The sequence below is a fragment of the Pyrus communis genome, chromosome 12, assembly GCF_041283825.1.
Source record: "Pyrus communis isolate YQ-2024b chromosome 12, ASM4128382v1, whole genome shotgun sequence".
Lineage (NCBI taxonomy): Eukaryota > Viridiplantae > Streptophyta > Magnoliopsida > Rosales > Rosaceae > Pyrus > Pyrus communis.
Genome location: NC_142576.1, coordinates 16894255 through 16966343, shown reverse-complemented (window position 1 = coordinate 16966343; position 72089 = coordinate 16894255). Strand labels below are relative to the sequence as shown.

The following is a 72089-nucleotide window of genomic DNA, read 5'->3' as shown; positions in this document are numbered from 1 at the left end:
CACGCGGGTAACCCATTAAGAAAAAAGTTAGTTTGATAATTTTAAACTAAACCCTGAGATTAAAATTTTCCAAAGCATATTAAAAATACCATAGCACATTAAAAATTCATAATAATGCATTTACAAGTGTGAAAAAATGTGCAAATTGTGACATCCCACATCGCCCAGGGGAGTGATCCTTAAATGTATATTCACATCTCTACCTAGCACGAGGCCTTTTGGGAGCTCATTGGTTTCGGGTTCCGTAGGAACTCCAAAGTTAAGCGAGAAGGGGGCTAGAGCAATCCCATGATGGGTGACCCACTGGGAAGTTGCTCGTGAGTTCCCAAAAACAAAACCGTGAGGGAATGGTAAGCCCAAAGCGGACAATATCGTGCTACGGTGGTGGAGCGGGCCCGGGAAGTGATCCGTCCTGGGCCGAGATGTGACAAATTGGTATCAGAGCCTAACCATGGTCGTGGTGTGCCGACGTGGACATCGGGCCCCTAAGGGGGATGGATTGTGACATCCCACATCACCCAGGGGAGTGATCCTTATATGTATATTCTCATCCCTACCTAACACGAGACCTTTTGGCAGCTCACTGGCTTCGGGTTCCGTGGGAACTCCGAAGTTAAGCGAGAAGGGGGCTAGAGCAATCCCATGATGGGTGACCCACTGGGAAGTTGCTCGTGAGTTCCCAAAAACAAAACTGTGAGGGAATGGTAAGCCCAAAACGGACAATATCGTGCTACGGTGGTGGAGCGGGCCCGGGAAGTGATCCGCCCCAGGCCGGGATATGACAATTTGGTATCAGAGCCAATCCTTGGCCGTGGTGTGCCGACGAGGACGTCGGGCCCCTAAGGGGGGCGGATTGTGACATCCCACATCGCCCAGGGGAGTGATCCTTAAATGTATATTCACATCTCTACCTAGCACGAGGCCTTTTGGGAGCTCACTGGCTTTGGGTTCCGTAGGAACTCCGACGTTAAGCAAGAAGGGGGCTAGAGCAATCCTATGATGGGTGACCCACTGGGAAGTTGCTCGTGAGTTCCCAAAAACAAAACCGTGAGGGAATGGTAAGCCCAAAGCGGACAATATCATGCTACGGTGGTGGAGCGGGCCCGGGAAGTGATCCGTCCCGGGGCGGGATGTGACACAAATGCTTGTGATCGCATCCTCTACGCTTTGATGATGAGTATATTGTCGTTTAAACTTTTAAAACACTACAAACCCTCATGAATAGTATTTTTAGAGGGAGTTCAAAATAAATAAAAATTCATAATAGGTGATGTACAAGTTAAAAATGTGAAAGGATATATAAACGCTCATGATTGTGTTCTCCATGGTTAGACAATGGTTATATCGTCGTTTAGATTTTTATAACCCTCATGAGTAGATTTTTGTTTTAGTGCAAAATTAATAAAAATTCATAATAATTAATGTAGAATTGTGAAAAATGTAGAAAAAAAAATATATAGTTGCTCGTAATGACAAGTTTTACAACTATCGTGAAGTGCTTAACCCCGAAATCCCACACTATAATCCATAAACCCTAGATATATATTTAACCGTCGATTGTCGTTTATGCTCTATTCTTCTTATTGGATTTCGTTTTTCAAATTTTCTTTTTTTGAAAACATAACCTTTTGGCGGATGTAGAAAATGAACGTTCGGATCGTTGATATTAGGTTCCAATGTTTACGGTTAACTAAATATGTGTTGATGTTATATAGTTTCTAGAGACTTTATAAACTCCAAGCAATATTTTCATTAACCGTAAAAATTTGAATGTGATATGAACATCCGAACTGTTTATCTTTTTGCATCCGCTCAGGTTTTAAAAAATGAAGATCTAAAAAACGAAATTATATGAGAAGAATGGAGTATAAATGTAAATGACTTTATGGTTTATGGGATTATAGTGTTGAATTTCGGATTTGATCTCTTCACAAAAGTTGTAGAGCTCTTATCATTACGAGCGTTTATATATTCTTTTATATTTTTCAAACCTCTATATTAATTAAAAAACTATTTTGTAGTAATGTACTAATATTTTTTTTTTCCATGAGGCTCTTATTTTGGGATATGTAATATTTGAAAAACAAATTTGCTTTTATGTTTTGAAGTAGGGGTGTGCTATCCACACACCCCTTTTAACTTCTCACACACCCCTTATTAATTTCTGTCATTTGAGCCGAAATTTTTTACTGCTCACACACGCCTTATTGATTTCTGTCCTTTGATTTTCTTCAATTCATCCGATCCAACGGTCAAAAATTAGAAAGGTGTGTGAGGAGTTAAAAGGGGTGTGTGAATATTACGCCCCTTAGTAATGTTTATGTAACAATGTGGTATGTAGATACTAATTTAGTATTACATTTTTCATTTGATTATTTATTGATTTAAAATATATTTTCTTTATCAAGTAACAGGTCAGATCATATTACCTATTCATATTAACGGATCGATTCTGGTCGGGTTAAACTACCCGTTTATTTTAACAGTGTTACACGACACACGTCCGGTTAAGATATCAAATATGTCATGAAAATGACACGAATACGAAAAACACAATACGAATATCAAGTCTAGTTCCAAGACAGCTCCCATACTAGTGTTATTTCTAGCAAAACCTTTCTTTAGAAATAAAGTAAAACCAAAAAAAATAGTTAATCTCACATTACCCGAGGTCAATAAAAAGGTTGAGCAGGAACCCTTTGTACAGCTTTCGTTCATTTGTAGAGCGTTCCCCAAGAACAAAAACTAGTTGGCTCTAAATTAGGAGCAAAAGATGTTTCCAACTTTCCAACGATACACCCCTTTTCTGTAACTTTCAGCACCATATTTACAGAAGCAAGCAGCAGCTGCTGCAAATCCTATGCATTTTTCTTTTCTTTTTGTTTTGCGGTTCTAAATCCTATGCATTTTGACTCTCACCCACTAAAATCAATTGACTTTTAAACAAACAACCCAAAAAGTTTCCTCACCCATATCGATCATTCCATACCATACCATATACATCTCTCTCTGCCTCACACACCACCAATATCTTCACTTGTTGAAGAATAGAGAGAGAGAGAGAGCGAGAGAGAGAGGTCCATAAATATATATGCGGCCATGAAAGATTATTGGGGTAAGAAAAGGAAGCAGCAGATAGGAGTGAGAACAACAGAGGTGGCTTGCTTGTCTCTACTGGTTCTGATGCTACTTCAGTTGGAGACTCCATGTTTTGCAGCAGCAGCAGTAGCAACAGCAGCCGGATATAATAATTATAAGGTAAAGTCCATCCCTAGCAGATTCAAAGCAATCCCAACAACAACAGCTTCTGAAATCAATCCCCATAATCCTCCACCCCAAGCTGTTTTCAAGACAAATGCAGATCATAAACTTGGTGATAATGATGATGAAATTTTTGGTGTTGATATGAGGACCATCTACACTGGCCCAAATCCTCTCCACAATAGATAAGCATTTGTTAATTACTAAGTATTTTCTGTTTAGGAGACCATCTTTGTCTCTAATGCTTCAAATTTATCTTTCCACATCTCTTGACTTCTTGTAATTACTTTCAATTTTTTGGGGCATTTTTCATCCATGAAAGCAATGTTTTCCAAGTGTTTTCATTGTTTACCTTTGAGATTTTTGTGAGAAATTATAATAGATTATTATTTTTTATTTGAGCGATATTCTAATTTCTTTAATTTAAACTATGGAGTGAAAATTTTGAATTAAAATGTATATAGAGCATATTTTTCTATTCAAGTTGACTACGCGTACATTGGTAAATTGTAATCAATTAATTTTTTTTTTAATATGTTTGAACATGAAGGCTATTAACGGGGTTGTTGGTTTAATGAGTATTGGTGTGCTGACTCTGCTTTACCTCTTGGTTTGGTGGTGTTATTCTATGTAGCAGTTGCTATTAGATATTGGTGTAAAAGATAGGATCCTTTTTTTCAATGTACTTTTGAAATCATTTGGATTTGGTTGTCCAACTATACTTGGCTATGAAAATGATGAACTTGTAGTTCATGGATGATCAAAATTATGACCATATGCATGTATCTAATCTCTGTCTCATTCTCTCAATGTGTTACTTTTTTTTTTCTTTTCTGAAAATGTAATTTTTTTTTCATATTTTTTATTTTTGAACAAACGATAGTATCTACATTAAGAGATAGGAGATGAACTTAACCTCACAATAGGCTAGCAATAATATACTTCAAATTCGCCTTTGGCGAGAATTGAACTTAAGACTTCTCACTTACAAGTCAACAAAAATATCACTAAACCATAGTATTAAGTGGCCTTATTACTTTATTTTATTCCAATAGATTTATTTTTAACCATTTTGTCGTTGAAAATAGTTCTAATTGCATCAAATAATAATTTTAAAATTTTGATTCGATCCTCTAAATCAATTCTTACTTGTTCGTGATCTGTAACTAAAAAATGTGTTTTTGAAAATTTAAATTTGATGTGTATTTACAACCAATTCATTGATTAAATGTAATATATAAAAAATTTCTGTTGTTAATGATTTTCTATTAAATGAATTTATTTTTTGTTTAAATTATAAGACAACAGTATATTTTTTTTATTGGAATTAATTTGGCTACTCAAAGACGATGAGAAGGAATTCCTTCTTAAAACACTTTGTGATTAATTCATAGAAATTTGTGCTTATGATAAAAACCATTAATATTATAAATTATTATATAATGATTATGTCTACAAAAAATTGATAAATTATGAGATCGTTTGACCATCGAGCTATGTAAAAGCAGATAATCGAAATAAGTAAAAACATTACTAACAATCTATCTATTTGTTATAATTAATTGATTAAATACACTTAATTTTAATTGAAATTTTTTCTTAAATAATCTTTACGAAGTGATATAAAAAAAATCAGCAATTTTGAACATTACTGATTTAAGAATAAGAAATAGTTGGAATAAATTTCAATAACATGTGAATTCGTTGTTTTTTATTCCTTTATTGTTTCTTTGGCCTGAAGTCTGTCGCTCCTTTGGGAAAACACATTTATGAGTGCTTTGACTGATGAAAAAAAATAATATGAGTGCTGAAGTGCACCGTACATAGGTGGGGCATGCACTAGCCAATAGGGCATTTCCATGCTTATACGCTTTTACCCAAAATTTTTATCTTTTTTATTTTTTAAGATTTAAAACTCATGTATTTCTTATCTGCCAGCAATCTCACCAATGAACAATCTTAGAGGAGTATGAAATACTTATTTTGACTAGAAAATGTAAATATTTTGGTAATATTGTAAAATTGAGGATATGTGTATAGTGGAATATAAAGTAAATATAACATAATATTTACGAGGTTTGGTAAGTGTCTACGTCATTGGGGCAGCAGTTGTACTTTCTCTCATTATATGAAATAGTAGAAGTACAAAAATAACTCTCCCTATTCTCTCTCTAGCTTGGCATAACTTACATGAACTTCTCTGTTTGTGTTGTGTTCTTCAGTGATACAATATACCTCTACAAGGGTATATTGATACAATAGAAATCTCTAGTAAAATGCCGACCGGTAATCTAGCGGATAAAGTACATTACAAATATATATATGCATTCACTCATATAAAATGGTATCAACTCCCCTACCATTGCGTATTGGTACTTATCGGGTGTAGAATAGATGTGCTTCTTTTTGTTCCTACGAACAAAATATTTTCATTATTACTAAAAGTAATTGAAAAAATCAAACAAATCAAGCAAATATTAATTCTTTCCCCAAGATAATCCACTAAAAGGAGGGTCCACAACGTAGTTTTTTCCAATGCAATAAAGTTACATTGTGTCTATTTTTTATTGATAAAGGGGTAATTCCATGGGTTTGCCTTGGTATCGTGTTCATACTATCGTATTGAAAGATCCCGATCATTTGAATTTTGTCCATATAATGCATACATCTTTGGTTGTTGGTTGGGCCGATTCAATGGCTCTATAGCAGTTCTTGATCATTCTGATCCTATTCTTAATCCAATTTGTTGGTTTTCATTCATTCTTGGTCATATTTGGTTGCTCATGCCTTTCAACCCAATAAACCAACCAAGACACTTTCTTAGACAATTTTGTAAAGGTATGGTCATACTTGGTTGCTCACCTTTATAATAAAAATTAGGTATGATCATACTTGATTGCTCAAATTTACACTGGGCATTCACACCATTTACAACACTCCCCCTTAGATGTCTATATATCAATATCGATTGGCTCTTAGAACCTTATTAGGAAAAATTTAGTGGAAAAGATTCTAAGTCAAAGGAAAAAGAGTACAACACGCATATGTCTTGGATGCTTCCCTTGATTCCTCATTCTTCAATCTAATTGGTTACTAAGTCGACGCCAATCCGATATTATGCACCAACTTCTGGAATGTACACTTTGGTAGACATTTGGTGAAAAGCTTTGCCAGTCTATTGTTGGAACATATTCGTTGACTTCAATAACTTTAGCATTATAAAGCTCACGTGTACTGAAAGACTTTGGAGATATGTATTTATGAGAGATATGAAGATGTACCAACAAATGTCTGCATCGTTGAGTGTTGTAGGATCAATCTATTTCCATATGTAAATACAAATCCTTTATGTGAGCGATATGCACGCAGGATAAAGAGAGATTTAAATTTTTCTTGCCAAATAAAACCATGGCTATTAGTGAGTTGTTTGGAATAGAACCAGTGCAGTCTATAATTTCCTGTAGATAATAATAGATAAACTTTATTTCATTTCCATACCCATATGTTGTTATTGTGCTTCAAAGGAATGAAACATCTGATTGAGTGTATTGTACTAAATAGAGTAAGGCACATACTTCAGTAAGATAGGGTACTTCTGGACAAAGTATTAGTTCATCATTTTTCTCAAGAGGATGAATGATCTTTTATAGTGTCTAAATATTGATTAATCATTTGAGTGTTCGACTCATGATCTTCAATCGATGTGGTTCTTTAATACCATAAATCTTTGATGGATAAGATTTGTGTTGGTATATTGTTCAATCTGCAACTCAAGACAATATTCCTTTCAACACTTTATAATTTTTCTCAATTCTTCAGGAGTCCCATCCTAATATCAACTTTTGCAAGAGATTTACTATGTTGCAACAATATCATAATGATCGTACTCGACATCCATTGGTATTTATTACATAACTTTTGCTTGACCCCTCTTGGGTTTACTTCAAGCAATTTGAATCCTTCAGGGATTTTCTACACTTTATGATACATTCTCCTTTGGAATTTATACAGAGCTATTTGGTTCTACATATAATACTTGAGGGATTTACTTATGGATGTATGCTTTGGCATTTCATAAGCCTTCGTATAATATGTATAATTCTCCATTTCACAATGGGAAATCATGTGTACAAGAGTATATCACAATTTTGGGTTTCAATCAGGAACTGTGTGTCATATCATGTGACTACATTTCACTGTATTACAAATGCCCATATGTAACCTTTTGGGTTCAACATCATTTGGCGATTTATACTAGAGGTCCATTTTTCCAAGTTCTTACTAAATTCTAATGGAATTGTCTTTCTTCATTTTGGCCAATAATTTTTCTTTTCGTCAACGAACAAAAGAACGTGGCTCAATATCAACATAGTTCATTGATGAATCTAGTTGCTACTGTAAAACCAAAGCTAACATTGGTTATCATCAATTTGTTATCCATAATTGTCACGTGCATTTTGTATAGTTTATAAGCATTTCATTACTTTGGATATCCTTGCCTCTTCAGGGACTTTACATTGTCTCTTTAGGACAATCACCTCTTATTTGATGAATTGAATTGAGAACTTGGATCATAACCTCCTCTAGAGCGTTATAGAGCTTGGATTTTTTAATCTCCACTTCTGGGAAGTTGACTCATTGGAACCTATATCTATCATGCTTCAGGCATGAAACATAATAAAATTGCCATGTCCATGGATTGTCTTTTTGAGACTTGAATCCATGCAGCGACTATCATGTTTCGAGCATGCAACAATTTAGGAGCACTAAGTCCATGGATATTCTTATAGAAACTTCAATCCATGTGGTATCTTTGCAACTTGTTAATGCACTTGGTAATTAACTAGTAATTTTCAAAATTTGGATTACCTTTTTGTACATGATTTGAATGATGTAAATTGATGAGACAAAATAATTGTTGAAGCCATTCTTGTCTTTTGGCTATTGTAGACTCGGGTAGAGTTTGTTGGGGCTAACTCATCCATGCTTAGCACCTTCAGTGTAAAGAGCCAACATCGTGTCAACTGTTCTCATGTGTTGATGACTTCAAATCCCGCGTGAACAAACAGTTAAACACTACAAGAAAACATGGATTAGGTGACGACATTTTATGTGACACATATAAATTCATCACATTTTAGTATAATAGGTGAGGAATTTAAAAAAAGCGTCACATACACTATTGTGGGATAAAAAACAATTTTGGAATGTTGTTCGTCACATAGCAAGTCTAAATTCCTGACAAATTTTTTGGCGCCAAATTTTGCCGCCCAATTGTTTTCATTGGGTGACGAAAAGATTGGGTTCTGCACATAACCTAAGATTAGGTGACCTAGGTATGTGAGAAAAGTTAATTCAGCACCATTTGTTTTACTAAAGGCAGAGGAAAAAAAAAAACATAAACACAAAGCCCCAATTAGAACTCATATATTCTACTTCCACCCCTCGTCTCTTAGTCTCTCAACTTTGCTGATGACGGATTGTTGGTGGCCATGACTGCATCGCGCTTTCATCTTCCTCAAACCTTAGCTGCTTGCTCTCATACTCTACTCTCTTTGATTTGAAGACCTAGTTTCTTAGCTATCCTTTCTCCCAATTTCTTCTCAAAAGGTACTCAAATCTCTCTCTATCTCTTGAAATTACTGCACTTTTCTTGATTTCTCTCTTGTAAATTTGACTCAACTGTGAAAATTTGAAATTTTGCTTCAATGGGTCTATGTTATTCATTGTTTTCCCATATGGGTCTCTCTTGTTTTCTCCTACATTTGATAATTTAGCTCTTGTTCTTGTGTTTATGTGTCTGTGTTTATGGAATTACTTTCATGCTTAGGATGGCCTTTGCCAGATGGTATTAAGGATGAATTAATCAAAGCGGGTTCTGCGATACAGGGTCATATATTTAGTAGTTCTTGAATCGATATGTCTTTTAGTTAAGTTGATAACGATACTCTATCTATGTTTACAAGTTACGATGAACAAATTTTTAAAATATCAGCACAATGCAAGTTTAATTTTTAAGAAGTACTATAAATATAGGTCCTTACTTGATACTAGATGCATTGTCTTAGAGGTTTTTTTTTGCATTGTTATGGAGTAGGTTTTTCGCTTAGTGTGGGACGGACCAGAATCTTCTTATTCAAGTGCTATTTAAGTAAGAGGGATTGACCAATTGATGAACTTGGTTGGGGAAGAGTCTGATGGTATGTTCTTGAAATGTAAAATGATATTTATGAGAGCATTTAGCACATGGAGCATGATTTATGTGGGCTAATTGTATTATTAGGCGATATTGGGTGACTGATGCTACATATGGATATTAGACAATATGGCGTGACTGATGCTGCTAGATTTTATGTTTCCTCTTTCCATGGGATTCTCTATTAAGTCTAATCCCTTAATTTGAGGAATATTGGCATCTAGATGACTTGTTGATAGTTGTGTGCTAGCTACTTGCTACACTCCCTTAATTTAAAGAGTGACAGCTTTAGGGTATACCGGGTTAGTAGGATTTGCCAAGGTAGGGTTGCTTGTAACTTTCTACCTCATTATATATCCTCCCTTGTACATTCAATCAATGTATGAAAAATAAATTCAAACAAACTTAAAGTTTCCACAAGTACACATTTGTCTTTTAAAGTTAATATGGAGATGGGAGTGGAGTATTTTTCAAGTAGAACTTATAGAATCTGTAAAAGCATTATGTGAAAACACAAATATCATCAGTTTATAGAAATACAGGGGAACACCTATTTACTTTCTTTTGTGTCTTGCAAAAAATTTGAAATATAATATATATATAATGAAGAGCTTGTACATGTATGTTATTGATAAATAAGCTCTACATTTTCAAAAGCTTTTACATGTATATAATGCAGAGCTTCTTTATTGATAAATAAGCTCTGCTTCTTCACTGATAAATAAGCTCTGCTTCTTCACTGATAAATAAGCTCTGCTTCTTCACAAGCTTTTACATGTATTTTATTGGTATTAGGCATAATCAAATGCAGGGCTTGTTTGCATTTATTATGCTATCCATTGCTTTTAGTTCTACATTTCAGGTTGGTAAAATTTGAGAACGTCTACAAGAGAACGAGAGCAAAAATCATTGGATATAGTGTTTATGAAAATTAGATTCTAATTGATTGGAGAAGATGTTAGATAGTGGTACTCTATTGCATTTGAACAAATATGTACAACTCAAATATATGAATATGTACAAGTCTAGGAGGTAGGAGCTTCCCAAATTGTACACCTTTACAATACTAACTCTTCTTTTGCTTGTTATGTACCACTTGTGTAATGTAGGAGCTTTCAAAGCAAAATGCTAATAATAGGAAGAAACTGAAGTATCACCACAAGGGAGGAGCAAGGCCATTCATCCAACATGCTAGGACAACTCACAAGGTAATGAAACTAAAGTACTAATAATACTCATTATGCACTCACACGTTTGTCTCTTCATTATTAAATAGAAAGGAGATTCATTATCAGCGATTGACAATTGGGGTGCTCTTCACAAAGACAAGAACGGCCAATGGATCAATGATGTTGCTCGAGAAAAATATGTAAGTTATTCACGGGCCACTCATTTTTTTTTCATTTCAAATGCACTAGAGATTAAAATTTTACAATTGACAAGATACAACTTAAGAAATATAGTTGAAATGAACATGCAAAATTGACACGATACTACTTTTTTGTCCCACCAATATATCTTATGCTAACTTTGCGTCTGTTACTTGTTGAGAAAAACATTATATGTGCCTAGTCCAATTTAATCCATAGTCAAATAGAAACTACAAATCATGTTTATATACAGGTTTTGCATGGTGATTTACTTCTGTATCAGATACGAATAACATACAAGTGGTCAAGTTGTGTTTTCTTTAACATATTACAGTTGAAATGTTTGGAATGAAAGAAACTAAATTGTTTCTATTTAATTATGAAAGGATAACATGAAGAAAAGGAAGCATGAAATGAGGGAGAAGTTGATCCAAAAAGTACCTGAAGGTACACTATCAGATTTCGTACATGTGCCATTGGATGATGAGTTTGGAATCATGGCTGAAAACCTCAGGAGGAAGGGAAAATCAATTAATGGTGTAGGTGTTTTTCCTCGTACGGATACCTTTGGTTGCATTTCTTTTATGACATCAAGTTCCGAGTTAATTGATATAAGATCTTAGATCAAGCTTCTGTTAGATGGTTTCCTCAAAATGCAACAAGAGAACGAAAAATTGAGAGCTCAATTGGATTTACATAATGATGATGAAAATCTATTCACAAAAATCAAGGCGTTTATTGCTGCAAGTCAGGAGAAGACCAACAACTCTACATAATTTGATGGTGATATTTCAGAGGGTGAAAATACTTATCCTGAGCTGGAAGAACATGATTTGGAAGAGGAATGATGTCCATATTGTGTCTTTTGTGGTTAGTTTCAAGTATGCACATGGTATACCTCTTTTGTTAGCACATGAAGCACCTTTTTGTTAATTAGCACCTAAATGTGCCTTGGAGTTGTCATTTGTTAGTACCCAAGATGTCTATATATAGGTGTTACTACTCTTGATTATTCTAGCTTAGACTTCTCTTTTGTTGGTACCTCAAGATGTCATTTGTTAGGCACCTCAAGCTATCTTTTGTTAGGCACCTCAAGCTCTTTTAAACTTCTCTTTTGAGATAGATCACCATGACTTTAACTTTTGGGATGTACATTTGGTCAATGTATTTGACTTATGTATTTTAATTGTTGATTAATGAAAATGTGAAGTATTACCTTATAATTGTTATGAACTGCAATTCTAGATTACGAAATAAGAAAAACTATTAGATCGTCGTTATTATTTCTAAAAAGGTATTTGAATTAAACATATGTGATGTAAGTTGCGCCATATATCAAGGGAATATGTGACCTTTTCAGCATCACTTAGTGTAAACTATATCATCTGGTATCATATTGGATGACTACAAAATCATCACTTATAAACCTGATACGAGATGAAAAAATAGGTCACATAATTTTGTATTTGATGATGTATAATTTGTCACACATATTGTTATTAAGTGACATATAATTTGTCACACATATTGTTATTAAGTGACATATAATTCGTCACACATATGGTTAATTTGTGATGTATAATTCGTCACACCTATTATTATTAAGTGACGAATGTTGTGTCACGTATACTGAAAAAATGTGGCAAAAATAAAATTCATCACATGGACTATAGGTGATGCTGTATAGGTGACGCAATTGGTGACGCTAGAATTTCGTCACATATAGTCAAATGTGACAAATTTTCTTGTTTATGTGACGAATGTCTGTCGCCACCTAAGCCATGTTTTCTTGTAGTGGAAGATGACTACTCGAGATTAATGCAAGGTAAGCAATCAGCGAAGGTTCCAGAGAATCAATTTCGGACTAGAAGTTTGATTTCATGTTCTGACTGATTGCTTTCCTTCTCCTTGTCTTGCAATCAAGAGCAAGGCAAAGGAAAAGACAAGGAAAAAGCATGATATGAGATATATTTGCTCTCGACCCTGATGATATGAGATGCTTTTGATCTTGAAGAAAAACAATAAAGGATTTAATGTTGTTGTAAAACTTCTCGATCAAAAATATTTTCTTATTGAGGAAATAAGTTGGCATTTTGAGGGACTTGATTGAAGAGGTATTCTCAAAGAGAATGAAAGCTGAGCATTTTGAGAAGCTTGGTTGAAAATGCATTCTTAGAGGTTCGTCTTGTCATAGAGGATGGAGGTTGACATATATAGAGATTTTTCAATAGTGAATGGTGATGTCGTTGGGGCCTGGTCATCCACATTTGTCAAAAACAGTTGTGTAGTTGGAATAGTAAAATTTACGTGTTTCAACTTTGTCAGATATATGTTGACAGAGATGTCCTTGATATTTGAAAGGCTAAAATTGCATTTGAGAACTACCAACGAACTTTATTCAGGAAAATCTGGGCATTGAAGATCGGGGAGGGTTGTCCCTTCGATTTTTTAACAAGTGGTTGTGTTGCCTCTCCTTTTATAGAGGCATTAATTGAAAAAATGCATGCTCGAAAAGTTGCCTACTTGTGGAAATTGCCTCTATTGCATAAATAAATGCACACTCGAAAAGTTGCCCACTTCAATTTACCTGACTACCTTTTCTTTCATCATTTCTGAAAAAAATTTGCACATCTGACAATTGTTTTTTTTTTTTTTTTTTTGAATGTTAAGTGTGCCTCCTCAGGAAAATATATGGCGCACATACTTCTTATCCTTTAATGTTCTTTTTACGGTTAGAGACTATGTGATGAAGAATGATATAACCGCCACAATAGTAGCTAGGGACTTTCTCACTCCCAGAGATAAAAGAATACTTTCAAAACAGTCCAATGAATTGGTTGTTTAAGACTCTTTAGCTGTTAGTGTTAAGTGTGTGAGTTTTGTATCCAAAGTGGGCCAACGTATACTTGCTCAAACTTGCCAAGTTGAATCATTAATGGCTGATGTGGCAAGTCATAAAGAAGAAATTATAGAACTCTCGAAGAACATGAACAGAGATTACAGACTTGCAAATAATTACTCGACAAACATGAAAAAAAAGGCTCGACCAGCTATAGGAATCTAAACGTCTGATTTAAAGGGACCACCAGAGGTTCATGGCTATATTTCGAAGGACCCAGTGCTTCCTAATCCTAGAGTCTGCTAATTATTAAGGCTTCACATGATCAACCTTCGTGAAAGCCCCTTTTCGTTATTGTGGTAGTTGTAGCTCATGTGTATGCACGTGTATGTGTAGAAAAGTTCTATCTTTTCTGGTTTTATACATGCCTAAAACTTCTAGTTCAGCTTGTTAGTTATAGGAAAGTATGGCGCAGGTATACCTCATACTCTACTCTTCAAGATCTATCTCCTAGTGAATTTTGAGCCAGACAGATGATGATCGGAAATCCAACAAAGCTTAGACGTTACCAACCGAATGACTTGACTTTGTCTTTTTAGACTTATTTCGATGCCCTAAGTTTATTTTTGTTGTCCATTTGACAAGATTTCATTATTTGACCCTAGTTTTGTTAAGGTCCGCCACTTGGTCTTTGTGGTATACGAAGATTCGACCGTTGGATCGTTATGAAATTTTAGTATGTTGTTATGCGTACTATTTGAGGATCTTAGGAATTTATAGACAGAAACTTGACACTCGGATCATCAGACTAGAATATTAGGGTTTATGGCTTAGTTGGGGATCACTTTGATTAAGGGTTGACTTTTGGTCAACATGTCCTTAATCTTTCTTAAATGTTGAATTAGTATTACTAAAGACCCGACAAAGCCTAGTGAACCTCGCTTAGTTTGAGTGCAATTTTGGGTGATATGCATCTCGGTTTGCAGGCAAGTGGTAGCCTACTTAGATTTAATTGTTTACTAAACTTCTTAATGAGTGATGGTTAGTATGGGTCGATAAATTAGAGACCATATTATAAATAATGAGGAAAACTTTTTTGAAAAACTAGGTTCATTAAGCAACGTAATACATGATTTAACGATTATATGGCCGAAGCATGTTTCTGTGCACTTTAAAACAAAACTTAAACTATGAAATTCAAAGTCTAGTAGTTGTGGCGAACCAAGACTCAACTCTAAACACAAAGAGAGTTGAGAAACTTTTATACCTTTGTTGAATCCTCTTTGCATAAGCAAAGGCTAATCACCCATGAGAGAGGACCTTCATTCCTTACTTCTTTGCTTTATGGATTTCTTGGAGAATGATGGATGAATGAATTTCTCTAAAGATATCCAAAGTTGGAGACCTCTAAGTTCTGACACCAAGGATGATGAAGGAAAAAGATGAGTGACACTGGAAGAGTCTGATGCGAGTAAACTCTCCCAATGTGGCCGGCCTTCTAGAGAGAAAGAGAGAAAAAAGTTCTCTCATCTTTCCTTAAAGAAACCCTAATGAGGGTGGAGCTATAAAGTTGCTTTTATAGTCATTCCAAATGAGTGGCAAACTTGTAATAAGTCTACCAACACCATCCCTTCTCTCTATGGCCAACCACACGTAGTTAATTAGGATAATTTGCTCATTTTGTTTAAGTTGTCACACAACTTAAACCTTATGTGCCTTTTGGACCAAAACCCATTTGGGTCCCGAAACTAGCTGAAGGCCTAAAATGAACCTTTCATTCTTGATTAATTAACTTTTAATTAATTCTTACCATATACAATTAAACTATTTAATTTTCTTGCCCATCTTTATTATATCCATCAATTGTTACCTTACACGGGTGTGATCCATTAAGTTCCTCTTAGCGAGGTAGTGAGTGATAAGAACTCTTACCAATAAACTTAATTTCAATTCTACTTTAGTGATTATACATCTTCACGACTTCCACAAGCTATGAGTGACACCTAGCAGTATGTCATGGCTACCTAAGCTAATTAGAAGAGGTTGAAGAACTTATTCAGTTTGGGACTACAAATGCAGTACGTTCTTTCTCTAATATTGTACTCTTGATCACATTGTTTGGTTTGATAGTTTATTCATGTCTACTATCCAATGTGATTCTCTTGTCCATATGATTACCTTGAATGTGATTTGGCCAGAGATTCTTATTAATATTATAAAGTATTCTCCCTCAACGGTTTGAAGGTTAGAGATCCCTTGTTGCGCATTCACCTACCTCTATGGTTAAGTGGCTTAACCCTAACTATGTTATGGACACCCTCTGATATAGTGCTTTTAACATTGTTAATGATCCAGGAATTAACTAGAAGACAACTATGATGCCTCATGTCAAAAGACTACTTTGAATTATCTGAACTATGAGTTCTCATGTGACATGAGTATGAGAATTCTTCATTTATCGTGTTCAGTAGACTCATTCTCTATTGAGCACTTATATACATGTCCTGATGTCAATCACACCAATGACTTGAGACCAGTCACTCTTCCAGAGAGAAAACATAGCATGTATTGATCTTAACGGATTGTTAATGCCCAATTGGCAATCCTATGATTAGGAATGTTTAGGATATGTGTATGAAAGAGAATGGTCTCATGAATCTAATTTCTTTAGATTACATTCTCTTAATTACATATTCCTTATACTTATTGCTTAAGCATATAACATTAATATGAGATGGCTTTAAACAACAATCTTTGCCCATATATTAAACTTGACACACCCCAATCCCAGTGTCCGAAGGATAACGGGATGGCCATGTGTTGGCAGACACCCGAACGTGATGCAAGCCATTTTATGAATGCATATGACAAGAACATATGAAGCATGCATATAAATTTTGTGCATAACTACGCAATGTAATAATCAAGTACAACCTTAACAAAATAATAAAATAAGTTCAACTATCAACAAAATAAAAGTGATACTGCATAACATGTTCAGAGCATACTATATACTAATTCAGAATACAAGCGGATGGTGTAACAGAAAGTGCTATTGCAAGAATGTCCAAGCAGAGAAAAGGATACAAAGTCACTGGTATGAAAATGCCTCATAGCTCGAATCATATGCCTCATTCCTAGGTCCTGAGGGGGAGCAAAACAAAACATGAGTAGACCAAGTTGATATATAAGTAGTACTAAAATAATTATTCATCAACGTACTAACCCCTAAAGTTTATGAAAACTCAATAGCATAATATGTAATAGGTTTTCTGAAAACCCTATCATGCCATAAGACATATATCATATATGTTCCAACCGAAGCCACTGCATCATCTGATCGAAGCCAAATATATATATCTTCCAACCGAAGCGAAATATAAGTTTCAATCGCCCATAGGCTCATAGTATGGATAACCACTAAGTAAGCACATGAAATCATATACATAATATTTCCAAAACATATGTATATATCTCAATAGAGCTCAATAGCTCAAACATCATATCTTAAATCATATTCATGAATACCTCAATAAGTATAAATCCAGTGAAGCATGATATTTCATAAAGCATGAATCCAATTTTCTCATAAACGTTTCATAAAACGTATTCATAAAATCATTCATGTATGCATTTCTAGCAATTAAAACATGCATTTTGGAATGTGTCCACTCACAAATACTCCGTCGTCGAAGAGTCGTGTGAAATAGGAAGGATAGAAACACCTCTAATAAATGCACCTAAGCACATAATGGGTCCAATTAATAAAACTCTACCATAACGATTGAATCTCAGAAAGCGGACATCATAAATGGATTTAGGACATCGAAAAACATAATGGAAGACCTCGGGTACCCCCACATGCTGCAACGGGGCAGCGACTTGGACGACCACATGCCGCCACACATCGAGTTGGGTCGCGGGAAAGTTGGCTGGAAAATCCACCAACATCGCCGTGGTCACCACTTTACTAGGTTGGGCCCATGCATTAACTATGATTTTGGGATCTAACCGGGTTGGGTCGGATCTGGGTTCTGGGTTGGGCTAAAGTTTTGGGTTTGGGCTTGGCTTAGTGGGCTGAAATTCTAGCTTGGGCCAGGTAGCAGTTGGATTTGGATCCAGTTTAGGGTTATTGGGTCAGGTTGACTTGGTTTTAGGCAGTGGTTTGGCCGGTTTCTAGATTGAACTTCCAACACTCATAACTTCTTCGATACTCAACCAAATCAAGTTATTCAAAAACAAAAATGATAGTTCTCAACGATATGAAGAGAATGGTAGCTCGCACGACAGCTAACTCACCGTGGTTTGGCCGAAAAAGGTCTCAAAAGTGGTGGTGCTCGCCAGCAAACTAGGAAAAGCTACTCCGAGTTACTTTCTGCGTTTAAAACATATGTATAACTGAAAAAAGAAAAAAAGTTTTGATCTAACCTTTAAACACATCTCAATGGTTTCTAGAAGCCTACCTACATCGGAAAATTCACAAAGTACGTCGGAACTCGCTGGAGGAGACAATGCACAATGATTCCATCACTATTGAGGTTCCACGACGTTTGGCATGGTGTCATTGAGGTTTCTAAGTCCAGGTGATGGTGGTTTGTTGACGTGCAGATGGAGCTCAGAAAGGAGAATGAGAGTTTGCAAAGAAAGAGAAAGTCCAGGGGTGAGAGTTAGAGAAAATGAGAGAAATTGAGAAGTGAGGAAGAGGGGATAAGAGGAAAAAATTCCAAATGGGTCCCCTTGGTTTGTAATTTAAGAATGTATATGATGAAACACAAAATATCCAAAAACGTTCGATGTTAGAATGTAGAATCTTCGTTATACATCCGATTTCAAATCCATTTGCGTCTACGCGTTCGTGGCAATGAGTATGATTCGAATAATTAATTAAAATCAGACTACGCGTTTTGACGAGAAGGTCAAGGAAAGACTACTCAAGGGTACAATGGTAATTTCATAAATCTAATAGTACAAAATACAATAAATCAAAGACAGGGTTTCACAATCTACCTCCCTTAAAAGAATTTCATCCTTGAAATTAACAACCTCAAATAAACAAGTACGGATATTGACTCTTCATCAGTTTTTCTGTTTGCCACGTCGCTTCCTTAACTGCATGGTTCCTCCACAACACCTTTACTGATGAAATGACTATGTTCCTCAAAGTTTTATCCTATCAGTTGATGATCGCCATTGGTTCCTCAACATAACTCGCATCTTGACTCACCTCAAAAGATCGCAGCTAGATAACGTGAGAATGATCCGGTACATACTTCTGAAGCATGGAAACATGTGAATCTGCGACAACTCTGGTGGTAGTTCCAGTCTATAAGCAACCGTGCTGATTCTCTTTGTGATTTTGTAGGGACCGACATAACGAGGACTTAACTTTCCTCGTTTACCAAAATGGACCACACCCTTCCAGGGCGACAACTTCAAAAAAACAAAGTCACTAATCTCATATTCACGATCCCTGGAATATCGGTCCGTGATGCTCTTTTGCCGATCTTATGTTGTCTTCAAATTCCTTTTAATCAACTGAATGTTAGTATTAGTGGTGTCGACAATTTATGGCCTCACTAACACCCATTCACTAACCTCAATCTAACAAAATGGTGTCCAGCACGCCTTCCCATACAGTGCCTCGAACGGTGTCATGCTGATACTAGAGTGGTAACTATTGTTGTAGGCAAACTCGACCAATGACAAATAACTATCCCAACTACCCTTCCACTGGAGAACACACACCTTTAACATGTCTTCCAAAGTTTGAATAGTCCTCTCAGATTGACTATCTGCTGTGGATGACAGGCAGTGTTGTATAACAACTGGGTATTTATGGCATCATTGAATGCTTTCCAAAATCTGGAGGAAAATCTTAGATCTCCATCCAAAACAATGGTGATGGGTACACCGTGGAGTTTAACAATATCATCGGTGAACAACTGCGCTAACTTCTCCAGTGTGTATGTTTATCGAACAAGTAAGAAATCAGTAGTCTTAGTGAGTCGATCCACAATCACCCATACGCCATTAAACCTTGACCGCGTGCTCGGCAAACCATACACGAAATCCTTGGCGATGTCCTCCCACTTCCAAGCCAAGCTAGTAAATGAAGATTCTGCATTAGCCCTTGAGGTCTCTACACATTTGCCTTCACCTGCTGGCAAATTATGCGTCTCTTCACATACTTTGCCACATCTCGTTTCATCCCATACCAATAGTATAAAAGATGAATAGTGTGATATAATTTTGTACTCCCCGGATGCATGGCATACATCAAAATGTGGGCTTCATCAAGAATTTTCTTCTTCACTACTTCGTTGTCCTTAGGCACAAACAACCTGTTTCCCATCATCAAGGCTCCATCTCTCCAGATCTTCAAATCTTGCCTCATACCATTCTGCAGCTGTTCTTTTAGGTCTGCACATTACTGATCAAGCTCCTAAGTTTTCCGAACCAAATCCACCAAAACAAGCCTAATTTGGAAGTGTGCCACAGTGCTCCCTATGAACCTGGCGTCACTGCAACGCTGGTTTCTCGAAGAGAAAACAGTAATCGAACATGGATAGCTCGAAGAAAGGTAAGTTATCCATAAGATTTCTGGCTAAGTACGTTTGGTACGACGTTGGCGTGACCATGATAATACTCAATAGTGCAATCATAGTCACTAATGAGTTCCATCCACCTTCTCTGCCTCAAATTTAACTCCTTCTGGATGAAGACATACTCCAAACTCTTATGATCTATAAAGATGCGGCACTTCTTGTCGTATAAGTAATGTCGCCAGATTTTCAAAGCAAAGACTACTGCTCCGAGTTCCAGATCGTGAGTGGGGTAGTTTCTCTCATGAGTTTTGAGTTACCTGGGAGTATAGGCGATGATTTCAAACTCACCGCCATCGTCCAGAAGAGGAAGGACGGGGGCATGAGTAAGACGATGTTTAAGCTCCTAAAAACTCTGTTCATAATTTTCATCCCAGTCGTTCGGGTGTTGAAGGAGTACAAAACTAAGGAGGAAAAGGATAGGGTCTTTGCATTGCTTTAGGACTCCTTGAATCAAATAGGAAGGATTTAGAATAGGATAAAGACTCCTTTTGCAGTTGGAAATAATCTGAGATAATGTTAAATAAATTGGTTTGGATAAGATTAGATAAGATAGGATTAAGATAAAACAGGACTGGATAAGATAAGGTAAGTTTGGATAAGGTTCCTTCTTTTCAATTGATTCCTTATCTTCAATGCCTTGAATTAATTCTTCTAGATTTGTAGCACATTTTTAGCATCATTTGTCACAAAAAAAACGTCCATCCATTATGCTCTATACATATGCTATCCATTCCAAGTCCAAAACTGCTCCAAAATGCTCCAAACTGCTATTTCTTGTCACTTTTGCCAATTTGACCGACAAACACCCGAAAATAGCTTAAATCACTATAATAAATAGAAACTAACTCACTAAATGCAAAGAAACAAGCTAACAAAGTCGCATAAATATGCTCCTATCAAAAGCTAAGAGAAGCAAAGCTAGAGAGAGAAAGAAGCAAAGCAACGGAAGAGAAATGTCTAACTGTATTGAATGAAGCGCAATCGTTTCTCAACAACCTTTATAACATTATATTTCTAACTAATTTGCATAGGTAGCAATCCTCTACATCTCTTCTTATTACATTCTAACTAATCAACAACAGCCACATGTACATCAACTACCCTTCAATTATTAACTAAATGGTAATATTATGACTGATTAAAAGGGTTTTAGCAAATTGTTTTTAGGCTTATTTTTAGCTACGTCCCCTGGAACTCGATTTTAGTCTCACTTGGCTCCTTATAACTCAAAAGTTGCCACTTTACTCCCTAAGACCAACTCCAACCCTTGGAGTAAGTTCTAAATTTTCCCTTCTATTCCCCCTCAATTTCATTCCAACTCTTGTTCTAAAATGGGGTTAAGTCTTAAAACTAAAAAAAATTCCAGATTCCGACCAAGATTTAGGCAAAGTTTAGTGGTGAAATTCACCTGCCAGGCAAGGACATGTGAACGCCCCGGACGCGCCAAGCCTAGCAGGTTACCCAACACACCCACGTGGGCTTGCTGCCCACTTGTTGCCATGCAATCATGACCCTAACCCACTTGTTTCCATGCAAACATGAGCATAATGGCTCTATTTTTTATCGTGCGATCCAATTTAAATGGGCCGTTGGTTCATCCAATGGTCCATGTTCAAACTTTTTTTTTTAGTTTTATATTTATCTATTTATTGAATCCAACGGTTGAGATTGAATATGATCAAATCTAACGGTAAAAAAAAAAGATCTAATGGCCCAGATTTAAATCCAACAGCTTAAATGATTTAAAAATTTTATTTAACTCAAAATTCACCCAAAAACTCTATAAATACCTATATATTTGTTCAAACATCCCCACAAAATCACTGTTTTCTTACAATTCTTTCAATTTTTCTTTCTACCATCTTCCAAAACCATTTCTATTAATCATGGTTTCATTAATGATCCGATTTAGTGATTTTTCCATAGTGCTTCATGAGCTTCATGTGTCGATTTAGTGATTTTTCAATATTTATCGAATTTAAATATTTTTTTGGTTAAAATGTTCTTAAAATTATTTTAGGATAGTCTACATAATTTTTTTTTTAAGTTAATTTAAAAAAAAATTGCTTGAATTCATTCTTTAATAATCTGGGGCTAAAATTTTAGGCCAGAAAGGTTGGAGCAGAAAAGCTGTTTCTGGGCTAAAAATTTTAGGTTTTACTGCAAGGGACAATGCACAGTGATCCCGTCATTGTTGGGGTTCCACGACGTTTGGCCTGGTGTCCTCGAGGTTTCTAAGTCCAGGTGATGGTGGTTTGTTGATGTGCAGATGGAGCTCAAGGAGGAGAATGAGAGAGTCTGGGGGTAAGAGTTAGAAAGAATGAGAGAAAGTGAAAAGTGAAGGAGAGAGAGAGATAAGTGAAATCTCAAAAAGGAAAGGGGGTATCCAAATAGGGAAAGGGGATGAGGGGACAAGATACCAAGTGGGTCCTCTTGGTTTGTAATTTAAGAACACGTAAGACAAAACACAAAATACCTGAAAACGTTCGACATTCAAACGTAGAATCTTCATTATACATCCGATTTCGAATCCGTTTGCGCCTACATGTTCGTGGCGATGAGTACGATATGAATAATTTAATTAAAATCAAGCTACACATTTCAACGAGACGATCAACGAAAGTCAACTTAAGGGTACAATGGTAATTTCATAAATCAAGGATGGGGTTTCACAAAACTAGTTTAGTTTAATATGTGAAATGTTCGTAAAGTTTCATCATATGTTTGGGTTTAGGGCACATTTTCAACAATCTCCCACTTGTACTAGAGCCAATCAGATATGTCATCAGTGATGATACCTCTTCTGAAGTCATTTCAACAATAGATGAGTAGTAGGCCTAGACAATGGAAATCTATATGTTATCCATAGAGGCAACCTTGAGATTAACGACGTCACCATTATACATGATTCTCAATCATGTGGTTCAGTCTCTTAATTGCATTTGGATCTTGATGAAACCTTGATTCCTTGACTTGAGCTATCGCCCTATTAGTGTCATACTGTGGGTACACTAGTGGCACTTCTTGATTGAAACAAAATGGAGAGTTCATAAATGAACTTTCCCATCCAAACAACATTATTGTAAGCTTCTATATGGCTATATATTTTGCATGCATGATGAAACACACTAGAGTCATTACTTTTAGTGTTTCTACCCAAATATCTCTTTAGTCATAATAAAGAGATATCCAATTAGATCTTATGTCATAATGAAGAGATGTCCAATGATGGATACGATATTAGATTCATAATCTATGTTTATGCTTCCATTCGTTACTCTAGTTCTTCCCCATTCTTGAGGAACCTATCCTATAGTATTTCTTAAATACATAAGGACTCACTTGACAGTTGTCATGGTTTTGATCTTAGGCTTACACTGATATCATCTTGTACCATTCTAGGTACCCATCATATGAATGTTTTCATGCTAAATAAATACATAAATCACTTTCCTACATATGCATAAAGGATTCTATTTACGCATTATGTTTCTTTAGGAGTCAAAGGGTACATTCCCTTTTAGAACAACAACTTTCTAGTCTCACTAGACTTGTCCTTTACATCTTTACGAGAAATTAAAGGATTCGATCTTTTTTCATGAGACACTTATAGCTCTCACTAGCTTCCTTAGATTCATGATGGATGAATCTCTACAACTTACACATCTTATGATTCGTAGACATATATCATCAAGACTATCTTGATAATGGTTTAGGAAACCCATATTATGTCCAAACATTGATTCACTATTTAGTTGTAGCAAGCTATCTTCGAATTAATTGAAACCAAGACTACATCAAAGATGGTTTCTTCCAAGTCAACCAGTCTCTTTGATTGTAGTCACCTTAAGTTGCCAATTAGCGTTGACGGTTTCACTATTTTGGGTCAAAAGTTGTCATACCATTTCCTTGAGTATATGTCATACAAACACTCAATGTCGTCGTAAGGATCTTCATTCTAATTTCTTTCAAATTAAGAGGTATAACTCTATGATATAGTCATAAAGTTCAAACCATTCAACTGAAACGGTTTATAGATCCTTCTCGACTACCTTGGAGCTTGTAGTGTAGGAATTAGATCGTTAAGTTTGTTGAGTGTCATCTTGTCTCTCAAAGAACCCATTCCTTGAGTTTTATCTCTCATTCATTTGCTTTATCTTTGGAAAATGAACTACCTAACAAACAACTTTTGTTAGTTGGTCTATAGAAGTGATATCCAAATGTTAATTTAAGGATATCCCACAAGATTATTCTCAAACAAATATTGCTTATTAGCACACAACCCCAAATCTTAACTCGATTAAGAGTTGTTATTCTTTCCAACTACATCATATGGAGTTATGAAACATTTTGGAAGACATTCTAATTGACAATTATATTGTCTTAGAAGTGTAAATCCTATATATGGGTAATTTGACAATGTTTAACGAACTATATCAATTAGAGTTCGTTCTTCTCCTAACAGAGAAATCCATTATCTTACGATGCTACTTTCCTTGATACCTTTCAAGAAAACTCTTATAAAATGTTCTTTTCCTTCAATCAAATCTAAAGAGATCAATACTTTAGACGTTTTACTCATCAACTTACATTCTTGAATTCTTTGAAATCTTTTGCAAAGTATTCAAACTTGTGTTTATTCAAAATACACGATAGTCCAATGGAGGGTGATCTTTGGTGAATGCATACAACATGAGTATTATTATGTTGTGGACAAATGCCACGATAGTCCAACCGAGAGTGATCTTCGGTGAATGTCATACAACATGAGTAGTATTATGTAGTGAATTAACCTCAACAACTTTGTGACTCCTTCTTCTTTCAAAAAGAATAAAGATTTGGACATTTTTCCCTTGTACAAGTTTAACAAGAAGGCATTGGATTTGGACCTAACAATCCAAAGCATCCATCTATAGCCAACTTCTTGTTTATGTTTTTGAGGTGTTACAACTCAGTAGGGTTAGTCACTACCTTGTAACCTTTTGGGTTTTAAGCATCATTATATTCTAAACAGTTGACACTATCATATCTCTACAATATACAAACAATTAATCAGATTACCATAATCCAATCATTCATTAATAAAGAACAATGTTTTGTCAATTAAAACATTCATCCACCTCTTAAAACTAAAGTGACAATTAATTTTCTTATTCAAATTGGAATGTAAAGACAATCTTTGTTTTTCTAATTTTTTTGGTAGTTCATACTAACTGCTTTAGCAGAGATCAATATCTTTATTCACGTTCTGAATGTGAAGTGCTTTCTGTTCTCCTATTAATCTTCTACTTCATATTAGGCACTCTTTTACAACGATTGCAAAACATAGTTAATAATATAGAGTCAAACATTCAAGTAAAAGAACCAACTATTTTGAACTATTTCAAGAAGTTTTGAACTATTAATTTACAACACCTTCGAAAGATGTGTTCTTGACATTTGCAAGACATTTCTTGCAAATACCTCTTCCAATGTCCATCCTATCATAAAAAAAGTTTGTTCCCTTGGAGTTATTTTGCCATCTTTATTTGACTTCTCCTATGACTACAATAGTCATATGGTCCTTAAACTCCCGCTGTCTCTCTTGAAACTTATTTCAATAGTGTTGCACACATCAAACGATTTGGAGAGCGTGTGGTAATGGTTCACTATACATTTTACAATAAACTTAGCAAATCATTAGGATAAGAACATAAAGGTGAAGTCCTAGCCTAATTTTCATCTAGTGAAGTGGTTTAACACTTCAACACTCAATGATTCAAATTCTTATTGCATACGTGTTTCCATTGAGTGATTCTGGAACTCTATGTTTCTACCAATTAATGCCTGGAGAAATTTTAGAGCTTAACAAACGATGAACTACGATTGGCTTGATCCCTTCATAGGGAATGTAGGCATTCTAACTTGAAAGTTAGATGCAACCATAAGACTAAATGAAAGTAAATAGTTTATCATGTATAGGAGTCTAGGATATGAATTTATTGGGATTTGGTCTAGTTATATATTGTACCAGATTGACAACAACAAGATTCCTCATATGAGAGTTAGCTAGAGGTGTGGGTGGACATTTATTTCAAAGAATGTTTTATTTATCTAAATTTTGAAGCATGTCTAGATAAATATGAATTTCAGTTATGTTTTATGAATTACATTGGTTGTATGATATACATATTTAGCTTGTTCAAACTACAGACATGGTATTCAGTTACACGTTTATGGTTATATTATTCAGCTTGTCCATATGACAGAGTGGTATACAGCATACAAATGTATGGTTATATTATTTCGCTTCTCCATACTACGAACATGGTATTCAACTTACACCTGTATGATACATTCTCAGCTTAGTTATATAGATACATTCTCAGCTTATCGTTTCGTCGAGATTATTCCGTAATGACAAGGTTATACAAATACATTCGTGTTGAGATTATTCCGTAATGACATGGTTATACATATACATATGCATACTCAACTTTTCATTACATCTACATTGTTTCATAAACATATACCATGTCATTACATCGAGATTATTCGGTAATGACATGGTTATGCAGATACATTCTCAACTTGCCATTACATAGAGATTATTCCATAATGCATTGGTTATACAAATATACTCTCAGCTTGTCATTATGTTGAAATTACCCGTAATGACATGATTACACAGTTATATTCTCAGCTTGTCATTGCCTCAAGATTACTCGGCAATGACACAATTATATTTTCAGCTTACCCTAATTATGGCTAGTACATGATTTTGTATGCCATGGCACCAAACTCAGTAGTCATAAAAATCGTATCCGATGTCGAGGTACATATCGTAGGTTCTGATATATTCTTACAGAGTCAGATACTTACTCAACTTTATTTGTAGCATGTAATATGGGGTCGAGACCTATTGGTGTGGCCTTTCGAGAATGAGTTGAATTAAATGTGGTTCCTTGCAAGTGATTTAATTTGGATGTATCCCTATTTAGGGGAAGTTTTGTTGAATTTTTGGTAGATTTTAATATTTGACAACTTTTATTATGACTTCATGGATATCATGGCTTTATCACCCATCCGAATTATGGCCACATTCCTTAATTTTGGTGCCCACTAAAATTCTAGTCGAGGTGTCGTAGGTTGACTCATCAACCAGAAATGAAAAGAAGTCGAGTTGGAAATACTGTCAATGGACTTGATTAAAAAAAAAAAAAAAAAAAACACCTTGCACTAATCCTAATAATGTATCACATTTATTGTCTTAAATCTAATTATTGTTGTGGCTTATATTCAATAGAAAGGTGCGGCAAAGGGAAGATAAAGAGATTGAAGAATAGGCTTGAGGAATTGTGTGTTAATTCCCCAGTCCTTGTGCTTTTATTTATAGTAATAAGGAGGAGAAAAACTTGCTTTCCAAGTAATACAAAGTATATTAGGAAAGATCTTCTAGATCCCAAAGGATTCCTATTCTATCTCTACTTAGGATTTACACAATCACATATTGATAAGAACATCTGTCACAACACTCCCCCTTAAGTGTGCAAATACTCAAGTAGGTGGCGCATCAGATCTTCAGGCAAATGTAGAAGCAATTGATGAAGTCGTCTCTTTTAGCTGGCATAAGTAGTAAATGCGAGTCTCAAAACAAACGGAAGAATGCATGGGTGGTAAAACTCACAAAACCTCGCTATGCCAAAACCCAAGGTGGGAGAAAAACCCATAACCTAAGAAGAAAACTGAGAAGTTGCATTAAGTCAAAACTATACATCTTCTGGACGCAAGTAGAAGAGCTCACAAGGGTATGATCAGCCCAGGATGGGTGCCTCGTTAAAACCTAGTTAGGTAGCAAAAACCCAGTGGGAAAAATGCTCTTAATCGTAGGGAAAAATAGTACATTAAGATCAAGTGAGTATACTTATGGATAATCCCCCTGAGTTTGACAAAACTTCCAAATGAAACTACAAGCATCGTAAGTGAGAAAGTTACGCATACCAATTCCTTGGACAAGCTTCTGGAAGGGTAGACTTCGGCAGTGACGTCGTGTATAGGTCGGTAAGGTTGTAAGGGATCGGACTGCTTGACTTTAATCTTCTGATGCTCATGCTGATGTAGACACAATATGCTTGGTGTTGACTTGTTGGATGTATCATGATCTGGTCGATACATATGGCGTTGTATTCATGGATCGTTGTTGGGACTCAACAATGGATGAAGATCGCAGGGATTTTGAATATGCTCAACAAGAGTTCTCGACCATATCTCTCATGAGATGAGACATTATGACTCTTGGAACGATTCAAAGGTTTCGTAACAAAAGGTTTATTTGGTCGACCTCTAAGATATTGCGGTGTTCCTTAATGGTAAAGATATAACCATGCGGGAACGTACCTTGTGCGGTCAAACAGATGGTCTAATTCAGCGAATCCCATAAGGCAGGCATCATTCCGAAGATCAAGGGGGTGTGATCTATTCTGAGATGCATAGGGATAGATAAGCCAAAATCCGTAGTAACAGAAAAACGTTTTTAACACCAAATTGGGTGGTGGCGTGTTAGGCGCAGTGCTACTTTATGCCAAAAGATTATCAACATATAAGATGTCTGATTCTAGTGCATTTGAGCTAAGTACAACAAACGCCAATGGTACTTAGATATGGCTGCCTTACGTTCCAATATGAAACCTTATGCTCTATACCCTCCGTAAAGGTCACATTTGCATTTAGTATACGGACGATCAGGATATACTCAAACATAACACCTTCTGGGTCTAGTTTGAGTGGTGGACCTGAATACCATCAGAACTAGCTCGAAACTTCAGGTCGAGGTAATGTCGAGTTTTCCCAAGATCATTCATCTTATAGTCCAACATGTGAGTTAATTTTCTCAACTCTAGCAATTTCGAATTTTGTACATGCATGGGTATATATCCCTAATTGATCAAATATTCATTTTGACGGGTATACCACATCCGCTCGAATAGTTCTGCATCCGTAAATTAAAGGCCTCATCAGAACTTAGAGGGTGTTCTTGTGGTCTAGAACTATTTGAATCAGTACATGTAAGTCCTTTGGAAATTCCATGTAGGGTTCGTATCACGATCCTAGAGATACTACAACCGCGTTTGTAATGCTGCAATCAATCACATGGAGTAAGAAAGAAACCTTATGCCATAAGGCGTTATTTGTACTATTTCAATTATCTCATTTGTCATCAATTGATTCTTCTAGTTGACCAATCAGTTATATGTTGATATTAATCAACAGAATGCAGTTTGTTATCGTCGCTTTTCATTTACGTCGGTAGTTACCATATAAATGAAACATCATTTATGATAATCTCATTCTAATTCCATATCTCATCCAAACTACTATACAGGACCAAGAACTTCAGGTTTCGGGAGAAATCCAGATTTAATCTCACGAGATGAAAAGGATTGAGACAGCGATCGAGGGGCAGATTCGTTCATGCCATGTTCCTCCACTTTTGGGGAAGTGAATCCTCGAACCGAGTGATCTGCCACGTTTTTGGCGCAAGACAGATTGATTGGCTAGCCGCCAATGTACGAGGGTTAGCCATAATTGTGGCGTTCCTGCTTTCAGGACGAAGGTCCGTCGTACATTTGGTACATAAAGTTGTCCAAAATGGCACATCACGAATCATCGTAGATATCCCAAACGTACATCTATAGTGAAAATTCCTTAGGAATTGCGAGCTTCCGGCCGGCCACATAGTGGGCCTGAATAGGTGTAATCCACTCGTTAAGTGTTCCATCTTCTCTAATAAGTGCAATATGGTAATATGCCAAGGAGTTTTACTCCATTTTTCTACATTGGTTTCAATATGGTAATAATACTCTCGAATATCCTTAAAGCTCAAAAAGAGCGTTCTTCCGAAATGAATGAGTATACGGCTTCCCTTTATGGTAAAATTAGTACCATTTGACAATATAAGACAGTGCCATGCCCCACAATCAGGTTGGATGAGCCTGAAAGGTTGTCAAGGGATGAATAGGTATAAAGTTAGCATAGAACCCGACATCTAACTTCCCCACAAAACATACCTAAGCATGAGTTAATTGTAGTCATATGTGGTAATTTTCGTTAATTAACTCTTATTCGAGAATAATAGTGACACCCAAACACCAATCTTAAATCCGAGAATAAAATACATTATTCATAAATTAAACCAAATATACAAGGGGGTTTGCCAATACGGCCTTCCATGTCAAATTTCACTCTTCCAAGTGTGTTAGGTGGAGCAAAATTAGTCTCACATATTGACTACATGAATGGTAATCCTCAACAACATTGGTAGAGGCACATACAAGTGCATAACCAATGATCTATTTTGTCAAAACGGAGTTAGATTCTACAGGGTTGAGGTTCAGGAATACTATCCTTTATTCTTGAAGTTTTTAGGTGCCAGGGATCATTCTTCAGTGTATCCCTGCCGAGGCAGAGCACCTTCATTTGGTAGACTCCAGCCGAAACTGGGTCATACCGTTCGGTAGCTCCCAGCCAAATTGTTGGGGTACCTTTCTCTCACAAGTCTAGTAGTAATCAAATCCGAGAATTTGGTAAACTTTCGCTCTCTATGTTGCTACTTCAGGAGCAATTTAGATATAGAACGACTAGAAAGATTTTTTTTCGGTCAAAATTCGATTGGATATAAACTTCAGAATTTACCTATTCATGGATGTAAAGGCTTCAATCATGTTTTGCTTTAGGCAAGAATTTATCTTTGCATGATTGGAAATGGTCCATAGCAAGTCAAAGAGCCATGGAGTTCTCGGCAATGAGGTACTTCCATTTGATATGCTTCAGGGATAAATCTTCGAATAAAGACTAGTCGTAGTCAAGCGCGGTGTCACGTCTTGTATCCACATAAAGTAGTTTCTTTGTCGAAACTTCTAAATCAGTGAAATCGAACTTGTTACGGTTCAACAATACGCTGAATGGCGGAAACAAGAATGTGGTTGGTGTTTTACGAAATAAAATTTCCATAAACATCAAAGTTAGAACATTCAGGTTCTAAGACATGGTTTTGGTTTAAACGGATTTAAGCATGGAGAACTTCGAGTCTCAACATGAGTGTTGCACGTTAAGAAACTTCAAGTTTCAATGGCACTTTTCCAAAACTTCGGGTTCGGAAGTATGAACTTCAGGTTCATAACACCTGCAAACAAACGCAATATATATACAAGACAGAAATATATAGCAATTGAAAAGTGCATGTAGGCAAGAATATATAGTGATTTAGTTTTCTTATTATTGGTCTTCGAGGCCAATGAGAAGAATTGGACGAAAAATATAAACCCAATATGTGTCGTGAGGCCCATGCCCAAATCTGGGCTAGACAAGAGACGAGCCGAGTTAAGAAAGAAGGTAGCATGCCTTGCTAGCTGGGCTGCTACTGGCAGGCCCAAAGTGTTGGGAAAAAAAGCCCAAAAAAAAAAACAAGAGCACAGATCCCGTGTGGCGCAGCGTACAGGAGCACCATAGCCATACGAGCCAAGTAAAGCTGCACTGGGCTGCTGCAAGCGAGCCCAGAAGGAAAGAAAACTTGTTTTTTCAATTGTTACGGGCCGAATTACCAGGGCCCAAATAGGGCACAGGTGGACCAAGAAAGCAACCCAGACGCTACTGGGTGTGCTTGCCAGAGAAGAAAACCGTAGCTATCGATTCTGGCGATGGTGTCTTGGTCAAAAGTCCTTGGCGGTGAGTCCATAAGTTGATGGTTCATCGAAGAACCATCATAGGTTGGCGGAGGGGCATCTTCGACGACAATGAATGATGGACGCCATAGAGTTGAAACGCAATTTCGTAAAAAAAATCAGGTGAGATTTCGAAGAAATCTCGGCCATATCCTTCATTAATTATGACTGCAGGTCATTGGAGTTGATCTAGGCTACACCAAATTGGTGGTCGTGGCGGTGGTGCATAGGTCCGAGCCTAAAGTGACAAGGACAACGCCATGAATGTCACGTTTCTGGGTTCAACAGAGGGCTGCAGGCCCTCTTGGCTCACGGCTCGTGACTTGGCATAGAGGAACTCAGCGGGTCGATGGATTTCCACCAAAACCATAGCATATATTTTTCCAGATTCAATTGTATGCATATATGATTTAATACTAATCTTTGCATAATTTCATGCAATATCAATTCACATAATTCTATAATTATGGATATAATGCATACACAATTTTTGTAGAATCTAAAATTCGAAAAACGTAAAGTTGGGTCATGCATTATGGTGAATGTTCACGCTATCAGGGCTGTAAAAATATCAAGTTAAAAACCGTTGTTTTGGAAGAACCTGATTGCGTGATGATATTGATGAACTAGTTTGATGCTAAAAATTATTGTTTCAATTTCGACTTTCCATCTCCAAAGTTTGTATCACGTTCAACATAAGAAAAATAAATAAATTGAATCAATAGAAGTATATGAATTCATAAAATCAAAATTTAATCAATTAAAAATAATTGAAACGTAATACTCCCCTGATTGAAGACGAATAAATTCTCTTTAGCATAGCATGAAGAGCGTGCTAATAACGTGTTGTGGCCTGTATTTAATAGAGAGGTGGGGCAAAGGGAAGAGAAAGAGATTGGAGAATAGGCTTGAGGAATTGTGTGTTAATTCCCCAGTCCTTGTACCTTTATTTATAGTAATAAGGAGGAGAGAAACTTACTCTCCAAGTAATACAAAGTATATTAGGAAAGATCCTCTAGATCCCAAAGGATTCCTATTCTATCTCTACTTAGGATTTACACAATCACATATTGATAAGAACATATGTCACAACAATTATATCATTATTTGGGGATCTACAAGATAGAAAAGAAAGCAATATCCACATGAGTTGAAGAGGAAGTGAGATGAAATTTGAATTTATCTCCCTAGTTGAAGCAAAATCCACATTTACGTCTTTGATAATGTAAATATAATTTTTTTACATCTTAACTTTACACTTATCAATTCGACATGCTCTAAAATGGTTTTTTGCTCAATTAAAAGATTTAAATGTTAATACATCCCATTGTTTCGTAGCAGAGTTTACAGTAACAAAAAATTGGGTTTATCTTTATTTTACTAAATATATTTGTGAAAATAAATTTCATTAATATATAAATGAGAGAGTAGTTAGTAAATCTGCTAGTGGTGGTGGCAGCTGCAATGATGACATCAATGGCGACAACAACACTTTGGGGGTGACAGTATTGGCCATAGAAATGTGTGTCATAGTAGAGGTGGTGGTGGCAGCGCGATGAGTGGCAGTGGCAATAATGGTGGTGGTAGAGGAATGGTGGTAACAATGGTTGTGATCATGGTCAAAGAAAAATTGTGGTGATGACAATGAAGATAATGGTGGGTTGGCAACGCTTACAATAGTGAGAGTAGCAGTGATGCCCATGGAAATGTGGTGAGGGTGTGGTGGCAATAGTGGTGGCGGTGGTAGTGGAGGACTGGTGGTGGCAAAAGTTGTACACATTAAATATAATTTTTTTTAGGTAAATTACACAAAACTACCTCAACTATAGGTCGAACCACAGTTTCATACCAAATGGGTATTGCAATGTCATACCAACTTATGAATTCGTTGTAATATCAGACCTCCATTAAATTTTTTGTCAATTTAGCTGTTAAATGATTACGTGCCAATAGCGGGGCTTACTCGTTCACCAACTGGACTAAAAAAAAAATTATTAATTTTTATTTAAAAATTAGAATTAATTAAGAAACAAAAAAACTCTCTCCTTCCTACTCGTCCCCCTTCATTTTCCTCATCTCCTTCTCCTATTTCCTAACCCTAACCCTTGTTGCAGAACCCATTTCTTCTTCGGAGCCCAAACCCCTAACCAACAGCAGCAACCCCAACTTCGATTCCGAAAGTTTGCTCCTTGGCGATGCTGAGCTAGCAGGCGATGGATTCTATGTCAACCTTACGCGGTCGTCTGTCTCATGCTCCGGTCTTTTACTCCGCAGAAAACCCTTTAAATTTGTCGATAGGAATCTTAGCAACCCGCCGTCATTTTCCACCGAATTCGCATTCTCGATGACGCTTGGCAGCGGCGATAACCTCTTGGTCGTCTTTGCTCTTGGAGATTTGGGGTCCAGATTATTGGGTAAGGGCTCATTTGGGATTAATGGTGAGGATCGGTTTCTGGGTATTTAATTTGATACTCAAATGAATGGAGATATGAATGATTTGAATGCTAATCACATAGGGGTAGACTTTGGTAGCTTTGTATCTCTAGTTGTTGGTAATGTTTCTAAATTGAATTTGATGCTCAGTAGTGGAGAAAAGTTGAAATGCTGGATCGATTACGATGCTACTTCGAAACGATTGGAGATTATGCTAGGCAAAGCTGACAAATCAAGGTATATAATCCGATTAACAACACCGAAAGGTGAATTGCGATGCTATGGAGAGAGGAAGGAGAATTTTTTATTTTTTTAATTAATTTTATTTTTAAATAAAAAAATTAATAATCTATTAGTTATTAATATTTTTTTATTCCAATTAGCGAAGGAGTGGGTCTCGTTCTTGCCACGTCATCATTTAATAGAAAATTGACAAATAATTTAATAGATGTTTGACATTACAACGAATTCATAAGATGAGCTATGACATTGCAATATTTAAAACATAAGAAATGTAATTGTATTTTGCTCTATAATTGAGGCACTTTTATGTAATTTACCTCTTTTTATCGTAAATTCTAAGTTTATTTCTTTTATCCAAAACGATATTAATTTAACTATCGGGCGTAGTGAAAAAAATGAAAATGTTACTGGAATCTCCCATGAAAAAGGGTTACTACCTTGTGTGATTCAAATATAATCAGGAGAAATACTTCACTCTAAAAATTCAAGGAGAAATTCTTACACATAAATAGTTTGTGGTCAGAATTGTTCATATTATAAAATTATTATGTAAAGAATTTTGCAAAAAATCATTAAATATGATATTGTTTAGTTATCAAACTACATAAAAACAAATGGTCAAGATCAATAAAAATATTACGATGTGTCTACCTATTTGGTACAGTTGAATGACTAAACATCATTTTAATATAGTTTTTACAGTACATAGTATGTTACAAAACAAACAGGGACATGGATTGTCTGCCCTCCCACTTCCGGTGCCCTCCCGTGCTCTTCTGTTTGTGTGGTCATGATTAAGCCACATCAACATTTTATATTACTATTCATTTTTGTCTTATTATCTCTATAAAAAAAACAATATAAAATGTTGACATGGCTTAACCGTGACCACACAGAACAGGAGGGTACGAGAAGTGGGAGAGCAGACAATCCTTGTCCAACAAACAGACCCAATCATAGCCCAAAATCAGTGTGCGATGAGACCAAGTATGTCTCTATAATCAGTGTGCAGCTATTTTAAGTTATAGTTAATGCTAGGAGAATCAAATTTTGTAAACTAAATAATATGATTTTTTATAACTAAATTATTACTTAAATGTTGATTAATGTGCTTATTTTCCATTGCTGACACATTATTTAGTTTGCAAATTTCGTTTAAAATTTTAGTTTAAAATTTTGATATCTCCAACATTATCCTTAGGTCATATTCTGATCAGAGAGGTTGATGATAACATAGTTAGACTCGGGTCGAGTTTGTCCAAGGCCATCTGTCAATCTTAATTTCATTGTCTACAATGATTAAGGGGCAGGCCCCATGCAGTTTTCAATCTATTCACCTCTGCATTATTTGTTGGAAAATAGTTATTTATTTAATGTTTGGATTTGGGCTTAGCCTATTAGAATTAAATTTTTATTTCCTTGGTTATTAGGGATTAGGATTTAGTTTATCATAAATAAAGAGCTTTGTTATTCAGTAGAAATTAAGTTAGTCAAAATATAGTCTTTACAGATTATGTAACCGTCTCGGCAATTTGTAGTCTTCTCTTTTGCTTTAATTACTTAAGTTTTATATTTCATTTGTTGGTCGTGTACTTGGATTTTCAACTTAGTATTAGAACAGGTTTGATCATGTAGGGTTTAATCTGCTATGGTTTGATATCAATTTGTTGATCTACCTAGTTTCGCTTCGTGAAAATTGTCAATTTTTCGGCTTTGCTGGGTCTTGATTAGGCTTTCGTTTTCGTTCTCATTCTAGTCAATCTTATTAGGATTTGGGTTTGTTGGACCTTGTTAGGGTACCAGCCTCACAGAGGAAGAAAGGTAGAATAAAAGACAAAGGAAAACTAAGGGATTAATTCAGTTCATAGCCACAAAGGAAAAACAAAGAGGTTATATATATCCATATAAGCCAAGTCAGACATAGGACTTAGTAACCCTAGTGCTGAGTCACCATGTAACAACTACTGCAACTACAACAGGATAAGGAAATATCTATGAGTTACATTAAGGTCCTATCAGGGCACCCCCTCACCCCCAATCCCCACCACTCCCCCAATTTGCGTCCTTCCATGTCGCGTCATGCTTTGGGAAGTCCTTCCCATTTGATTAACCAACGAGTGACCGTGCGATTGGCACGCTTTGATCATACCCCACTGTTCAAGGGACCATATGAAGGTACCATCAGAGGATATTGGAGGCAGAGTTGGAGATGACACGGTATGAGTAGCAATCTTGGGTTTGAGCAAAGACACGTGAAAGATAGGATGAATGCGGGACTGAGGAGGAAGCTCCAATGTGTAAGCAACCTGCCCAACAGAGCCAGGACTTGGAAGGGACCATGGTAGCGAGGGGCCAGTTTTGGACATTGAAGTTTGCGATATAGTTGAAGCTTGAGGAAAACCCTATCCCCAATTAGAAAAGTCCTTTCAGACCGATGTTTGTCAGCTTGTTGGTGAATTCTGTGTTGTGCCAGTGCTCACGTAAATGCTTGAGCAAGGCATCGCCAGCCCAAAGAGTGACATCTACGAGATGAACCAGGGAGGAACCTGGAAAATACATCGACACTGTGGGAGGAAGGCAACCATAAACTGCCTGGAAAGGTGTCAGTTGAATGGTAGACTGGAAGGTGGTATTGTACAACCACTTTGCCCAAGGCAGCCACTGAATCTAGTCACGCAGTTTGTCCATCACAAAGCTGCGCAAGTAGTGTTCCAGGGTGCGATTTGGCCCTCCTGTTTGCCCATCGGATTGTGGGCGATATGCTGAGCTCTTGCAAAGAGTGGTGTTTTGCTGCTTAAAGAAGGCAACCCAGAATTCACTTATAAAAATAGGAACGTAAACGATCAAAACTTAAAGTTGTTTGGGGGAGAGAGAGGTCAGTGAGCACCGTATACAAAAATGCCTTTCTATCATCCTTTATGGTTACAACAAACGATCAAAAATCGAGAAGGACAAAGTTCATGACCTGCAACTCGACGGCGGTCAACGAGGAGGGGTGGACGCTGCTTTCAACAGCAACATGATATAACCCCTCTATATTTTACGTCAAACCCAATCCAACTCTGGATACTCCTCCCGACGTCGTCCAAGGCACAATCCCCATCCACCTATTCCGACGACCCATCCATTCGCTGGTTGGTAATTTCAATAATACACCCATTTTTTCTTTAGAGCAAATTGGAATATAAATTCTTTAAAAAATAATAATGTAGAAATAAAATTATGAGTTCAAATAAAATTTCTCTATGATCTCAATTGTGGGCTTGTATCGACTCAAACATTGATATTGTTGAGTTCCTGGAGTTCAAGTGTAATCTTTTTAGTGTTAATTCAAAGTAATGGATATTGTTTCAATTTGCAAACCCTTGTTTATTTTTCACTCTCCATTCCTCTGACTTAACAATCCAAATGCCAAATATAAATAGTGAATATGAATGTACATAAGCGAAAAAAGAGTGAATATCACTTAAAAACAACCAGTGGGAGTCCTTAAGGCCCATTAGGTGGGCTGGATGAGATTGAGCCTTAAGAGATAGCAAGGACTTGTAAGACAAAATTTGTAATTCACTTATATGTATATGGATAGGTTTGGTAACTCACTCTATTTTAGATTTATAACCCATTATGTCCAGTCATGTCCATCTCACATTTTAACCCAACAAACAACGGACTAGGCTCCAGTCCATTTTAATTGGTCACAATTTATCCCAACCAAGCCACCAAAGAGGCCCCAAGTCCCCATCTAGTCCTCTTCAATTCTCTAATTTGATTCACCTCACATTTCAATTGCACAAATTTACTCGTATCGATACATCGCACACGACCAAAACAACTTAAAGTGACCCCCAGCCCAGCCCCCACCCTCCTTTATTTCAGGTATCAAGTAAATTTGGGGCGAAACACATAAGACTTACACAATAGTGGTGGTACCTCATAGCTTTGAGGCAGGAGCTGCGACTTTACTTAAGGCAACTGCCGTCTTTGAACCAGATGAACGACCCAAGTGCTTACTGATATAGTCCCCAGCCAACATAAGCTTTTTAAGATCTACATTGGTCTTCACTCCAAGTCCATTAAGCATGTACACAACATCTTTCGTGGCAACATTTCCGGAAGCTCCCTTACATACGGACAACCCCCAAGACCTGATACTGAAGAATCCACTGTGCTGATTCCTATCTGCCAATACAATAAATGTCATTGCAATTATATTACCCTTTTTATTGCATGCAATTCTATTATCCTAAACATTAAGATTCGTTGGAATTCTAAAAGTATAGTCCACAGAATCATGTAGTCACAAGAATGGGAATCAGTTTGGTGATTTATAATTGTTCATTTTTTCCTTGGGAACCAACTTAATGTGTTGAAGTGCCGATAAATCTATCGTCTTTCGTTTGAGTTCAGAGTCCAAATATTGTTCACTTTCTCAAGTTTGAGTTTATATTTTGGATTACTCACCTTCACGAGCTCCATTTGCTTATTTTGATGTTCATCATGCTCTACTGTGAGAAGCTCAGGACTACGTAGATGACTTCCAATCCAATATTGCATGCCCGTACCAACTTCATTGAGCTTGTTATCACTTCATTTTAGCAACTATGTACCCACAAGAACTGCTAGCGCTCCAAACTAGTCCTCTCAGACCATTGAGTTGGCAAGGGCGTATTAAGTACCCTCCTTGTTCCTTAATAAGTGCCAAATGTACTTTGTCGTACTTGCCTTTTAGGTTTTCAATATCTATTATTAAGGAATACACTTTGCTACACCTATTAATTAAGTCTTTGCAGTTTCCTGCATGAATTCTGAAAACCTTTCAAACAAGAACTGTTTATTGATATGGTTAATCGGGGTCAAAAATTTCAAGACAAACACAATTAGCCTGAAGACTAACACTTTAATTTTGTCTGCTCGAATCATATTAAAAATTACAACTACCTACATATTATTTAATTTCCTGCTAAATTCAAAATCAATCTGGATTACCTGGAGTGACGCTAGTATGTTTGAAAGAGCTTGCCCATAAGTGTCGTGAAAAATGGACAGCAAGCTTGTCACTTGGGACCACGTCAATAACAGCTTCAAGCATTGGAATGACAGTACCTGGAGAGGGAAAAAACCCATAGAAGTTTACACACAAAATACATGGTTAACCTTACGGTTTAAGGTATCTCAATCATGTATATACAAGCGGAGCACTAACTAAACAAAATTAGGAAATTTAGTTTTGGCCACAATTCTATGTTCTATTTTTCTTAATTGGAAATGCGGTAACCATATTCAACGTGCTATGTCTAAACAGTGGTGTTCTATGTATAATTACTTTTGGCCTAATTTTAAAACATAAAAGCGGATGAGACCTTTTTTTAAATTATAAGAATAATATTAGTTAAACATATATAATTGTCATTCAACCGTTAAACAAACAATTCAACCAAACCATCAAACTTAAATAGAAACGAAACAAGTATAATAAAAAAGAAATTAGGAAAAGAACAAATCTACTTCACTCATTCTAGTCTCTTCCCCCGCATCATTAAGATAACAATGCAAACTACCATCACAATCATTGGACTTACAAAGAGAGTTTCTGAAGTTTTTCCAGTTACAACCTTTAGACATCTTTTGGGGAAGTTTTATTTTATGCTTTCAAAGTGTTAGTTTATCCCAGAAAGCATAATCCTGGAGGAATACACCTCAGCCAAATAGTTTATGCTATATGGAATAAATGCTAAAATGAGTCTCATCAAGAAGTGAACGGCACTCCATGACCCAAGGCTCAGGGTGCACATTTTGTGCGATTTTTGGTCTTGAACTTCTAGTTTGCCTTTTAAACTTTGTCCAAAAACCACAACAACAACAACGTACAAAGCATTTTCTCACTAAGTGGGGTCGGCTATATGAATCCTAGAATGCCATTGCGCTCGGTTCTGTGTCTTGTTCTCTGTTAGATCCAAGTACTCTAGTCTTTCTTAGAGTCTCTTCCGAAGTTTTCGTAGGTCTTCCTCTACCCCTTCGGCCCTGGACCTCTGTCTCGTAGTCGCATCTTCTAACCGGAGCGTTAGTAAGCCTTCTTTGCACATGTCCAAACCACCGTAACTGATTTTCTCTCATCTTTCCTTCAATTTCAGCCACGGGACAGAGGTCCAAGGCCGAAGGGGTAGAGGAAGACCTAGGAAAAGACTTAGAGTACTTGGATCTAACGGAGGACATCACACACAACTGAGCGCAATGACGTTCTAGGATTCATATAGTCGACCCCACTTAGTATTGAGAATAGGGTTTTTACCTAAATGTAACTAGCCCAAGAAAAATTAATTTTCCCAAAGTCAACAACGCTGATCACTGGCTGGAAAACCCACATAGCATGAAAATTTGGAAAGTTTCTTTTTTTTTTTTTCTCCCATTTTGATCAATATGCTAAGAGAGTAGTTAGGATGGCATAAGGAGATACTAAAGGACCACAGGTACATGTTCAAATAGAAGCTAAATACAAGCACAGTCAATTGTTGAGCTGTGCCTATCCTTAACTTGAAAATATTCAAGTGCGACACACAAATTAATGAATATTTTATCTATCTGGTTAAAGAAACTAGCAATTGTCACAGTGTAGCTGCATCTTGAGCATATTTGTATTTTCTACATTATAAAGTATATCAGATGCTTTTGCTAGTCTAGTTTGAAGAGTTACTCATGGAGTTGGATAGATTCAACATTGTGCACTTTTAAATTCAACCAAGTGATTGTAAGCTACAATATGAAGGTCTAATTGCATTCAATATCAAATAGTGTCTGAGAATAAGTTCAACAAGAGCAAAGGCATGACAACCAACTAAATCAACAAGAAAAATGGTGGCACAAAAATGACCTCGAGTACCGACACCAGTTGTATCACCAAGAGAAATTTCTGAGCAACCCATATCATAAAGTTCTCTCGCCACATATGCTACTTGTGATGGGGATATCTTTCCTTCCACCGGACACCCACAACACACGATATATGTGACAACCCGTTCCAAATTTTACATTTTTATTTTATTTTAAAAGCGTGAATTTACGAAATTGCCCTAGAGGCAAGGACTTTGACTTCCGTTGACCATCGACTTGAGAGATGTGGGACTTATTCTTTTAGCATATCCTTGTAGTACTCATTGGTACGAACGTATAGGCGAAAGCCGTTTGCGAGTCCGGATTATAACGGTATAGTTATGGACGTTTGAAATTAGTTATTTAAATATTTGAATTCCCACCTTGTGGGATTAGTGGACCAGTTAAATTAAAGGAACAAGGAACCAATTAGAAGAGAGAAGTGAAGCTTGCAGCCAATCAGAAAGAAAGAAGAAAAGAAAAAAAAAAAAAAAAAAAAAAATGGGAAAGCTTCCCGTGCACCCATACCCGACATATGTGACCACCTATTTTCCAAGGCCGATTCCGGCCAACTCCGATGGAGTTTTTCGATGCCACCACCACCATCTTGAAGCTCTCATTCCCCTCTACAAAATCCACCCAAGAACCACCTTTATTAACCATGGTATGGGGCGGTTTGAGGTCACGAAAGTTGACGAAAATCAAAGGTGCTCCGGCCACCCTTTTCGATTTTCCGGCAAATCGGCAAAGCGATGGCCGATGCCAACACTTGGGCTTTGTAGCCCATCATACCAGGAGAAAAACCCAACCAACCGTGACCCCGTTGGACCACCGTAGACGACGAATTGACGTCGGGAAGTTTTAGGCACCCGCCGGCTTTGTGGGAAAAATTGACCATCTTCCGTCCACTTTTGGACTTCATGGCAGGTATGAAAGTTGCTCCACTCACTAAGATCTTCATTTCTGTGAAGTTTGAGAATTTTTGGAAATAGTTGGATTTTCTGGCGAGTCGGGGCGGCCGACCGCCACCCGCGGTGGCGCGTGCGCCGGCGCGTGGCCAGTGGGCCGCCAATGCTATTTTTAGGCTATGTCAAATGTCTTGAATTCAGTTTTGTCATTTGAATGACGTAGGTTGATAGTTGAAACCTAAATTCGTTACGATACGTTACTTGATAAAAATGTGAATCGATGATCCGACCGTTGGATCGTCACCAAAATGGGATATATTATAATACGTAATATTCAAAGATCATAGGAATTTATGGATTGGGAATCCGACTTATGGATCTTCCTGAATTGGATTTGTAAGTTAGTAAAATAAATGTTCACGAACACTTGTTTTAGGCAATTGACCGAGATCTGACCGTTGGATCGTAATGAAATTTTAATATGTTATTCTAGAAATATATTGTGGATCGTTGGGAATTGCGGATTGGAAATCTGATATGCGGATCTTCCGGGTCAAGTTATACAGGGTTGTAAACCCTACTGTCGATCTTTGATCGACGGTTGACTTGTGGTCAATGGGTCCCAAACTATTTTAGAATGTCGTTGAGGTTGTGTTTATGTGAATTACGTATTCTTCGGATAAGAGTTCTGAGATGTGATTTGATAATTGATCACAGGGACCAATCATTCAGGACGCCTCGATGTGTGCGCTAGAGAATCATAGCGTGGGCTCCAGGTAAGTGGATTTTTTCTTTTTTTATCGTACATATTGTTGAGAGTTCTATCAACACTTTTAAATTGATTAGGTATATTACTTTCATATATAATTATTGTGAATGCTTGAAGTACTATATGAACTACGACTGGCTTGATCCCTGTTTAGGGTACGTAGGCAGTCTAACGAGATGTTAGATGCAGCCATAAAATATTTGAGACAAAAGCCTTGCTTGAGAAATTGAGTAATGCGAAGGAAATTGGTAAAGGCAAGTTTTAGTTTTATAAATTAGTTAGCTAAATTAGTGTTAATTGGGTCGTCATGGATAATTATCCCTGAAAATAAGTAGTTCACGAGTAGGGCGTTATTGATTGTACACTTCACACCGTATTGTTTATAATTGAGAATGTTACGACATGGTTGAGTATTAGATTGCATCATGGTATATCAATATTTATATTACTTGCATATAATTATTGGGAATGCTTTCAAGTGCAAAGGTGAACTCAGGACACCCAGGTAAGTTCAGGTGAGTTTATGGTATTAGTTGAATCGATTGAGTTATAGCATGGCTACAGTTATGTGTTAGGCAACTTCGATACTGTCCTACTGGTTGCCATGAGTTCCACATGTTATATTGAGATGCATTGAGAGCTCATAAACTTGCACCCCGGTGTTAGTGCTCCCGCCCGTGGCCAGGGTAAAGTCCTTCACGTGATGTTCACCTCCCGCACCTTACGCTCACCTTGGATTCAAGGTAGGTGCACAGTCCTATCGTACAAACCACTTTAGGTGGTTTCCGACTCGTAGGTGACCCGCAATTATTCGCCCAATCTTCACGTGATCGTAGCACTTGAGCATATTTATTTACACTCAGTCCTGTCGTACAGACCACTTTAGGTGGTTCCGACTCGTGTGCAGGTATACTTATTGAGCTATTGGCTAGCCAGGATTGATGAGATATGGATAAGTCGTACAGGTCACTATAGGTGACTCCGACTTATATGCTAGCCATGATTGATGAGATATGGATAAGTCGTACAGGTCACTATAGATGACTCCGACTTATATGCTAGCCATGATTGATGAGATATGGATAAGTCGTACAAGTCACTATAGGTGACTCCGACTTATATGCTAGCCATGATTGATGAGATATGGATAAGTTGTACATGTCATTTTAGATGATTCTGACTGATATATCACTTTGTATTGATTTAGTTCATTTGGCCTACTTATTAATGTATGGTGGATGATGCGAGAATTATACGCACACAAATTAAACCCTCTTTTTTGACAATTGTAGTATAAGTATAAGTAGGGATCGTTCTGGACCGGGGATTAGGAGGGATTGCAAATCACTTGGAAACTGACTCAAAAACGTAAAATAAAGTTAAAAACGTTCACAAAGACTCAAAGGACTCAAAACAAGTTCAAAATACTCAAAACTGCCTAAAAACACTAACTAGGCAGTTTTTGACCTTAAACCCAATGTTGGACGAATTTAAGATTATGGTTTGATTCAAACGTAAAAACACAATATAAAACACTATACTAGACTCAAAGAATGCAAAACTAAACTTTAAAACACTAAAACAAACCAAAAGACTCAAACATCACCCAAAACACTCAAAACAGCCTTAAAATCACTTTCTGGGCAGTTTTGAGCACTTTGGTGAATTTGGACGAATTTTGGGAAATAAATTGAATCAAAACACTTTAAAACATAAACTAAACAAAGTCTAAACACTAAAGAACAAGAAAGTAAAGGGGGGTTTTAAATTGACGAGAATTGAAATAACGAAAGAAGTTAATAAACTAGACAGAATGTAAAGATGAATTTGATGGAATTGAATGGATGGGAACCTAGCTAAGGGGTTCATCTCCATACATGTTATACTTGCATAATAAAATGATTTCCAATTGCATTTCAATAAACTATGATACTCAACACCCCAAGTTAACCGTGATGCACTAATTAACCTTCAAATCTTCCTAACGTTATTGAATTGGATGATGCATGCGACAATTCAAAACATTCCCCACAAGTCCTCAACATGAATGCATAGAAGAGGTACAAGCAAGAATCATTACGCTCTATGAAAATTATAAGTGTTGACGAGGCATTCGTTACTATGATTGCATGAAACTTATGTCAAGAATTTGTTTAACGCGATTGTTTATAAGCAACCTCTACTACTTGCGAATATAAGTTCGTAACTATTAGGTGAAACTCACTTATATTCTAGCGTCATATTCATGCATGAAAATTAAGCGCGCATTCTCAATAAACATACATAAATAAGTTATCAATCAAACGGTTAAACAAATTGAATCCACAACTTATGAAACGCAATTAGAAGTAATCAAATCAAAATGCAAGCATAAACATATATTTCGAATCCCCCCCCTAGCCAAGGGGGGTTTAGTTGAATTTAAACATTGGAATCAAAGAAACACCTAAACATTCCAACAACTCAAACTTGAATTGTATGAACGTTTAGGCCCTCTTCTCTTCCATTCCTCATTCGTACAAAACAAAGAGTATTGAAATTAAACATTGAAATCAAAGAAACACCTAAACATTCCAACAACTCAAACTTGAATTGTATGAACGTTTAGGCCCTCTTATCTTCCTCTTCGTTGTAGCACAAGGTCTAAGGATAGTTTGATGGTGTGAATGGTTTGGGGAGTGGTTGGAGTGGCTGCAATGGAGGAGAAAAGTGTTTTGGTGGCTGCTGCAACGGTGTGGAGAGGTTTTGACGAATTTCTGGAATATGGAAGAGTGAATGAGAATGAATGAGAATGAATGCTTATTTATAGGTGAAATGGGGGGAACATGACAGCTAGGAGGGAATGTGGCTGCATGTTTGAATGATTAAAGGATGCATGTGGGTTGGAATTGCATGTGCAATGAATATGTGGCTGCATGTGCAAGGGGACAATCTGAAAATGCATGTGAAAGCATGTGTTGGCTGCAATGATGAAATGGATGGGAGTGCATGTGGCTTAATTAATTAAAGGGAGTGCATGTGCAATGTTTTAAAGGATGGAATGCATGTGAATATGATGGAAATCTGATATGGTGATGGGAGATGCATGTGGCTGATTTATGCATGTGAATGCATGTGGCTGCAATGGATTAGGAATCCTTCAATTTCGTCCATTCCTTTTGCTCCAAACATAAGCTATCCATTCCAAGTCCAATTTTGCTCCAAAATGCTCCAAAATGCATCTTTTTGCTTCCTTAGCCATATGAACCTAAAAACACACGAAAATGGCTTAAACGACTAAAACAACTATGAATTAACAATATAAATGCACGAAAACAAGCTAAGTAAGTCGCCTAAATATGCTTCTATCAGTGGAGTTGATGGCAAACCGTGGTTTTGGTCATTTCTGAGTATGGTTTGGATATATGTATATATGTTATACTGTCTTATGGAAAACGATATTGGTTTTACATTTAGGGCATTACTTTTAGAGAGGTAATAACTTTGGAAAGCTTGGTTTTATTGCTTACTCACACCTTCTGTTTGGTGCCCTCCAGGTTTTAGCTGCTGAGTTTGTATCGACAAGAATCTGTGGTGAATCTTAGTATTGATGGATATTTCTGAGGGTATGATTCTTACCCACACTACTGTACCTTACTTATGCTCTGACATCGCGTGTGAAATGGGTTCGCTCCCACTCATAGCGCACTCTGGTACTTAGACACTTTTAGATTCAAATTTATTCACTTTTTATACACTATCACATTTTATGGTTTCGTCACCTTCCAGGTGTCGGCCAGCACAGCTCGATTCAGGGTCCAAGTGGACTTTCTGGGTCGGGGTGTGTCAATATATATCTGAAAGGCATTATATTGGAATATTGCTCAGAAACTACATAATTTTACTTCTGTTTGATCCATAAGCAGTGTCCATAACTTAAAAACGTTACCATTTGAAATTCAAAAGTTGTCCCCACAAACAAAAGCAATGTGTAACAATTTGATATTATAGACAATACTGAGAAAGAAAAGGAGAAAGAATATCATGAACTTTTCGAGTTTGTACTTTTGGATCAGGCAGTGAAAATCAAGCACAGAAAAAATTTGGAGGCAATGTAGGTGAGAATGACTGAACGGGTTAGAGATAAAAATCGTCATTGGCCAACTCTAAGAATCAAGTGGTCCCCGGAGAAAAATAAATAAATGAATAAATGAAATAGTCTGCTTCTTAATACTAGAAATCTCTTCTTCAAATAGTCCCTTAAAATTATACTTGAAAGAAAAAGAATTTAAAGACTACCCCTTTCATATTTGAAACTGTTTATTATTAATTTAATATAAGCATACCAAAAGATAATAGAAATTAAATAGGTTCATATAAAAATATTATTAAAAAGAAAGTAATTTAGTTCCAGTGGGAGTGAGAAGAACCCAAACCCCTTTCCCCCAACTACCAAAGGAGTTTGAATATATACCCACGAACAGGAATTGAAAGCTTTCTGGCAGCAATAGAAACATCACTATATCGAACGAGACTATCTTCAATACTGCAATTTATATTTGATTTTGAGAAAGATTCAGAAGCTGAGGCAAATATGGCAACTTCCTTTGCACCAGCTGCAACAGCTGTCTCAAATCCCTATAAGAAGCTGGATCACGATATGAATTAGTAACGTATCTTGTTATCAGTTTATAATGATATCCTTTTCACTAGAAAATGCTTACTTTAAGATTAGGGGTTAGGGCGGGAAATCTAGCACCTCCAATATTCCGAACAGCGGCCATTACATCTTTTGCATCTGCCAGCTGAAATTGAAAGATGAGCAAGACAGGGAAGAAAGTCAGCCATGAAAACCCATAGCCAATGAAGAATAATTTTAAAGATGCTTCAGAGATTCCTTTTACAAATGAAAACTTGTTAGGATTTCAAGGGGGCGCAACAGAACTACACAAACCGTATGAAACAAGAAAAAAAAACAAAGAGAAAAGCATTAGAAAACAAAGAACTGATTGATTGCTCAGAATCGGCAGACGCAAAACAACCACAGAAGAACAACATTTGTCCAATGTATAATTGAATATGCTACATAATGTGAACTGATGGAAGCATAGACAAAACGTCAAAAGTTAACCTGAGGAACCCATTTTGGGGAGACAAAACTTGTAGGGTCGACAACAGGCAAACCAGAAGAAACAAGCATTTGAATCAATTGAACCTTGACAGCGGTAGGAACAATGTGCTTCTCATTCTGCAGTCCATCCCTCGGTCCAACTTCTACAATCTTTACAAATTCCGGAATGTCTTTTAAAACCCGATGCTGCTGCTGCTGGGATCATACAAATTAATTACAACAAAGAACGAATTAAGAGATGGGTGTAATTGTTGAATCATATGGAAAAGAGACGGAGACAGAGGCATTACAGTGCTGAAATTACGACTTGACAAATAGGAAGCCTCAACATTCCCCCCACCGAATCCTGCTAGTGTTCCCTTCACATTCCTCATTTGTCTTGGCGACTTATGCAAACCAAACATTGCACTTGCAGGCAGGCAGGCAGCCACCACTCTCAATCGCAATCGCAAACTCAATCTGAATCTGAATCCACAAACCCTAACATTTTGATCAAACCATGTTAATGTGTTAGAACCTAGAACCTAGCAATGAATCACAGTAAAACCAAGTTCGAAAGCTTGCATGGAAACCAGGGAGTATTCTTATTAAACTCAAAGCATCAACACCGGCTATTAAATAGCCTTACAACTGAACAGAAAGTAAAATGAAACTGCCCACGATTTTACAGGTCCTACAATCGTGGTAACAACTACTTGAAAACAAACATGCAGCGTGTCCCTTAAGACTAGGACTTTATTAGACTCCTACGTGGTTAGAAACCCTAACAACTAGGAACCCTAGCAACAAGACTTATCTGCTAACGGCTAGGATCCTAACAACTTTAACATCCTCCCTTAAACTGAACACTACAGATGTTCAGTTTATCCCTGGAAACTTGCAGACACCCATCAGTTCTCGCATCTTCAGAAAAGTGTCAACCTTCAGAGGTTTAGTTAACACATCTGCAACTTGTTCTTGAGATGAACACTGCGCTAGCTCTAACACTCCATCCTTGACCAGGTCACGAAGGAAATGAAACCTTATGTCAATGTGCTTGCTTCGACCGTGCATCACAGGATTCTTTGACAGTTTGATAGCCGAAACATTATCACAATATACTAAGGTTGGACCATTTTGTTCCTGATTAAGACTCTCCATGATTCTTCTTAACCAAACAACTTGGCATGCACTCGATGCTGCAGCTATGAACTCTGCCTCAGTAGTGGATAGAGTAACAACTGGCTGTTTCTTTGAAGACCACGAGACAGCTCCCGAACTCAACATAAATACATAACCTGAGGTGCTCTTTCTGTCATCTTAATCACCTGCGTAGTCACTATCGGTGTATCCAGTGAGTTCTTCAATTCCTCCTTTCTTGTAGAATATCCCCAGGTCAACCGTCCCTTTAACGTATCTAAGAACCTTTTTTGCTACTTGTAAGTGTTCCTCAGTTGGACGCTCCATGTATCGGCTGATCAAGCTCACAACAAACATTAAATCAGGTCGCGTAGCTGTTAGATACATGAGACTTCCCACCATCTGTCTATAGACAGTGCTGTCAACCTCTACTCCTTCATTCTTTGTGAGTTTTAAACCAGGCACCACTGGATTCTGTACTGGATTACACTGTTCCATGTTAAATTTCTCCAGGACCTCTTGAGCATACTTCCTTTGTCCGATAAAAACTCCATCAGATCTTTGTATAACTTCGATACCAAGGAAGTATCTCATTTTTCCGAGATCAGACATGTCAAACTCAGCAGTCATAGACTTCTTAAATTTCTCAAACATTGTTTCATCATTACCAGTAAAAATAAGGTCATCAACATAAAGGCATGCTATCAAGATCCTACCTCTTTCTGTTGTCTTGATGAACAAGGTATGCTCGTGAGGGTATTTGTTGAAGCCTTCTTCAAGGAAATATGACTCTATGCGACTATACCAAGCTCGAGGGGCCTGCTTAAGTCCATACAACGCCTTTTTTAATCGATACACCTTTGATTCCTGCCCCTTCTGCTCATATCCAGGTGGCTGATCGACGAACACTTCTTCTTCCATTTCCCCATGCAAAAATGCGGACTTAACATCGAGTTGATAGATCCCCCAGTTCTTTTGTGCAGCAAAAGAGATTACCACTCGAATGGTGTCTAAACGAGCCACTGGTGCGAACACCTCTGCATAGTCAATCCCATATTGTTGACAGTAACCCTTAGCAACCAATCGAGCCTTGTACTTATCTACTTCTCCATTCTCCTTGAGTTTTGTCTTAAACACCCACTTCACCCCAATAGTTTTCCCTCCTGGTGGCAACTTTACTAGTTCCCACGTATCGTTCTTCTCAATAGATTGTATCTCCTGATCCATAGCATGTCTCCATTTCTCTGATCTCATCGCATCTTCGTAGGTTGTGGGATCTCGATCAATGAATAAGGCCAAATGAGCCATTTCATCAGTCTCTTCATCAGATAGTCCTTGACTTGTCTCATAATCCATCATCCATATTGGTGGTCTTCGAGTTCGTCCCCCATGAGGTGAGGTTTCGTCACTTTGACTCCCTTCTTCAACCATTGTGCCCCCGTACTCAGTCTCAGGTTCTGGTTCATTCGCACCGTCATTGCTTTCCAGCCCTGGATCACTCGTCGCTCTTGGGCTGCTAATTTCCTCATCAGCATTCCATTCTAGGTCTGCCACTATCACATCCTTGTAGCTGTCACCCCAACTCCATTGCTGATCCTCTTCGAACACCACATCTCGACTTATAACAATTTTCTGAGAAACAGGTTCATACAGTCGATAAGCCTTAGATTCTTCACTTACCCCAAGCAAAATGCATTTACAGCTCTTGGCATCGAGCTTCACCCTCTTGTGATCAGGTATATGAGCATGAGCAATGCACCCAAAAATTCTGAAGTGATCCACAGAAGGTTTGCGTCCATTCCATGCTTCCTCAAGTGTCTTATTCTTCACTGCAAGGGTAGGGCATCGATTTAACACATGTACAGCCCAATTTGTTGCTTCAGGCCAGAAGGTTTTTGGAATTTGTTTTGCAGATAACATGCTTCGCACCATGTTCATAATGGTGCGATTCTTCCTTTCTGCCACTCCGTTCTGTTGAGGGGTGTAGGTTGTAGTTAACTGCCTATGTATCCCATTCTCTCGACAGAAATTTGCAAATTCATTCGAGGTGAACTCACCTCCTCGATTTGTCCTCAAACTTCTGATGAATGCCCCAGTTTCTTTTTCTACCCGTGCTTTGTAAGCCTTGAACATGTCAAATGCTTCTGACTTCTCTACCAAGAAGTAGACCCATGTTTTCCTGCTAAAATCATCTATGAAGGTGATAAGATACCTTTTGTTGCTGTTTGAGGTTGGATTGATTGGTCCACATATGTCAGCATACACTAATTGAAGTGTCTCAGAGGCTCTCCACTGGCTTTCTTTGGGAAATGGATCTCATTGCTGCCTGCCTACCAAGCAATCTTCACACACCTGCTGAGATGCTGCGATCTTAGGTAGTCCCTTCACCATTTGCTTCTGCTGAAGCACCTTGAGTCCAGTCCAACTAAGGTGCCCATAGCGATGATGCCACAACTGTGCTTGATCAGTTGTTTGTGAGGAGAGACACTTTTGCTCTTCAGGACTTCGAGCCACCACTGCAAACATTCTGTTGGTGCTCATCTTGGTCTCCATGATTAAACCTTTTTCAAAATGAAAGATCTTGCACCTTCCTTGTTGAATGAGAACTGTGAGCCCCTTCTCCTGCAGCTGACCAATACTTAGTAAATTATTCTTCAAGTCTGGTACATAGAACACACCTGTGATCACATGTATACGTCCATCTATCTCCATTCGTACACTTCCTTTGCCTTGCACGGTCAGGCTTGAATCATTTCCAAGTTTCACTGATTCTTTAAAGCTACTGTCAAACTCGCTGAACAAGTCCATCCTTCCACACATATGATTGCTACATCCTGAGTCAAGAAACTATGTGTGCTTCATCCTCTTGAATTCCACGAGTGCCATTAACAACATTTCTTCCTTTGTTTCTGCATAGTTTGCCTTTTCCTCCTTAGGTTTCTTAGGGCACTCCCACTGAAAATGCCTTAGTTAATGGCAGTGATAGCACTCTAGGGTTGATTTGTCGAACCCTAGCCTTCCTTGTCCTCTTCCTCTCCCACGATAAGTTCCACGACCACGTCCTCCTTGCTGGACTCCATGAGTGACTTGAAGCGCCTGTTCTTCCTTTACATGACGGCTTATCCTTTGTTCATGCACCAGAAGGCTACTCTGGAGTTCATCTATAGACATAGTGTCTAGGTCATTTGATTCCTCAACTGAGCAAACGACATAGTCATATTTCGAGGTCATGGACCTCAAAATTTTCTCGATGATTACTACATCATCCATCTTCTCTCCGTGGGTTCTCATCTTGTTGGCTATGGCAAGTGTTCTCTCGAAATATTCATTAACTGTTTCTCCATTCTTCATGTGCAGCACCTCGAATTCCTTGCGAAGAGCCTGCAGTTGAGCCCGTTTCACACGTGCAGTTCCTTGATATTTCTGTTTCAAGGAGTCCCATATGTCTTTTGCTGTGTCCTTCTTCAGAATGGTCTCCAATATTGACCTATCTATGGCTTGAAACAAATAGTTCTTGGCCTTCAGATCCTTCAGCTTCAGTTCATCTAAGTTCTTCTTCTGTACTTCACTGGAATCCGATCCTCCTGCTGCAGCATTGATCCCAAGCTCCACCAAGTTCCAATATTCTTTGGAACGGAGAAAGTTCTCCATAAGCATACTCCAATGATCATAGTGTCCGTCAAACCTTGGAATGGCTGGTTGTACGAAACTGTTTTCAGATGCCATGTTTTTGTTTCTTTTCACTCGAACACCTGGGTTACAAGCTTTCGATCAGGCCCCGTAGTGGGGCTCTGATACCAGATGTTAGAACCTAGAACCTAGCAATGAATCACAGTAAAACTAAGTTCGAAAGCTTGCATGGAAACCAGGGAGTATTCTTATTAAACTCAAAGCATCAACACCGGCTATTAAATAGCCTTACAACTGAACAGAAAGTAAAATGAAACTGCCCACGATTTTACAGGTCCTACAATCGTGGTAACGACTACTTGAAAACAAACATGCAGCGTGTCCCTTAAGACTAGGACTTTATTAGACTCCTACGTGGTTAGAAACCCTAACAACTAGGAACCCTAGCAACAAGACTTATCTTATAACGGCTAGGATCCTAACAACTTTAACATAATGATATTTACAAAAATAATAATATTACTCCTAAAATTTCCCAACGAATTGATATATTGATATTAAAATTGAATTGATAGCCGCTAACCTCAATGACGACAGTTTTCCGGGAACGGGCACAGTCGCCGTCGCCGGTACGAGATTGATATTGTATTGTGTAATTTGTGTGCACGTGCACAGGACAAGGTTAGGGGAGGAGGAGATAACGGGTAGGGAGGGTCATGAGGGTAATACGGTAAAACTATACGGCTTCCTTCCTATTTGACCAAAAGGACAAAAGCAAATAGATAGTGTTATTCAGACATTCATTATTACCTCTCCCGCATTTTTATTAGTGTTTTGTCATTGATCTTTAATTCATTCGATCTGATAATAAAAAATTGAATCAAATATATGAGAAGTAAAAATGATGTGTAGATAGCACTACCCAACTAAATTTGTGCATGCCCACTCACTCTTGCCCTTTTGGTGCTCTATGTCTCGTCACTCCCGTCCCGTAAACAGCTATCAACCCATGACTACAATCCAGTGTCCAAGATTCATGGACGGATGCAGCAGATTACATTTACGGGGCGGGAGATTTGGCATTTTGTAGACCAAAATTATGATGAGTATTGGACTAGGATAGCTTGCCATCAAACTTATTACAATCTAGGGACAATTTTCTGTGGCGAGTTTGTTTTGGTTTGTGACATTAAAGACTGTAAGCTAAGCAAGCACATGCATCGAAAGGAAATCCTTCCTTATTTTGCTCCAAATGTGTATATTTGGTGGAATCTGCAGGGAACCGACCACGGTACATTGAAATACATAATATAATCATACTATAGACAGCTGTAGATATGGTCATTGGATGTCATTACAGCATATAACCGTAGCCAAATTCTCAATTTTGATTTTTAGTTTTGATGCAGTGTACCATTTCTTAGTATACATTTCTTCCACATCTGTCCACCATCCTTCACTCTTCTTCATGTCTGACGAAAAATTGAAGATTAAAACTGAAAATCTGTTTTGCAACAATGTCATACATGATCTCAACGCACATAAAAATCTAACGGTAAGTCCACAAAATGAATTCTGCCATACCTTCTATTATTCATAAATCTTTAACTTGCCAAAGGCTTCCATACGTATTCATCGTACGTTTGTTTATTTCTCTACTCTTTTCTGTTCGTCATGAATACAAATCTACATGAAACTTCAGAGGGAAGAGAAAATAGGAACACCTGGCAAGGTGGTTCCTGCATCAGCAATGTAAATGTTGCCAGACAGAGTCATGTAGCAAATATCTAACTAGCGATGTCAATGCTGGATCCGAAATCCCAAATGTTCGTAAAGGGACAGTTTTCATAGCCACATTGTGTAGCCATTCTTTTTGCATAAGACCCTCCATAATTTCCGACCTGAAAAGTCCAGGTGATATTGCGTTCACTCTGATTTTGTGCACCCCCAACTCCACAGCCATAGTCTGGTTAAAATAATAAGATTCAGTATAGTTCCATCAAAGCCGTCACCCACACTACGATGTGCAGAGAACTACAGAACATAATCCTTAAGAAAATTCTCAAAACGAAATACAAATAGTGAAACTTATGAGAGAAAAAGAAAACAACGAGAGAATAAGCAAAGGTAGTGCCAGTGCTATGACAAAGTTGAGGATAAAATCTTATATTTCATTTATAGGCCAAAAGTAACAAACATAGAATGCCTTTAACTTACGCGGTTAATACGATTTTCCCTATGAGCATGTTAGAGATAATACCTTGTTTAAGGTGTTTACGCCAGCCTTTGAACAATTGTATGCTGTAGCTCCAGGCAAATATCCACCATTAATACCAGCAACGGAAGATATCTTGACGATGATCCCCCCTGATCAGCATCTCGCATGCGTATAGCAACAAACTTTGACACCAACCAGGAACCCGTTAAATTTGTCCTGAAAACATTATTCCATTCCTCCTCAGACAATTACAATGCAGACTTCACATTACCTAAGAAACACAGATAGTAGTAAGCATGTATGATACACCAATACTGAAATATACGCTCATAGAAAATTGAGACTTGTACTACTAATGAAAAGAACATCATATTTAACTTTCACAAAATGGTACTCGTCAATCAAAAACTTAGACCTTAAAATCTATATTTACGGAATAACTTTTCCGTGTAACTGACCTTAACAAAAGAGTGTCATTGGCTTGGAAATTTTATACGTACAAAGAGTATAAAATATCTATCATGTCTTGCAATAGCAAGGTCCAACAACGAACTATTCTGACTAGCTGATAATCCATACATAATAACTGAAAATGTGTGTAATTGTAGTTGGCTTATAATGAGGATAGGGACTGAGTGTAGTCCAGTCCGAATCCGATAAAGTCCCATCCCCACCCTCTAGAGGTAGCGTAGAGGGCACATGTTTGTATGTAATACTTGGGACACTCAATCAAACCCGAACGAACAAAGTGTTGAATTGAATCGTAGCAGTCTCTACTGGGGGTCGTGTTCAATTCAGTAGTCAGTATTGTCATTGGTAGGTTCATTTTAGTTCATGAACTAAAACAATCAAACAAGCAATTTGGATTGCCAAAATACAATTCTAAAGTGAAACTAACATACATAAAGCAATGATTGCTCGCACAACAGGGTTCCTATTGCATTCCATGTATCGTTTTGTTTACAAATTCGAGTTTCCGGGTTTTCCTTTCGAGTCCAAACTCTATCAATTTAGCATGGAATGAATTCTAAGAGTCTATATGCAGTTTAAATTTGATCGTTGCTTTCTCTAGAATAATTCAACCCCAAACGAGAAAGCAAATTCAAAACAAATAACATATAAAGGCAGGGAAGCTAACCAAACCAACCTCTAATACCGGCATTGTTAACAAGGGCATCGATGCGCCCAAACGCGTCCCAAGCCTTGTTCACAGACTTCTCAATAGCTGGGCCATCGGCGCTGACATCCAGCTCAACAGCCACGGCCCGCGGGCCTCCTCCAGGAATATTATCACCAGCAGCAGAAGAAGAAAAAGACGGAGCCGTGATGGAGAGCTGGTTGATTTGATCGCAGACGGACTGAAGGCGGTCGATGCGGCGAGCGGCGGCTACGATTCTGCATCCGGCTTTGGCCAAGTCTAAGCAAAAGTCGCGGCCGAGGCCAGAGGAAGCGCCGGTGACCATGACGACCTTACCGTGGAGGTGGCGCCACGGCTCCAGGTGGTCCGAAACTTGATGAGAATTCTCCATATTTGATAATCGACTCTCAACTATGAGCTCTGAATCATATAGATGTGAAGAAGGGGCCTGGCTTCTCTGCCTTCAGTTCCCATTCATTCTTTTATCTCTTTCTATTTTTTGCGATCATCGCTCGACATTTTATATCACTATTACATTTTATATTATTATTTTAATAAAAATATTAATATAAAATATTAACGTAGTTTAATCTTGTACAAAATAAAAGAAAATAATAGTGTAAGAGAGCTGAGAGTTGCAAGTGTCACTGCTAACTCATATCCACATGTGCATGCGTAGCATCGCATCCACATGTTTGTCAAGATATTTTTATTGAGAACAGTAACGCTTTGATGCATTGGACCAGCGAACTAGTACTAAACAATATGAGTTGATTTTCAAAACGACACTAAACACGTAAAACACAACCTAAACCTTCCAACAACCGTCTTAGGGATTTCCAATGCACATGACAAGTTAAAAATCATCATTCTCACAGATTTTAGTCATCTTCACATTTAAGTACATTCTTAATCATAGTCACCATATACTAGTTCACAATTAAGCATTTAAAACCATGTTTTGAATGTAGTAACATGCCTTAGAGAATTTGCTCAATTCCGTTCAAGATATGCACTCAATTTTTACTCAGATTTTCTAACTACACACCCTAATCTAGTCATATGTGAGAAGATTGATGTAAACATGAAAACGACACTCACATATATGTATCACAAAGAACGCAAATTCTGGAGTTAATAATCAAGTTTAGATATGATCTCATGAATGGAATGCTACTACTTAGACGCGAGAACCAGTGACACCATAAGCTCATACCAAGTTCAAACTCCACAAATTGAAATACACAACACTCAAGATAGAAGTCAAGGGTTGTAACGGGGCTTGGGGTATGTGGATAAAGAAGGGATATGGAAAACAAAGGTTCTTAAAGAAATAGTGAGCAAAGCATTTTAATCAACTTAGAATTCACTTTTGAATGAAAACTCAACTTTTGAACAAAAAGGGAGAATTTAGACAATTTACGCCCAGAATTGGTGTTTTGGAACCTTTCTTCAATCACTTATTCTTTTCTCTCTTTTTTTTCCTTTTTTTTTTTTTTTTTTTTTTTTTTTTTTTTTTCTTTTGAATCTCAAAACAAAAACACTTAAACATTCTCTCCCCCACACTTATTTTCTTTCATAATGTAACTCAAAAGGAATTCAATTAAGTCATGCTCACTATCTTTTAAGAACAAGGGTAAGGACGGTCATATTCTAGGTTAGGTGAAGATAAAGTGGGTAAACAAAGAACATGGGTTAACATGGCTCAACGGGGGTAAAACTTACAACATATACGAAATATGGGAAGCGAGGCTATTTGGCTATGGTGGCAACTACACAACTTCATCTTGATATATGTTATGCAAATCAATAACATGCTTTGAATGAAATGGGCATGAGTTCTAGCATTTGGAACTATATGATGAAACGCCTTCTAAGTAGTAACCAAGCAAAGAATAATGAGATCATGCAACGATTTTAGAAAACAAGAAATCACAGATTATACTCTCCAAAGAACGTTATAGGCTCAAGTCTCTCAGGGTTGTAGCATTTGTTTGAGTTCCTTCCTTCAGGCATGTTACAAAAACTAAATTTTCTTTTATGATTGCATGTGAAGTTATACATTATAACCATAACCAAGCATATACCAAGAGTAAATCAAACTTTTCTCTATGTTAATAACTCTTTTTAACAGTCATGCAATTACAAACCAAATCCTTATCATTGTGTTGGAAGGTATCCTAAGACACAAACACACACACAAAAACAACTTTAAAACAACTCTTTTTGGGTTTTTCAAAACAATTTTTCAAATTTTTATGGGATTTTCGAATTTTTAAGACAAAACACACTAAAACAGTTTTAAAACAGTGAGAAACAACATGTGAAGTGATAGGTGATAAAATCCAACGAATTTGCATCAAATATACTTAGTTACCCCCCCACACTTAAATCAAACATTGTCCTCAATGTTTTAAGCATAGATTCACACAAAGCATAAGTAAATACACAAAAAGCACTTAAACATACTAAACATGGCATAATGTAATTAACAAAGAGAAGAGTTTAGAGACGCAAATCTGGTTATAGAGTGTAAATTCCATCTTCTCTTTGTTGATTGCATTGAGGCTTGATCTTGATGATTCCACAGGCTTACTCTCGAACTGGTTTCCGCCCATCGTTGATTTTCCTTTGTGCTACTTCTTGAACTGGGCAGCATGATGGTTCATTTGGTCTCCCCCGAAGGTCTGAGCTTACCCCTTTGGTCTGTTTCTTTGTTCAATCTTTCCAATTCGTATTGAAAAGGGTTGGAGGATAACTCAGCCTATGTTTGTCTCCACATGCTTCAATGTATCATTTTCACTTGCCTTACTCGCTCCCCTTTGCAGAAGTGGTCCCTTCTCCGGAAGTGTATCAACCGTTGAAGATGACTACTCGAGAGCAACGCTAGGTAAGCAATCAGGAATAGATTCCAGGCAGTTGGCTCCAGATCGGAAGACTGACTCCAAGTGCCGGCTGATTGCTTGTTTTACTTTGCCATGCGAGTAAGAACAAGGACAAAGAAAAAGACAGGGAAAGAGCATGATATGAGATACTTTTGCTTTTGACCTTGATGATATGAGATACCTTTGCTTTTGAAGAAGCGGTGAATGAATCAGCACATGTATTTGTTGTGCTGTTTCCTCCTGGGTCATATGTACTCCAGGCATCTGGTATCATCTTTGGGGAAGAAGAAAGAATTGAGTCTTTCGAAAGGCTTTGCTGGGAGTACGCCCTCAGAGGTGAGGGAGAGTTGGGCATTTTTCTTCAGGTTTGCCCTGCCATAAAAGACGAAGGTCGACATATATAGAGATAATATCAAGTGGTGGTACTTTTTACCTTTGTCGACAAACGTTTTGATCCCGCAAATCTGGCTTTTTGAAATAGTGGCGCCTCTTCGATCTCTGAACACGCCTCTTCGATTTCTGAACACACCTCTTCGATTTCTGAGCAGGCGCCCCTTCGCTTTCTGAACGACACGTGGTAGTGCAGATGCGGCTCCTTTTGACAAAGCTGCACGCGTCTTCTGAAAAGCAGAGAAAGCGTCGCCGAACTTTGCGCTTGTCGGCTAAAGATGTGTAGTTGCGGTGATGGCCTCCACGTGTTGTCTGAAAAGAAGAAATCTTTTGACAAAGTTGAACGCGCCTTCTGAAAAGCCGAGAAAGCGTCGCCGAACTTACGCCGGAAATTCCGGCTTTTTGAATTGGTGGACGCGTCGCCTTGGCTTTTTTTATTGAGCTATCGATCACCACAACAAACACACTCTGAAGAAAATCGACTCCGGCCCTTTGAAATTTAACTCCATCCCTTCTCTTTGAACACTTTTGAAAAATGGCAAACTCATCGAACCTTAGCTTGGAATTGAGCCTTAGCAGTGATACGGGCGCGCCGCGTCAAGGTAACGTATGGCGTCCTTCTTTCTTTTCTTCTAACGGTCCTCTTTCAGGTGAAGACTCTGTGATGCAGGACGCCACAACAGCTACAATAGTAGCTAGGAACCTCCTCACACCAAAAGATAGTAGGCTGCTGTCAGGACGGTCCGATGAGTTGGCCGTTCAAGAGTCCCTCGCACTTAGTGTTCAGTGTGCGAGTTCTGTGTCCAACATGGGCCAACGCCTGCTTGCCCGCTCCCGTCAGGTGGAATCATTGATGGCAGAGGTGGAAAGTCTCAAGCAGGAGATCCAGCAGCTGAAGTATGAGAATAGAAGTTTGCATGTGCTTGCAAATAACTATTCGTCGGGCATGAAGAGGAAGCTTGATGAGCTGCAAGAGTCTGAAGGTCGGATTCACAGTGACCGTCAAAGGTTTTCGTCTTTCCTCCAGAGGCACCTTTTTCCTGGCTCATCCAGCGCTTGGCCAAGTATTGAGGCCTGGAATGCTCTATCTTCGATGCCTCCTGCTCCGATGCCTTCTGCTCCTACGCCTTCCGCTCCGATGCCTTCTGTTCCTACGCCTTCCGCTCCGATGCCTTCTGTTCCTACGCCTTCCGCTTCAAGAGTAAAGCCACGTAGTGGGGCCTCAAGCAAACAACCTTTGTGAAGCACCATCTTTCTTTGTTTAGCAGTGCCTATCAATAAATCAAACATTTTCTCAATGTTACAATCATAGACTCACACAATTAATAAACAAACAAACAATAACAACTAAACAACCTAACAAGGCAGAAACGAAATAGCAACAAAGAGAAGAGTTTTTTTTTTTTTTTTTTTTTTTTTTTTTTTAATTTTTATCAAATTTTCGAAGTTTTATACCAAGACACTATAAAACACTCTAAAAACGCTTAAAACAGCAAGAAACAACATTCTAAGTGATAGGTGAATAAATCCCACGAAATTCATGCAAATACAAATTGTTTACCCCCCCACACTTAAATCAAACTTTGTCCTCAATGTTTTAAGCAGAAAGTCACAACAGAGCAAGCAAATAAACAAATACGAGAAAGAAAGCAAAGTAAAGGCAGTAAAGAAAAAGAAAGGAATAAAAATAAGTCTCTTAAAGGGGTTTCCAAGTTCTTCTCTATTCGGATGCATGGGTTGCCTCCCACGAAGCGCTTTCTTTTACGTCTTGCAGCCGGACGGTACCTCCGTTTAAGCTTGACTAGGTTCCACGGCATGGAGGGGTACCTCCTCCACGACATGCTCCTCAAACATCTCGTAATAGGGCTTCAATCGATGCCCATTCACTTTGAATTCTTGCTGCGTCCTTAAACTTTTGATTTGCACTGCACCATGAGGGAAAACATTAGTAACAACAAACGGGCCAATCCATTTAGAACGCAACTTACCAGGAAACAAACGTAGGCGAGAGTTGAAAAGTAACACTTTCTGCCCAACTGTGAAGGTCTTGGTTCGAATCATTTTATCATGGAATGCTTTGGTCTTGGCTTTGTACATCCGGGCATTCTCATAGGCTTCATTCCGAATCTCCTCAAGTTCATTCAATTGGAGCTTCCTATGAACTCCCGCTGCATCTATGTCCATGTTGAAAATCTTCACGGCCCAATGTGCCTTGTGCTCTAACTCTACGGGCAAATGACATGGCTTACCATAGACGAGCCGAAAAGGTGACATCCCAATGGGTGTTTTGTATGCCGTACGATATGCCCACAGTGCATCATCTAAACGTAAGCTCCAATCCCTCCTTGTTGGTCCAACGGTCTTCTCCAAAATTTGTTTGATTTCTCGGTTAGACACCTCGGCTTGGCCATTTGTTTGAGGATGGTAAGGTGTGGAGACCTTATGGTTGACATGGTACTTTCTTAGCAACGCCTCAATGGTCCGATTGCAAAAGTGAGACCCTCCATCACTTATGATTACTCTCGGCATTCCAAACCTAGCAAAAATGTTAGTTTTCACAAAATCTGCAACCACCTTAGAATCGTTAGTACGGGTGGCTTTTGCTTCCACCCATTTAGAAACATAATCAACGGCTAGCAAGATATAAGTGAAACCATAAGATGGAGGAAAAGGGCCCATGAAATCAATGCCCCAAACATCAAAAATTTCAACATTAAAGACAGGGGTTTGCGGCATTTGGTCCTTGGTACCTATGTTACCCATTCGTTGGCAACGATCACAAGACATACAAAAGGTTCTAGCATCCCTAAATATAGTCGGCCAATAAAAACCACACTCTAGAACCTTGAGGGCAGTGCGTTGTGTGCCAAAATGACCACCACATGCATATGTGTGACAAAAGCTTAGAATTGAGTGAAATTCAGAATCATGCACACATCTACGTACAATTTGATCTGAGCAATACTTCCACAAATAAGGGTCATCCCAAACATAGAAACGTGCATCATTTTTAAGCTTATCACGTTGGTGCTTGTTTAGTTCATTTGGAATTTGTTTAGTCACCAAGTAATTCACTAAATCTGCATACCATGGTTCACTTACCTCAATGGATAGCAGCTGCTCATCGGGGAAAAGTTTCAGGGATAGGTACGGCATGTTCATGCTCCTCGTGGATCATTCGGCTTAAATGGTCAGCCACTACATTCTCGCTTCCTTTCTTATCCCGGATTTCAATATCAAATTCTTGAAGAAGAAGAATCCAACGGATAAGCCTCGGCTTTGCTTCCTTTTTCGTGAGCAAGTACCTCAAAGCTGCATGATCAGAATAAACGATTACTTTAGTACCAATTAAATATGAACGAAATTTATCTAAAGCAAAAACCACAGCTAGAAGTTCTTTTTCCGTCGTGGAGTAGTTCAATTGGGCATCATTGAGAGTCCCAGAGGCATAGTATATGACATGCGGCCGCTTGTCTCTTCTTTGTCCTAGAACAGCTCCTAATGCATAGTCGGATGCATCGCACATGAGCTCGAACGGAAGGCTCCAATCTGGAGGTACAATAATGGGGGCCGAGACTAGCTTCTCCTTGAGTTGGTTAAATGCCGAATTACACTCTTCATCAAACTTGAATGGCACATCTTTTTGAAGCAATCGGCAAAGAGGGTTGGACATCTTGGAGAAGTCCTTGATAAAACGCCTATAGAACCCTGCATGGCCAAGAAACGAACGTACCTCTCTAACCGAAGTAGGAGAGGGTAAGTGACGTACAAGGTCTATTTTCGATTTATCTACTTCAATTCCTTTTTCTGAAACAATATGTCCTAAAACTATACCTTGTTTCACCATAAAGTGACATTTCTCCCAATTCAAGACAAGGTTAGTTTCAACACATCGTTTCAAAATTAAGGTCAGATTATCCAAGCAATTATCAAATGAACTCCCAAATACACTGAAATCATCCATGAAAACCTCAATGATCTTTTCAACAAAATCGGAAAATATACTTACCATACACCTTTGGAAAGTGGCCGGTGCGTTGCATAAGCCAAATGGCATGCGACGATAGGCAAATGTTCCAAAGGGACATGTGAATGTGGTCTTCTCTTGATCATCCGGGGCTATCACAATTTGGTTATATCCAGAGTATCCATCAAGAAAACAGTAAAAAGCATGACCGGCTAACCTTTCGAGCATCTGGTCGATGAATGGCAAAGGAAAGTGATCTTTCCTAGTCATGGCATTTAGCTTCTGGTAATCGATACATACTCGCCATCCAGTCTGAATGCGTGTAGGCACGAGCTCATTCTCATCATTCTTGATAACAGTTACTCCGGACTTCTTGGGAACGACTTGAACTGGAGAGACCCAACGGCTATCGGAGATAGGGTAGATCACTCCGCAATCCAAAAGCTTGATTATTTCCTTCTTCACCACTTCCATCATTGGAGGGTTGAGACGGCGTTGAGCCTCTCGAGTTGGTTTAGCCCCCTCCTCAAGAAGTATACGGTGCATGCATGTGGTAGGGCTTATTCCTTTAATGTCGGCCAAAGTCCACCCTATGGCCATTTTGTGCTCTCGCAGCACCCTCACAAGCTTCTCCTCCTCCATTGCTGTGAGACTTGATGAAATGATGACGGGCAATGTTTCGCTTTCTCCCAAAAACACATACTTCAAATGGTCCGGCAACGGCTTAAGTTCAAGCGATGGTGCCTGAACAACAGAAGGTAGCATCTTAGTGGAAACTGAATTTGAAAGTGAGAGTGGAACCTTACCATATTGTTGTGGCAATGACTCAAGGGCTGCCACAACCTCAATTATTTCTTCACTAGAACCCATTGCAAAGAATTCCTCCTCCTTGCCGTGGCCTTGCATTGGCCCAAATCCTTCATTTTTGCGCTCTATGGCCTTAGTGATGGTTGTTTCCAGGGCGTCCTCGTTCAATTCTTCAAGGTATACCTGCGCCAAAGAATCGATAACATCAATGGAAAAACAAGAATGGTCATCAACGGGATATCTCATAGTTTCAGAAATATTAAAATCAATCACTTCCCCATCGAATTCCATTGTCAAGGTGCCTTTGTATACATCAATCTTCGTTCGGGCCGTCTTCATGAATGGCCTACCAAGGAGAATCGGCAAAGATGTAGAATTGGCTGAATCCTCCATGTCTAGGACGTAGAAATCAGCCGGAAAAATTAAATGGTTCACCTGCACAAGCACATCCTCCAAAACTCCTTTTGGATACGCGTTAGAACGATCAGCCAATTGTATAATTACACCATCTTGTTTTAATTCACCCAAATTCATAGATGCATAAATAGAATAAGGCATGACATTTATGGATGCACCTAAATCAAGCATGGCATGTTCAAAACGATTATGTCCAATTACACAAGGAATCGTGAAACTACCGGGGTCTTTGCACTTGGTAGGCAGTTTACGTTGCAAAACAGCGGACACATTCTCGCTTACCTTCACTACCTCTTTGTTTGCCCTTCTTCTCTTTGTATTGCATAGGTCCTTGAGGAATTTAGCATACTTTGGAACCTGTTTGATTGCATCGAGAAGCGGTATGTTCACTTGCACCTTCCGGAACGTTTCAAGAATGTCCTTCTCGCTTTCTTCCTTTTTTTCTTGCATGAACCTGCGAGGAAAAGGTACATTGGGCAGATTAGGACGTGAAGTACATGAATTTGAACTTAAATTACCTGATTTGGCCGAGTTAGGGTGATCTGCCTCAGGTTGTGTCGTCTCTTCATCTACTTTCTGGGCAGATTTGGGATTGTTTGGCTCGGTCCCAACTTCTTTTCCACCCCTTAGGGTGATGGCCTTGGCGGATTCGAATCCTCCCTTTGGATTGACTGTGGTTGAGCTAGGAAGCTTTCCTTGCTCTCTAATCTGTCCAAGGAACTCAGAAATCTGCCCTATTTGTTTCTTCATATCCATCATCTCCTTCTCGTTATTTTCTATTCGGTTGTTTTGATTTTGCAACCCCTGCGAAATAGAGGTTAGTAATTGCATAGCTTGATTACTTTCCAAAGACGTACCTGAATGAGATGATGCCGAAGGTTGTTGGGATTGTTGGGGTGCATACGGCTTGGAATAAAAACCAGGGGGGTTTGGCCTAAATCCTCCTTGTTGGGCAGCTTGTTGTGGCTCCCTCCATTTGAAGTTTGGATGGTCCCTCCATCCGGCATTGTAAGTGTTCGAGTATGGGTTGTTTTGATTTTGTCCTTGGAAACCAATTGCATTGGCAGATTCCCACCCACCATTCTCGATTAGTTGAGGGCACTTGTCGGATGGATGCCCTTGAATTGAGCACACGCCACAAACTTGGTGTTCTTGTGCTTTTGGACCAATCACAACCTGAGAAACAAGAGAAGTAAGATTAGCAAGTTGTGATTGAATTTCAGAAATAGCACTCACCTCATTTACACTTTGTTGCCGTGGGGCTTCCCTTTGGCCCACTCCTTCATATTGTTGAGCGTTGAGCGCTCGGTTGGCTATGAGAATCTTGGCATCCCTTGGTGTTTTGTCCACCAATGCTCCTCCCGCTGATGCATCAACCATTTGACGTTCGATAGGAAGGAGGCCCTCATAGAAATATTGAAGGAGAAGTTCCTCCTTCATTTGATGTTGAGGACATGAAGCTACAAGGCCCTTGAAGCGCTCATAATAAGCCGGGAATGTCTCACCATGATTCTGTTGAATACCACTAATTTTCTTCCGTAGGAGAATCACTCTCGAAGTAGGGAAGAATTTCTCCAAGAAAGCACGCTTCATACTCTCCCACGAAGTCACAGTTCCCGGGGCTAGTTCGTAGAGCCAATCTTTGGCCTTGTCCATAAGTGAAAATGGAAAGGCCTTCATCTTCAATATACTCCCATCCACATTGACGGGGGTCATGCTCGAACAAACCACCTCGAACTCCTTCAAGTGTTTGTTGGGGTCTTCCATAGACAAGCCATGGAACTTCGGAATATGGTGTAACAAACTGGATTTGAGTTCAAATTCCTCAGTCTTCCCCTCTGCAGCCGTGGGGTATTGGATACAAAGAGGCAATGCATTATCCAAACCCGAGGCCGAAAGCTCCTTGATGGTTCTATTATCTGCTGCCATGGCTTGTTCTTCTTCAAAAATCTGATCCGTGGGCTTTTCTTCTACACCTTCTTCGTCTTCTTCAAGCCCAGGTTGTGGTGGAGGTTGTGGTGGGTCTTGTTGACTCCTCGTTCTCCTCAAAGTGCGTTCAAAATCACCGTCAAAGTCGGAGATGTTCTCTATAATAGGCCGAGAGCGACGAGTCATACACAGTACCTAAAAAACAAGGAAACAAACAAACTAAGAATCTAAAATAAGAATGCACGAAAAACAAAAAAAAAATATAAAAATAAAGACAAAGGATTAGCAAAGTTGCTAATCCCCGGCAACGGCGCCAAAATTTGATGCGAGATTTACTTGACACTCAAATTAAACCCTCGTTTGACAATTGTAGTAGAATGGATAAGTGAGGGATCGTTCTAGACCGGGGATTAGGAGGGCTTGCTAAAACCTTCTAAATTGACTTAAAAACATAAAAACTAAATTAAAATACTCTTAACAAGACTACTATGACTCAGAATGGCTTTGAAAAACTCAAATTGTCTAAAACAATCAAATTGACTCAAATAGAAGCTAGAACTTGATTTAGACGAATTTGCAAATGTTTATGACTCCAAAAGCTTAAAGTTACAAAAATAAAACAAATACGAATGATTAAAACTTAACAAAATAGAGGGGGGGAATTGTGTTTGGACGATATTAAATTAAAAAGACAGAATATAATTAAAGGCAAAATGTAAATATGAATGTGATGAAAATATGGATGATGGAATAGCCAAGGGGTTCTTCTCCACACATGTTACACTTGCAAACAAAATTGATTCTCAGTTGGTCTTTCGATAAGTTGTGAAACTCAATGCTCCAAGTTAATTAGATCCGCTTAGATTAACTTTCAGATTTCCCTAAATTCGTTGGATTGAATGGAATACGCATTACAACCAAATTATTCTTAATCAAAGTCCCTAACTATGGAATACGCATGATAGAGACATTTAACCAAGATCATTAAGTTCAACGGAAATCATAAACATCGACGAGGCATTCGTTACTATGGAATACGCATGAAACTTATGCCAAGAATTCGTTTAACGAGATTGTTTATAAGCAACCTCTACTACTTGTGAATATAAGTTCATAACGATTAGGTGAAATTCACTTATATTCTAGCGTCATATTTATGCATGAAAATTAAGCTTGCAATCTCAATGAACATACATAAATAAGTTATCAATCAAACAGTTAAACGAATTGAATCCACAACTTATGAAATTCCAACCAAATGTAATCAATTCAAAATGCAAATATAAACATAGTTTCGAATCACCCCCTAGCTAAAGGGGGGTTTAGTTCCTCATAACTTTGAAATCAAAGAAACACCTAAACATTCCAACAACTCAAACTTGAATTGTATGAACGTTTAAGCACTCTTTTCTTCCTCGTTGTTGTAGCACAAGGTCTAAGGTGAGCTTAAGGGCTTTAGGTGTATGTGGAATGGAGTAGGGAGTGGTTGGAGATGGAAGAATGAAGAGAAAATATGCAGAAAATGAAATGGGACTCACGGCAATGGAATGGTATTTGTGTTGTGTGAAGTGTTGTGAATGGAAATATATGAGATATGAATTGAATGGGTGCAAGGGTATTTATAGGAGTAGTGGAGGGAACATATGGTTGTTTGTTTAAGATGCAAGTGGCTAATTAATGATGGAAAAGTATGTGATTTAAAGGATGCAAAGTGAATGAATCATGAATCATTGTGGATGAAAGGTGGAAGTGCATGTGAGATGTTTGGAAAGGAATAAAGAATGAATGGTGGAAATGTGAGTGAATGATGTGCATGTGTGAGAATGCATGTGAGTTAAAGAGGGAGAATGTGGTGAAATGATGAAGTAGGAAGGTGGAAATGCATGTGAGATGTTTGGAAAGGAATAAAGAATGAATGGTGGAAATGTGAGTGAATGATGTGCATGTGTGAGAATGCATGTGAGTTAAAGAGGGAGAATGTGGTGAAATGATGAAGTAGGAAGGTGGAAATGCATGTGAGATGTTTGGAAAGGAATAAAGAATGAATGGTGGAAATGTGAGTGAATGATGTGCATGTGTGAGAATGCATGTGGAATTAAGAGGAGTATGGAAGTGAAATAAATGAATGATATGTTAAGTGATAAGTGAATGATATGTGGTGAGTGATAAGTGAATGGTTTGATAAGTGATCAATGAATTAGTTTAAAGGGCTAGGGTTTAAGTACATAGAATGGGCCTAAAATAGGTTGGTTTGTATGGCATAATGTGTTTGATTGGGCTAGAGCCATTGTTTTGTGTCTTCAAGTGCATACAAGGCCTTCAAATTCGTCCATTCTCTTGGCTCCATGGATAAGCTATCCAATCCATGCCCAAAAATACTCCAAATGGCCTCAAAATGCACTTTCTTGCTCCCTAGGCCCTTAGAACCTGAAAACACACAAAAGAAGCATAAAGGACTAAAATAACGAGAGAAACATAACGTAAATGCACGAGAACAAGCCATTTAAGTCGCATGAATATGCTCCTATCAAAATCCAACGGCTAAAATGATTTAAAATTTTTATTTAACTCAAAATTCACCCAAAAACTCCATAAATACCTATATATTTGTTCAAACATCCACACAAAATCACTTTGTTCTTACAATTCTTTCAAATTTTCTTTCTACCATCTTCCAAAACCATTTCTATTAATCATGGTTTATTAATGATCCGATTTAGTGATTTTTCCATAGTGATTCATGAGTTTCATATGTCGATTTAGTGATTTTTCAATATTTATCAGAATTAAAATATTTATTGGTTAAAATGTTCTTAAAATTAATTTAGGATAGTCTACATATTTTTTTTTAAAGTTAATTTTAAAAAATAATTAGCTTAAATTCATTCTTTAATAATCTGGGACTAAAATTTTAGGCTAAAAATGTTGGAGCAGAAAAGTTGTTTCTGGGTTAAAACCTAAATTTTATAGGCTAAAAATCTTAGGTTTTACTCCAAGGGTTAGAGATGGTCTAAAAGTCAAAATTTGCTTCACTTTTCCCCCTGAAACTCGATTGTGACCCCATTTTTCCTCTTGAAACTTGAAATACGTCTCTGTAAAACCCAAAATTCCTCCACATTGCCTTAGATCTATTCATTTATTATGTGGGTTTGGTTTGGGTGCGCTAGGCTACTCAATTTCCTTTTTACTTTTTTCATCTCTTCAGTTCCCTTAAACTTTTTACTTTTGGATTGTTGAATGTTATTGCATAATGGACATTTCGAATTTATTGCACATGTATCATAATCTTATTGGGTGTTGCATCCCACATATGTTTCACGAGGCTACCTATCAGTTTAAGGGACAAGAGAGTCCACAAGTCAAAGTGTAACGAATTTTGAGTTTCAGATAGTAAAGTAATGACTTTTGAATTAAAAGGGGTAAAGTGATATCAAAATGAAGCTCCAGGGGGTATAGCTATAAATAAGCACTGTTTTTAATCAAAAGCACTCAAAAACCTTTATTTGATAGAAATGACACAAACTATAAGGATAAAAAAATTAATAAAAATTTAAAAAAGATTGGAGTTGACACGTAAACCAACCACGTGTGAGGTTGCGCTCTTTTTTTCACTCATCTCACCCCCTCCCAATCGTATGAGTGTTGTTTCTCTCTTAGTCACCCACCCACCTATCCCAGCCTTTATTCCATGTTTTCTTAGTTTTTGTTTTGTCTCATCCAAGCTTTCTCTCTTACGTCACTCTTTCTCTCTTTATCTCAATCATGTGCTCTTTCTAACCATTTAAAAAATACTAATATGTTATGAAATTGAGGTATGTGTGCAGTGGAACATAAAGTAAATAAGACACATTATTTATGAGGTTCAGCAAGTGTGCCTATGTCCTCGAGGCAGCAGTAGTACTTTCTTTCATTATTTGAAATAATAGGAGTACAATGATAACTCTCATTATTTTCTCTTCTCTCTCTAGCCCAACTCATTAGTAATTTCTCCTGCATATCTCTTCTTTCCTCTTCTCTTCTCTCTGTCTTTGATATTGAATTGTTTGTTTACAATGAACAAATGAACCTCCTTTATAGAGTTTTTATCCGATAGAATAATGTAGCAACACTATTCACTTTACAAAATTTCTTCAAATGAATAATGCATAAATAGTAATCTATCTGATTTTTTTTAAGATAAATAGTAAAGAACTATTCACGTGGGGCCATCCACATATTACATTACAACACTTTCCCTTGGATGACCAAATGTCAATTTTGGTTGCCTCGTTAAAACCTTGATCTGTTTTGGATGCTCCCCCTGATTTCGGATTCTTCAATCTAACTGATTACTAAGTTAATGTAATATGATATCATGCATGATAGTTGAAGTGTTTGCTTCTGAAAGTGGATCACATGCGCTCCAAATTCTAATGGGCCACAAGTATTAGCCAAACACATTCATAACTAGCTTCATGCAGATATGTATTCTTGAGAGATATAAAGATGTAGCAATGAATCCTCATTTCCTTGATCGTTGTAGAATCAATCTATTTACGTATGTAAATACAAATCTTTTATGAGGACGATTTGTATGCAAGCTAGAGAGATTTAGATTTTGCTTGCCTAATAAGACCATGGGTATTAGTGACTTCATTGGAATAAAATAAGCACATGTCTATTGTTTCTCGGAGATATCAATAGATAAACTTTACTTCATTCGAATACCCATATGTTGGTATTGTGCTTCACATGAAATGTTACATTTGATTCAATGTATTGTGCTAAATACAATAAGGCACATATTTCACTAAGATATGGCACTTCTGGACCAAATATCAATTCATCATTTCCCTCACGGGGACGAATGATCTTTCTCAATGTCCAAAATATTGGTTAATCATTTGAGTATTCAACTCATGATCTTTAATCCATATGGTTCTTTAATACCATGAATATTTTGATGGATAAGAATCGTGTTGGGATATTGTTCGATTTGCAGCTCAAGACAAGATCCTTTCAACACTTTACAAATTTTCTAGACTCTTCAGGAGTCCCAATCTAATATCAACTCTTCCAAGAGATTTAGTATGTTGCAATAATATCATAACGATAGTACTTACTAATGCAATTTATACCTTTCATTGGTATTGAGTACATAATTGATGCTTTACCCTTCCAGGGTTTATTTTAAGCAATTTGAATCCTTCAAGGATTTTCTACACTGCATGACACATTCTCCTTTGAAATTTATACAGAGCAATTTGCTTCTATTGGTACTTGAAGGATTTACTTATGAAGATTAGGGAT

The 72089-nt window shown here is 37.7% G+C and overlaps 2 protein-coding genes and 2 pseudogenes across 10 annotated transcripts; 1 reads left to right on the top strand and 3 right to left on the bottom strand.

The window, feature by feature from the left end:
* The first annotated feature begins 20443 nt into the window (after positions 1-20443).
* LOC148692401 (L-type lectin-domain containing receptor kinase VIII.1-like) lies at positions 20444-34816 on the top strand (annotated as a pseudogene).
* Positions 34817-38189: 3373 nt separating this feature from the next.
* LOC137746028 (hydroxymethylglutaryl-CoA lyase, mitochondrial-like) lies at positions 38190-54264 on the bottom strand. Of its 8 annotated transcripts, none has more exons than XM_088681516.1 (7): positions 53633-54264; positions 48591-48780; positions 48301-48495; positions 47894-47974; positions 47644-47807; positions 39108-39749; positions 38190-38825 (listed from the first exon to the last, which is right to left on the bottom strand). In XM_088681516.1, the coding sequence occupies exons 2-6, from the start codon at positions 48702-48704 to the stop codon at positions 39728-39730; spliced, it is 576 nt and encodes a 191-aa protein (XP_088537642.1). In that variant the 5' UTR covers positions 48705-48780; positions 53633-54264; the 3' UTR covers positions 38190-38825; positions 39108-39727. The 8 variants fall into 8 exon arrangements, with proteins under 8 accessions (XP_088537642.1, XP_088537644.1, XP_088537646.1 ...); XM_088681518.1 differs by having other exon boundaries at positions 39633-39749; XM_088681520.1 differs by lacking the exons at positions 38190-38825; positions 39108-39749 and having other exon boundaries at positions 47472-47807; positions 48385-48495.
* LOC148692400 (uncharacterized) lies at positions 52390-53145 on the bottom strand. The gene has a single exon (XM_088680928.1). It carries the CDS (start codon positions 53143-53145, stop codon positions 52390-52392), a length of 756 nt encoding a protein of 251 aa, XP_088537054.1.
* A 258-nt stretch (positions 54265-54522) lies between the features above and the next one.
* LOC137744447 (uncharacterized) lies at positions 54523-56896 on the bottom strand (annotated as a pseudogene). The gene is made up of 3 exons (XR_015954232.1): positions 56415-56896; positions 55310-55538; positions 54523-55015 (listed from the first exon to the last, which is right to left on the bottom strand). The product of XR_015954232.1 is annotated as an uncharacterized LOC137744447 (transcript).
* Positions 56897-72089: the final 15193 nt, after the last annotated feature.

Excerpts from the sequence above, each read along its gene's own strand:
- LOC137746028 (XM_088681515.1), bottom strand. The coding sequence starts at position 48,704 with ATGTTTGGTTTGCATAAGTCGCCAAGACAAATGAGGAATGTGAAGGGA. Across the intron at positions 48,496-48,590 it reads CAAGTCGTAATTTCAGCACT|CAGCAGCAGCATCGGGTTTT; the intron begins GTAATGCCTCTG and ends GTATGATCCCAG. Across the intron at positions 47,808-47,893 it reads CCCTAACCCCTAATCTTAAA|GGATTTGAGACAGCTGTTGC; the intron begins GTAAGCATTTTC and ends AGCTTCTTATAG.
- LOC148692400 (XM_088680928.1), bottom strand. The coding sequence starts at position 53,145 with ATGGCATCTGAAAACAGTTTCGTACAACCAGCCATTCCAAGGTTTGAC.